The sequence below is a fragment of the Triticum aestivum genome, chromosome 5A (assembly GCF_018294505.1).
Source record: "Triticum aestivum cultivar Chinese Spring chromosome 5A, IWGSC CS RefSeq v2.1, whole genome shotgun sequence".
Classification (NCBI taxonomy): Eukaryota; Viridiplantae; Streptophyta; class Magnoliopsida; order Poales; family Poaceae; genus Triticum; species Triticum aestivum.
Window position 1 is genome coordinate 165274089 of NC_057806.1, and position 72089 is coordinate 165346177.

At 45.7% G+C, this 72089-nt stretch overlaps 2 protein-coding genes across 12 annotated transcripts; one reads left to right on the forward strand and one right to left on the reverse strand.

Moving 5' to 3' along the window:
* Window positions 1–15630: 15630 nt before the first annotated feature.
* LOC123102722 (E3 ubiquitin-protein ligase RGLG5) lies at window positions 15631–40549 on the forward strand. 3 transcript variants are annotated; one of them, XM_044524145.1, is made up of 13 exons: window positions 15631–15848; window positions 16013–16516; window positions 16976–17060; window positions 17137–17277; window positions 17366–17479; window positions 17564–17661; window positions 17792–17871; window positions 28780–28885; window positions 28958–29085; window positions 29186–29390; window positions 31920–31985; window positions 40202–40258; window positions 40340–40549. In XM_044524145.1, the coding sequence occupies exons 1-13, from the start codon at window positions 15834–15836 to the stop codon at window positions 40418–40420; spliced, it is 1680 nt and encodes a 559-aa protein (XP_044380080.1). In that variant the 5' UTR covers window positions 15631–15833; the 3' UTR covers window positions 40421–40549. The 3 variants fall into 3 exon arrangements, with proteins under 3 accessions (XP_044380080.1, XP_044380081.1, XP_044380082.1); XM_044524146.1 differs by lacking the exon at window positions 31920–31985; XM_044524147.1 differs by lacking the exons at window positions 31920–31985; window positions 40202–40258; window positions 40340–40549 and adding an exon at window positions 33179–33454.
* Window positions 40550–42443: 1894 nt separating this feature from the next.
* On the reverse strand, window positions 42444–45533 carry LOC123102723 (uncharacterized). 9 transcript variants are annotated; one of them, XR_006449231.1, is made up of 9 exons: window positions 44947–45512; window positions 44467–44637; window positions 44335–44394; window positions 43845–44226; window positions 43665–43753; window positions 43391–43489; window positions 43042–43295; window positions 42878–42946; window positions 42444–42781 (listed from the first exon to the last, which is right to left on the reverse strand). XR_006449231.1 is itself a non-coding variant. In XM_044524149.1 (9 exons), exons 5-9 carry the CDS (start codon window positions 43866–43868, stop codon window positions 42681–42683), a joined length of 807 nt encoding a protein of 268 aa, XP_044380084.1. In that variant the 5' UTR covers window positions 43869–44235; window positions 44335–44394; window positions 44467–44637; window positions 44947–45068; window positions 45322–45533; the 3' UTR covers window positions 42444–42680. The 9 variants fall into 9 exon arrangements, 4 of the variants coding, with proteins under 4 accessions (XP_044380084.1, XP_044380085.1, XP_044380083.1 ...); XR_006449229.1 differs by having other exon boundaries at window positions 43845–44235; window positions 44947–45511; XR_006449227.1 differs by having other exon boundaries at window positions 43605–43753; window positions 43845–44235; window positions 44947–45511.
* Between the last annotated feature and the right edge of the window lie 26556 nt (window positions 45534–72089).

Below are 72089 nucleotides of genomic sequence, written 5' to 3' on the forward strand. Positions count from 1 at the left end.
TCCCCCCCCCCAATCCTAGTTGGAATAGGATTCGCGGAGGGGGAAAAGAGAGAGGGTGGCCGGCCCCCTCTCCTTGTCCTATTCGGACCAACGGAGGGGAGGGGCACGCAGCCCACTTTGGGCTGCCCCTTCTCTTTTCCACTAAGGCCCACTATGGCCCATATAGCTCCCGGGGGGTTCCGGTAACCTCCCGGAACTCCGGTAAAATCCCGATTTCACCCGGAACACTTCCGATATCCAAACATAGGCTTCCAATATATCAATCTTTATGTCTCGACCATTTTGAGACTCCTCGTTATGTCCGTGATCACATCTGGGACTCTGAATAAACTTCGGTACATCAAAATGCATAAACTCATAATGAAATTGTCATCGTAACCTTAAGTGTGCGGACCCTACGGGTTCGAGAACAATGTAGACATGACCGAGACACATCTCTGGTCAATAACCAATAGCGGAACCTGGATGCTCATATTGGCTCCTATATATTCTACGAAGATCTTTATCGGTCAGACCGCACAACAACATACGTTGTTCCCTTTGTCATCGGTATGTTACTTGCCCGAGATTCGATCGTCGGTATTCCAATACCTAGTTCAATCTCGTCACCGGCAAGTCTCTTTTCTCGTTCTGTAATACATCATCCCGCAACTAACTCATTTAGTTGCAATGCTTGCAAGGCTTAAGTGATGTGCATTACCGAGAGGGCCCAGAGATACCTCTCCGACAATCGGAGTGACAAATCCTAATCTCGAAATACGCCAACCCAACATGTACCTTTGGAGACACCTGTAGAGCTCCTTTATAATCACCCAGTTATGTTGTGACGTTTGGTAGCACACAAAGTGTTCCTCCGGCAAACGGGAGTTGCATAATCTCATAGTCATAGGAACATGTATAAGTCATGAAGAAAGCAATAGCAACATACTAAACGATCGGGTGCTAAGCTAATGGAATGGGTCATGTCAATCAGATCATTCACTTAATGATGTGATCCCGTTAATCAACTAACAACTCATTGTTCATGGTTAGGAAACATAACCATCTTTGATTAACGAGCTAGTCAAGTAGAGGCATACTAGTGACACTTTGTTTGTCTATGTATTCACACATGTATTATGTTTCCGGTTAATACAATTCTAGCATGAATAATAAACATTTATCATGATATAAGGAAATAAATAATAACTTTATTATTGCCTCTAGGGCATATTTCCTTCAGTCTCCCACTTGCACTAGAGTCAATAATCTAGATTACACAGTAATGATTCTAACACCCATGGAGCCTTGGTGCTGATCATGTTTTGCTCGTGGAAGAGGCTTAGTCAACGGGTCTGCAACATTCAGATCCGTATGTATCTTGCAAATCTCTATGTCTCCCACCTGGACTAGATCCCGGATGGAATTGAAGCGTCTCTTGATGTGCTTGGTTCTCTTGTGAAATCTGGATTCCTTTGCCAAGGCAATTGCACCAGTATTGTCACAAAAGATTTTCATTGGACCCGATGCACTAGGTATGACACCTAGATCGGATATGAACTCCTTCATCCAGACTCCTTCATTTGCTGCTTCCGAAGCAGCTATGTACTCCGCTTCACATGTAGATCCCGCTACAACGCTTTGTTTAGAACTGCACCAACTGACAGCTCCACCGTTTAATGTAAACACGTATCCGGTTTGCGATTTAGAATCGTCCGGATCAGTGTCAAAGCTTGCATCAACGTAACCTTTTACGATGAGCTCTTTGTCACCTCCATATATGAGAAACATATCCTTAGTCCTTTTCAGGTATTTCAGGATGTTCTTGACCGCTGTCCAGTGATCCACTCCTGGATTACTTTGGTACCTCCCTGCTAGACTTATAGCAAGGCACACATCAGGTCTGGTACACAGCATCGCATACATGATAGAGCCTATGGCTGAAGCATAGGGAACATCTTTCATATTCTCTCTATCTTCTGCAGTGGTCGGGCATTGAGTCTTACTCAACTTCACACCTTGTAACACAGGCAAGAACCCTTTCTTTGCTTGATCCATTTTGAACTTCTTCAAAACTTTGTCAAGGTATGTGGTTTGTGAAAGTCCAATTAAGCGTCTTGATCTATCTCTATAGATCTTAATGCCTAATACGTAAGCAGCTTCACCGAGGTCTTTCATTGAAAAACTCTTATTCAAGTATCCCTTTATGCTATCCAGAAATTCTACATCATTTCCAATTAGTAATATGTCATCCACATATAATATCAGAAATGCTACAGAGCTCCCACTCACTTTCTTGTAAATACAGGCTTCTCCAAAAGTCTGTATAAAACCAAATGCTTTGATCACACTATCAAAACGTTTGTTCCAACTCCGAGAGGCTTGCACCAGTCCATAAATGGATCGCTGGAGCTTGCACACTTTGTTAGCTCCCTTTGGATTGAAAAACCTTTTGGTTGCATCATATACAACTCTTCTTCCAGAAATCCATTCAGGAATACAGTTTTGACATCCATCTGCCAAATTTCATAATCATAAAATATGGCTATTGCTAACATGATTCGGACAGACTTAAGCATCGCTACGGGTGAGAAAGTCTCATCGTAGTCAATCCCTTGAACTTGCCGATAACCTTTTGCGACAAGTCGAGCTTTGTAGACAGTAATATTACCATCAGCGTCAGTCTTCTTCTTGAAGATCTATTTATTCTCAATTGCTTGCCGATCATCGGGCAAGTCAACCAAAGTCCATACTTTGTTCTCATACATGGATCCCATCTTAGATTTCATGGCTTCAAGCCACTTTGCGGAATCTGGGCTCACCATCGCTTCTTCATAGTTCGTAGGTTCATCATGATCTAGTAGCATGACTTCCAGAACGGGATTACCGTACCACTCTGGCGCGGATCTTACTCTGGTTGATCTACGAGGTTCAGTAGTATCTTGTTCTGAAGTTTCATGATCATCATCATTAGCTTCCTCACTAACTGGTGTAGGTGTCACAGAAACAGTTTTCTGTGATGTACTACTTTCCAATAAGGGAGCAGGTACAGTTACCTCGTCAAGTTCTACTTTCCTCCCACTCACTTCTTTCGAGAGAAACTCCTTCTCTAGAAAGTTTCCGAACTTAGCAACAAAAGTCTTGCCTTCGGATCTGTGATAGAAGGTGTATCCAATAGTCTCCTTTGGATATCCTATGAAGACACATTTTTCCGATTTGGGTTCAGCTTATCAGGTTGAAGCTTTTTCACATAAGCATCGCAGCCCCAAACTTTCAGAAACGACAACTTTGGTTTCTTGCCAAACCACAGTTCATAAGGCGTCGTCTCAATGTATTTTGATGGTGCCCTATTTAACGTGAATGCGGCCGTCTCTAGAGCGTATCCCCAAAACGATAGCGGTAAATCAGTAAGAGACATCATAGATCGCACCATATCTAGTAAAGTACGATTACGACGTTCGGACACACCATTACGATGTGGTGTTCCGGGTGGCGTGAGTTGCGAAACTATTCCATAATTTTTCAAATGTACACCAAACTCGTAACTCAAATATTCTCCTCCACGATCAGATCGTAGAAACTTTATTTTCTTGTTATGATGATTTTCAACTTCACTCTGAAATTCTTTGAACTTTTCAAATGTTTCAGACTTATGTTTCATTAAGTAGATATACCCATATCTGCTTAAGTCATCTGTGAAGGTGAGAAAATAATGATATCCGCCACGAGCCTCAATATTCATCGGACCACATACATCTGTATGTATGATTTCCAACAAATCTGTTGCTCTCTCCATAGTACCGGAGAACGGTGTTTTGGTCATCTTGCCCATGAGGCACGGTTCGGAAGTACCAAGTGATTCATAATCAAGTGGTTCCAAAAGTCCATTAGTATGGAGTTTCTTCATGCGCTTTACATCGATATGACCTAAACGGCAATGCCACAAATATGTCGCACTATCATTATCAACTCTGCATCTTTTGGCTTCAACATTATGAATATGTGTGTTACTACTATCGAGATTCAACAAGAATAGACCACTCTTCAAGGGTGCATGACCATAAAAGATATTACTCATATAAATAAAACAACCATTATTCTCTAATTTAAATGAATAACCGTCTCGCATCAAACAAGATCCAGATATAATGTTCATGCTTAACGCTGGCACCAAATAACAATTATTTAGGTCTAATATTAATCCTGAAGGTAGATGTAGAGGTAGCGTGCCGACTGCGATCACATCGACTTTGGAACCGTTTCCCACGTGCATCGTCACCTCGTCCTTAGCCAATCTTCGCTTAATCCGTAGTCCCTGTTTCGAGTTGCAAATATTAGCAACAGAACCAGTATCAAATACCCAGGTGCTACTGCGAGCATTAGTAAGGTACACATCAATAACATGTATATCACATATACCTTTGTTCACCTTGCCATCCTTCTTATCCGCCAAATACTTGGGGCAGTTCCGCTTCCAGTGACCAGTCTGCTTGCAATAGAAGCACTCAGTTTCAGGCTTAGGTCCAGGTTTGGGTTTCTTCTCTTGAGTAGCAACTTGCTTGCCGTTCTTTTTGAAGTTCCCCTTCTTCTTCCCTTTGCCCTTTTTCTTGAAACTAGTGGTCTTGTTGACCATCAACACTTGATGCTCCTTTTTGATTTCTACCTCCGCAGCTTTCAGCATTGCGAAGAGCTCGGGAATAGTCTTATTCATCCCTTGCATATTATAGTTCATCACAAAGCTCTTGTAGCTTGGTGGCAGTGATTGGAGAATTATGTCAATGACGCAATCATCTGGAAGATTAACTCCCAATTGAATCAAGTGATTATTATACCCAGACATTTTGAGTATATGCTCACTGACAGAACTGTTCTCCTCCATCTTGCAGCTATAGAACTTATTGGAGACTTCACATCTCTCAATCCGGTCATTTGCTTGAAATATTAACTTCAACTCCTGGAACATCTCATATGCTCCATGACGTTCAAAACATCGTTGAAGTCCCGATTCTAAGCCGTAAAGCATGGCACACTGAACTATTGAGTAGTCATCAGCTTTGCTCTGCCAGACGTTCACAACATCCGGCGTTGCTCCTGCAGCAGGCCTGGCACCCAGCGGTGCTTCCAGGACATAATTCTTCTGTGCAGCAATGATGATAATCCTCAAGTTACGGACCCAGTCCGTGTAATTGCTACCATCATCTTTCAACTTTGCTTTCTCAATGAATGCATTAAAATTCAACGGAACAACAACACGAGCCATCTATCTACAATCAATCATAAACAAGCAAGATACTATCAGGTACTAAGTTTCATGATAAATTTAAGTTCAGTTAATTTACTTAAAGAACTCCCACTTAGATAGACATCCCTCTAATCCTCTAAGTGATTACATGATCCAAATCAACTAAACCATGTCCGGTCATCACGTGAGATGGAGTAGTTTCATTGGTGAACATCACTATGTTGATCATATCTACTATATGATTCACGCTCGACCTTTCGGTCTCCGTGCTCCGAGGCCATATCTGTATATGCTTGGCTCGTCAAGTATAACCTGAGTATTCCGCGTGTGCAACTGTTTTGCACCCGTTGTATTTGAACGTAGAGCCTATCACACCCGACCATCACGTGGTGTCTCAGCACGAAGAACTTTCGCAACGGTGCATACTTAGGGAGAACACTTCTTGATAATTAGTGAGAGATCATCTTATAATGCTACCATCAATCAAAGCAAGATAAGATGCATAAAAGATAAACATCACATGCAATCAATATAAGTGATATGATATGGCCATCATCATCTTGTGCTTGTGATCTCCATCTCCGAAGCACCGTCGTGATCACCATCGTCACCGGCGCGACACCTTGATCTCCATCGTAGCATCGTTGTCGTCTCGCCAAGCTTGTGCTTCCACGACTATCGCTACCGTTTAGTGATAAAGTAAAGCATTATAGCGCGATTGCATTGCATACAATAAAGCGACAACCATATGGCTCCTGCCAGTTGCCGATAACTTGGTTACAAAACATGATCATCTCATACAATAAAATTCAGCATCATGTCTTGACCATATCACATCACAACATGCCCTGCAAAAACAAGTTAGACGTCCTCTACTTTGTTGTTGCAAGTTTTACGTGGCTGCTACGGGCTTAAGCAAGAACCAATCTTACCTACGCATCAAAACCACAACGATAGTTTGTCAAGTTGGTGCTGTTTTAACCTTCGCAAGGACCGGGCGTAGCCACACTCAATTCAACTAAAGTTGGAGAAACTGTCACCCGCAAGCCACCTATGTGCAAAGCATGTCGGGAGAACCGGTCTCGCGTAAGCGTACGCGTAATGTCGGTCCGGGCCGCTTCATCCAACAATACCGCCGAACCAAAGTATGACATGCTGGTAAGCAGTATGACTTATATCGCCCACAACTCACTTGTGTTCTACTCGTGCATATAACATCAACATATAAAACCTAGGCTCGGATGTCACTGTTGGGGAACGTAGTAATTTCAAAAAATTTCCTACGCACACGCAAGATCATGGTGATGCATAGCAACGAGGGGAGAGTGTGATCTACGTACCTAGTAGATCGACAATGGAAGCATTTGGTTGATATAGTCGTACGTCTCCACAGCCCGACCGATCAAGCACCGAAACTATGGCACCTCCGAGTTCTAGCACACGTTCAGCTCGATGACGATCCCCGGACTCCGATCCAGCAAAGTGTCAGGGAAGAGTTCCGTCAGCACGACGGCGTGGTGACGATCTTGATGTACTACTGCCGCAGGGCTTCGCCTAAGCACCGCTACAATATTATCGAGGACTATGGTGGCTGGGGGCGCCGCACACGGCTAAGAATAAGATCACGTGGATCAACTTGTGTGTTTCTGGGGTGCCCCTGCCTCCGTATATAAAGGACTAAAGGGGGGGTGCGGCCGGCCTAGGAGAGGCGCGCCAGGAGAGTCCTACTCCCTCTGGGAGTAGGATTCCCCCCCCCCCAATCCTAGTTGGAATAGGATTCGCGGAGGGGAAAAGAGAGAGGGTGGCCGCCCCCCTCTCCTTGTCCTATTCGGACCAAGGGAGGGAAGGGGCGCGCGGCCCACTTTGGGCTGCCCCTTCTCTTTTCCACTAAGGCCCACTATGGCCCATATAGCTCCCGGGGGGTTCCGGTAACCTCCCGGTACTTCGGTAAAATCCCAATTTCACCCGGAACACTTCCGATATCCAAACATAGGCTTTCAATATATCAATCTTTATGTCTCGACCATTTCGAGACTCCTCGTTATGTCCGTGATCACATCCGGGACTCCGAACAAACTTCGGTACATCAAAATGCATAAACTCATAATGAAATTGTCATCGTAACCTTAAGCGTGCGGACCCTACGGGTTCGAGAACAATGTAGACATGACCGAGACACGTCTCCGGTCAATAACCAATAGCGGAACCTGGATGCTCATATTGGCTCCTACATATTCTACGAAGATCTTTATCTGTCAGACCGCACAACAACATACGTTGTTCCCTTTGTCATCGGTATGTTACTTGCCCGAGATTCGATCGTCGGTATTCCAATACCTAGTTCAATCTCGTCACCGGCAAGTCTCTTTTCTCATTCTGTAATACATCATCCCGCAACTAACTCATTTAGTTGCAATGCTTGCAAGGCTTAAGTGATGTGCATTACCGAGAGGGCCCAGAGATACCTCTCCGACAATCGGAGTGACAAATCCTAATCTCGAAATACGCCAACCCAACATGTACCTTTGGAGACACCTGTAGAGCTCCTTTATAATCACCCAGTTACGTTGTGACGTTTGGTAGCACACAAAGTGTTCCTTCGGCAAACGGGAGTTGCATAATCGCATAGTCATAGGAACATGTATAAGTCATGAAGAAAGCAATAGCAACATACTAAACGATCGGGTGCTAAGCTAATGGAATGGGTCATGTCAATCAGTTAATTCACTTAATGATGTGATCCCGTTAATCAACTAACAACTCATTGTTCATGGTTAGGAAACATAACCATCTTTGATTAACGAGCTAGTCAAGTAGAGGCATACTAGTGACACTTTGTTTGTCTATGTATTCACACATGTATTATGTTTCCGGTTAATACAATTCTAGCATGAATAATAAACATTTATCATGATATAAGGAAATAAATAATAACTTTATTATTGCCTCTAGGGCATATTTCCTTCAAATTATTGTGACGATACATATGCTATAAAAAGTAGTGATGATTATATTTTATAAAACTTGTCATGATTATGATTACCATTTTTCTGAAGATTACTCTTTTAATGTGGAAACAATTTATAGTATTTGAGTCTCTTATTATGATACTCCCACTATTTTGATTGAGAAGAATTTTGCTTATGTGGAGAGTAGTAAATTTTCTATGCTTGTAGATCATGAAAAGAATGCTCTATGCGATGGTTATATTGTTGAATTCATTCATGATGCTACTGAAAATTATTATGAGGAAGGAATATATGCTTGTAGGAATTGCAATAATATCAAGTTTCCTCTCTATGTGCTTAAAATTTTGAAGTTATGCTTGTTTTACCTTCCTATGCAAGTTGATTCTTGTTCCCATAAGTTGTTTGCCCACAAAATCCCTATGCATAGGAAGTGGGTTAGACTTAAATGTGCTAGTCATATTCTTCCTGATGCTCTCTTTATGTTTCAGTTCTTATCTTTTATGTGAGTATCATTGACATCATCATGCCTAGCTAGGGGTGTTAAACGTTAGCGCTTGTTGGGAGGCAACCAATTTTATTTTTGTTCCCTGCTTTTTGTTCCTGTTTAGTAATGAATAAATCATCTATGCTCTGTTATGATTGTGTTTTTATGTTTTAATTAGTATTTGTGCCAAGTAAAGACTTTAGGATCTTCTTGGGTGATTGTTATTTGATCTTGCTGTAAAAAAACAGAAAGTATGCGCTCACGAGAATAATTTTTATTTTTTACCGGAGAGCGGTAAAATACCAATTCCACTTGCAGTAGATTAATAAACAAATTGCCTAGGACTTCCTAATTTCTCAGGATTTTTGGAGTTACATAAGTATTCAGAACCTACAAACTACTACAGCCTGTTCTGTTTTTGACAGATTCTGTTTTCTATGTGTTGTTTGCTTATTTTGATGAATCTATGAGTAGTATCGGAGGGTATGAACCATATAGAAGTTGGAATACAGTAGATATTACACCAATATGAATTTAGAATGAGTTCACAACCGTACCTAAGTGGTGATTTATTTTCTTATATTAAAGGAGCTTACGAGTTTTCTATTAAGTTTTGTGTTGTGAAGTTTTCAAGTTTTGAGTAAAGATTCGATGGACTATGGAATAAGGAGTGGCAAGAGCCTAAGCTTGGGGATGCCCAAGGCACCCCAAGGTAATATTCAAGGACAACCAAGATCCTAAGCTTGGGGATGCCCCGGAAGGCATCCCCTCTTTCGTCTTCGTCTATCGGTAACTTTACTTGGAGCTATATTTTTATTCACCACATGATATGTGTTTTTGCTTGGAGCGTCATTTTATTTTATTTAGTTTTGCTTGCTGTTTGAATAATATCCCAAGATCCGAAATTATTAAATGTTAGAGAGTATTCATATAGTTGCATAATTATTCGACTACTCATTGATCTTCACTTATATCTTTTGGAGTAGTTTGTCATTTGCTCTAGTGCTTCACTTATATCATTTTAGAGCACGGCGGTGGTTTTATTTTGAAGAAATAGATGAACTCTCGTGCTTCACTTATATTATTTTGAGAGTCTTTAGAACAGCATGGTAATTTTCTTTGGTTATGAAACTAGTCCTAATATGATGGGCATCCAAGATGGGTATAATAAAAACTTTCATATAAAGTGCGTTGAATACTATGAGAAGTTTGATACTTGATGATTGTTTTGAGATATGAAGATGGTGATATTAGAGTCATCCTAGTTGAGTAGTTGTGAATTTGAGAGATACTTGTGTTAAAGTTTGTGATTCCCATAACATGCACGTATGGTGAACCGTTATGTGATGAAGTCGGAGCATGATTTATTTATTGATTGTCTTCCTTATGAGTGGCGGTCGGGAACGAGCGATGGTCTTTTCCTACCAATCTATCCCCCTAGGAGCATGCACGTAGTACTTTGTTTCGATAACTAATAGTTTTTTGCAATAAGTATGTGAGTTCTTTATGACTAATGTTGAGTCTACGCACTCTCACCCTTCCACCATTGCTAGCCTCTTTAGTATCACGCAACTTTTGCCAGTACATAAACCCACCATATACCTTCCTGAAAACAGCCACCATACCTACCTATTATGGCATTTCCATAGTCATTCCGAGATATATTGCCATGCAACTTTCCATCGTTCCGTTATTATGACATGCTTCATCATTGTCATATTGCTTGCATGATCATGTAGTTGACATTGTATTTGTGGCAAAGCCATCGTTCATAATTCTTCATACATGTCACTCATGCATCATTGCACATCCCAGTACACCACCGGAGGCATTCACATAGAGTCATATTTTGTTCTAAGTATTGAGTTGTAATTCTTGAGTTGTAAGTAAATAAAGTGTGATGATCATCATCATTAGAGCATTGTCTCAAGTGAGGAAAGGATGATGGAGACTATGATTCCCCCACAAGTCGGGATGAGACTCCGGACGAAAAAAAGAAAAAAAAAGAAAGGCCATAAAAAAGGAAGGCCCAAAATATATAATGAAAAAGAGAGAAGGGACAATGTTACTATCCTTTTTCCACACTTGTGCTTCAAAGTAGCACCATGTTCTTCATATAGAGAGTCTCCTATGATATCACTTTCATATACTAGTGAGAATTTTTCATTATAGAACTTGGCTTGTATATTCCAATGATGGGCTTCCTCAAAATGCCCTAGGTCTTCGTGAGCAAGCAAGTTGGATGCACAACCACTTAGTTTCTTTTGTTGAGCTTTCATATACTTATAGCTCTAGTGCATCCGTTGCATGGCAATCCCTACTCACTCATATTGATATCTATTGATGGGCATCTCCATAGCCCGTTGATACGCCTAGTTGATGTGAGACTATCTTCTCCCTTTTTTGTCTTCCCCACAACCACCATTCTATTCCACCATAGTGCTATATCCATGGCTCACGCGCTCATATATTGCGTGAAGATTGAAAAGGTTTGAGAACACAAAAAGTATGAAACAATTGCTTGGCTTGTCATCGAGGTTGTGCATGATTTAAATATTTTGTGTGGTGAAGATAAATCATAGCCAGACTATATGATTTTGTAGGGATAACTTTCTTTGACCATGTTATTTTGAGAAGACACGATTGCTTTGTTAGTATGCTTGAAGTATTATTATTTTTATGTCAATATTAAACTTTTGTCTTGAATCTTATGGGGAATATTCTTGCCACAATAAAGAAAATTACATGGATAAATATGTTAGGTAGCATTCCACATCAAAAATTCTGTTTTTATCATTTACCTACTCGAGGACGAGCAGGAATTAAGCTTGAGGATGCTGATACGTCTCTAACGTATCTATAATTTTTGATTGTTCCATGCTATTATATTATCAATTTTGGATGTTTAATATGCATTAATATGCTATTTTATATGTTTTTGGGACTAACCTATTAACCTAGAGCCCAGTGCCAGTTTCTGTTTTTTCCTTGTTTTAGAGTATCGCAGAAAAGGAAAATCAAACGGAGTCCAATTGACCTGAAACTTCACGGAACTTATTTTTGGACCAGAAAAAGCCCACGGAGTATCGGAGATGGACTAGAAGAGTCCCGGGCTGCCCACGAGGGTGGGGGCGCGCCCACCCCCCCTGGGCGTGCCCCTGCCTCGTCGACAGCTTGGATCTATCGATGTACTTCTTCCTCCTATATATATCCATGTACCCTAAAAACTTCGAAAAAAACAATAGATCGGGAGTTCCGCCGCCAGAAGCCTCCGTAGCCATCGAAAACCAATCTAGACCCGTTCTGGCACCCTGCCGGAGGGGGAATCCCTCTCCGGTGTCCATCTTCATCATCCGGTGCTCTCCATGACGAGGAGGGAGTAGTTCTCCCTCGGGGCTGAGGGTATGTACCAGTAGCTATGTGTTTGATCTCTCTCTCTCTCTCTCGTGTTCTTGAGGTGATACGATCTTGATGTATCACGAGTTTTGCTATTATAGTTGGATGTTATGATGTTTCTCCCCCTATACTCTCTTGCAATGAATTGAGTTTCCCCTTTGAAGTTGTCTTATCGGATTGAGTCTTTAAGGATTTGAGAACACTTGATGTATGTCTTGCACGTGCTTATCTGTGGACAATGGGATATCATGTGATCCACTTGATGTATGTTTTGGTGATCAATTTGCGAGTCCGTGACCACGTGAACTTATGCATAGGGGTTGGCACATGTTTTCTTCTTGACTCTCAGGTAGAAACTTTGGGGCACTCTTTGAAGTTCTTTGTGTTGGTTGAATAGATGAATCTAAGATTGTGTGATGCATATCGTATAATCATACCCACAGATACTTGAGGTGACATTGGAGTATCTAGGTGACATTAGGGTTTTGGTTGATTTGTGTCTTAAGGTGTTATTCTAGTACGAACTCTATGATAGATTGAACAGAAAGAATAGCTTCATGTTATTTTACTACAGACTCTTGAATAGATCGATCAGAAAGGATAACTTTGAGGTGGTTCCGTACCCTACAATAATCTCTTCGTTTGTTCTCCTCTATTAGTGACTTTGGAGTGACTCTTTGTTGCACGTTAAGGGATAGTTATATGATGCAATTATGTTATTATTGTTGAGAGAACTTGCACTAGTGAAAGTATGAACCCTAGGCCTTGTTTCAACACATTGCAATACCGTTTATGCTCACTTTTACCACTCTTTACCTTGCCGTTTTTATATTTTCAGATTACAAAAACCATTATCTACTATCCATATTGCCATTGTATCACCATCTCTTCGCCGAACTAGTGCACCTATACAATTTACCATTGTATTGGGTGTATTGGGGGCACAAGAGACTCTTTGTTATTTGGTTGCAGGGTTGTTTGAGAGAGACCATCTTCATCCTACGCCTCCCACGGATTGATAAACCTTAGGTCATCCACTTGAGGGAAATTTGCTACTGTCCTATAAACCTCTGCACTTGGAGGCCCAACAACGTCTACAAGAAGAAGGTTGTGTAGTAGATATCATCATGCTATACTATCGGGCCGCGATCACTCGGGAGGTGATTACGAATATATACTATATACTTTATACATGATACATGTGGTGACTAAAGTCGAGTCGGCTCGTAGAGTACCCGCGAGTGATTCACGGATCGGGGGCTGAAAGGACATTTGTCCCGACGGCCCTCTGAGTGGATCTTTGTGGCGGAGCGACAGGGCAGGTTGAGACCGCATAGGAGAGAGGTGGCCCTGGCCCTGGTCGGCGTTCGCGGTTACTTTTAAATAACATGCTTAACGAGATCTTGGTATTTGATCTGAGTCTGGCCACTGGCCTATACGCACTAACCAACTACGCGGGAACAGTTATGGGCACTCGACATCATGGTATCAGCCGAAGCCTTCTTGACGTCAGCTATTGGGCGACGCGCATCGGGTTGGACTGGAATGCCTGCTCTTGTATAAGGGAGGCTAGGTCTGCTCGCCGACCGCGTTTGCAACATGCAGGTGTGCAATGGGCGATGGGCCCAGACCCCCTGCGCCATAGGATTTAGACCGGCGTGCTGACCTCTTTGTTGTGTCTAGGTGGGGCTGCGACGTGTTGATCTTTCGAGGCCGGGCATGACCCAGGGAAGTGTGTCCGGATAAAGGGGATCGAGCGTGTTGGGAAATGTGGTGCACCCCTAGAGGGAAGTTTATCTATTCGAATAGCCGTGTCCCTCGGTAAAAGGATGACCCAGAGTTGTACCTTGACCTTATGACAACTAGAACCGTATACTTAATAAAACACACCCTTCCAAGTGCCAGATACAACCCGGTGATCGCTCTCTCACAGGGCGACGAGGGGAGGATCGCCGTGTAGGATTATGCTACGCGATGATACTTGGTGAACTTATCATCTCCTCTCTTCTACATGCTGCAAGATGGAGGTTGCCAGAAGCGTAGTCTTCGATAGGACTAGCTATCCCCCTCTTATTCCGGCATTCTGCAGTTCAGTCCACATATGCTACCCTTTATCATTTGATACCAATACATACATATTTAGTGTAGCTCCTTGCTTGCGAGTACTTTGGATCAGCACTCACGGTTGCTTTGCTCCCCCTTTTTTCCTTTCTATACCCGATTGTTGCGACAAGACGATGGAGTTCAGGAGCCAGACGCCACCGTCGACGACGACTCCTACTACTCTGGAGGTGCCTACTACTACGTGCAGTTCACTGACGACGACCAGGAGTAGTTTAGGAGGATCCCAAGCAGGAGGACTACGCCTTTTTCGATATGTATCCCAGTTTGTGCTAGCCTTCTTAAGGCAAACTTGTTCAACTTATGTCTGTACTCAGATATTGTTGCTTCCGCTGACTCGTCTATGATCGAGTTCTTGTATTCGAGCCCTCGAGGCCCCTGGCTTGTAATATGATGCTTGTATGACTTTTTTTATTTGTAGAGTTGTGTTGTGATATCTTCCCGTGAGTCCCCGATCTTAATCATACACGTTTGCGTGTATGATTAGTGTACGATTGAATCGGGGGCGTCACAGAAGTAGAGGTTACTTCCTCGCATCTAGTCTCGTGTCTAGCCTCTAATCTAGCAATAAGTGCACTTGTCTCATCTACATTCTCTATGCTAGCTAAAAGTGCACAAACATCTACTAAATTACGCTCTATCAATATATCGATGGACTCTTCTTCCCAATACCAAAACTTGCATCCATTCTACACAACAAAATTTGAAGTTAGCACAACTAGTCAAATCTAGAGCACAAACCGAAACTAAAAAAATTGCATACCCCATCGTTTAAGCACTTGATGAACACCCATCCAGGATGTTCCGGCGTTGTAGACACGCGGCGCAGGACCTTTTTTACACACTGGTCGCACTTAATGAACGGCAACGATGTGCCGACGAGCTTTTGGGCTAGCACCGAGCCCGGCCGACCGCCATTCGTGTATCTGCCGCCGGACCACCGACGGTGTAGATCCGAGCGGCTAGAGGAGGAGCCACTGCCTGCATGTGGCCTTGCGGCCCTGCCATGGCCTTCCGGCCCGGTGTCCCGCCAGTCCATGACGTGGCGCGGCCTCCCACAGCCGGGCGAGCTCAAGAGCGACCAGATCCGGTCCAAATCCGACCGGCGGGTGCGCAAAACAGGTGGCCGTGGTTGGGTAGCTAGGGGGGCGCCGAGGGGGAGGGGCGGGGCGAGCACACGTCCGAGCTGCACAGTTACAATGGCAGCGGCGGCGACGACGATGACAACGGAAGTGCGGCCGGAGGGAGGGAGGAGGGCGGATAGAAAAAGACGCCCCTATGCCACTGACGGTCGGGTCAGGGGAGGACACGCGCAGACGGCCCGCGCGCTGTCTGTTTCACCCAAAAAGACGTAAACTTGGGCCGGGGATAGGTCGAAAACAGACACAAAACGGACAAAAATCCGATTACGCCCGCGCGCTGGGCCGTCTGGTTCGCGGTAGAGTTGGCCTAAACATCATCACTCGACACATCGACCCTTGACTCGACTAGACGCAACAACAGCACCGACTTGACCAAAGTAACTTCCTCCTCGGCATGAGCGGCTCATCAGCCATTGCCCTTCCAATCCGCCCAACCTCGCATCTCCCTTCCCCCGAGGAGTGGCAGAGCTCGCCTCCCTCGCGTCGTCGTCCTCATCGGCATGAGCGGTTTCCTCGTACGCACTAGATGCACCAGCTTCATTCACTTCTCCAAATCTTCAACAGAAAGTTCCTGTTGATTTGTTTGTTGTTCGTCGGAGCCATTTAAGCTTCGATTTTTTGTTTTTGTTTCGATTCGTTGATCTTGACTGTTGCCGTTACGATTTGCTTGGAGTTTCAGGCTGTGGCCGGCAAGATTGTCACGCTCCTGCTGTGGGTGCTCTTTCTGATCCTGCAGACAGCCACCAAGGTTGTCGGGGGCCTCCTGCAGGTTGCACCGCCAGCCGAGCCACAAGAAGAGCCGCAACCAGAAGCAGCACCACGACCCAGATCGCCGCCGGCTGCGAGGAACAGCGCCGGCGGCGGCCCCGCGGACCCATACGATCCGCGGTCACAGCCGTGGGACCCACCACCGCCCCCCCACACCGCTCCGGTGACGGATGAGTATCACTCGTCCTCGATCTACCGGCGGCGGGTGAGCGCCCCGCAGGCTGCTGAGGATTTGGTGGTTTCCTCCAGCAGTTACTCTCGTTCGGCCGTGGCAGCAGTGCCAGCCTCTCCGGCTCATGCCGTCCCAGCGCCACCAGTGTCGCGGACAATTAAGACACCGGCAGTTGCCAGTAAGCGGCCCAAGCTGGAGAGGAAGTACTCCAAGATCGTGGACCAGTACCGCTCCTTGGATGAGGTATGTATCAATGTGTGTATTGGATTTGGTGATGTTCAAATGTTCAACACTGCTTCCAAAATCGGGCTCGAAGCCATATCGGGGATGGAATTAGACATTGTAGATGGCTTGGACATTAGCGGTATCTGGTTTAATGTAGTGCTGTGGAGCTTGCATGGTGCTTACATGTAAAAGGTGCGAAACTGATAGTGCAAAATTTCACCCGGAATGATAACAAGGTGGGGAACAATTTGCACGAGCCGCACAACAAACTGATGCATCTGCTCTTTTGAAATTGAAAATTGCGAACCGAGCCCGCCGAATAAACACTGTTTATAGACTAAGGCCAAACAAGAGTCTAGAGGGAGTACTTAACAAATTGTAAGGAAATGTACTCCCTCTTTAAAGAAGTATATTTCTTTACGGAGGGAGTACTTAACAAATTGTGACACTTGGCTCAATACTGAGTTCTGTATGCAGGTTATTGAAGCATTAGCGCAAGCTGGCCTCGAATCTTCCAATTTAATCATTGGAATTGATTTCACGAAAAGTAATGAATGGACAGGTAGTTGAATAGAATATATGCGTTGGACAAAACATTCATTCTTGATGCTTGACTATGTCTGCAATTCGGCATGCAGGAAAGAGGTCATTCAGTGGTGTGAGCCTGCATCATATTGGTGATGCCCCCAATCCTTACGAGCAGGCAATCTCCATCATTGGACAAACACTGTCAGCTTTTGATGAGGATAACTTAATTCCGTGCTATGGTTTTGGAGATGGTAAAGCTCAAACTTTTCTTTTGTTAATTTACCAATATAGAGTGAAATTGCACAAGACTAATAGTTCAGTTTTATTTGGAAAATGCAGCATCTACACATGACCAAGATGTATTTGCCTTCAATCCTGACGAAAGACCATGCTATGGGTTTCAGGAGGCTTTGGCTCGATATAGACAAATCGTTCCTCATCTTCGTCTTTCCGGTAGTAAAGCTCAATTTTGATTGTTGTTTTTTGAAGTGTACAATCATGGTCAATGTATGCATACAATTTGTTATATGTTTGAAGGTCCTACATCATTTTCTCCAATAATTGAAATGGCCACAACCATTGTTGAGCAAAGCGGTGGCCAATACCATGTTTTAGTAATAATCGCCGATGGACAAGTAGGCTTTTTTCTATCACCCTTCTTATTTTTATTTTAGTTCAATTATTATATCATTGACTTTCCTGTGCACGATGATGTTTTTCCTATGTTGGTATTATTTGGCCTGTGTCTGAAATATCACTATACAGGTCACACGAAGTGTTAACACTAAATTTGGTCAATTAAGTACCCAAGAGCAGATGACTGTAGATGCTATTGTGCAAGCCAGGTAATGTGGGGTTATTTTAGGCGGAGTATGTAAAATGGTGTACCATAAAAGTTTCTTAGTTGCAATAAATATCACGATCAATATGCTGTTGTGTTGTATGTTTAATCTTAACATGATTCCTGTTAACACCAGATGTGTATAGTTAAGGGTGTGTCTCATTATTCTACTACCCCAATTTTCTATTGCTTATCTGATGGCATAATGCGTATATGTACTTAGAAAGTTCTGTTTTGGTATGTCAAAATACACCTATTTGTTTGTATTTCTTGTTCCTGCAGTATTCATGTCCAGCTTGCAACAAATTATTTACATTTGATTAGTAACTCCAGAGTAAGCATAAGACGTTGAAAAGCTCTTGCTACTTGTCTTGATTTTCAAACAGCTGCGGTAATTGCTATCAGCATTTAATTGTTTTTATGTCATCAATAGCCTTCGGGAAACACAAAGTCCCAACAAAGTACATTACCCTCATCAGGCTGCCCGTAATGGTGAGTATCATATACTAGTATCATGCATATGATACCACATCCTCTCTTTCCTCATTTAATTGTGTGCCACATAATAAAAAAAGTCTAGTTGGCATGCATGATATATTGTTTATGATACTACCATTTCGACCAGCCTCAAGGACATATATGATAATGTTGTGAAAAGTGTTCGAACAAGTGATGGTGACACTGATGACTTTCCAGTTAAAATAGCACTCCACCAAGGTCAACTTTGAGGCCTTATCTTTTTGCTTTGGTGATGGATCACAAGGAGATATTCCATGGTGTATGCTCTTTGCGGATGATGTCGTGCTAGGCAACTGGTAGGAGCTAGGGTTCTACCGGGTCTAGGCCGGAGGTTGTAGGGTAAGGAGGGAGTTGGACGTGGACGAACATGCGGCCGCCGGCGGCTGGGCGCCGTCGTGCGTGAGGGAGGAGGCGGCGGCGTTGGCAGGAGGCGGCTAGGGTTAGGTCTCCCGGCTCCCTAAGGAAGCCGAGCAAATATGATTGCTTCTTGCTTAATCCCAAAACAGGTCCTTACACGAGTTTATATAATCCTCCTAATAAGATAATTGGGCTAAGCCCCTAATAGCGATAAGATAAACTTGGGCCACAACTAACTGAGCTAAGCCCCTAATATGCCGGTCATAACATTTCTCCCCGCCTGCACAAACAGCTCGTTCTCGAGCTGGAAGGCGGGGAAGCGCATGCGGAACTCCTCGAGGTGATCAACCAACGTCAAACACCTCTGCGTAAGCTGGGGTGGGCAGGTCATCGAGCCCGGCGGCGGCGGCGTCCTCCTCAATGTAGTCCACAGCCTCCAGGTAGAAGAGTCGCGGGCAGACGTGGCCGGGCATGCAGGGCTCGTCGCAGTTGAAGCACAACCCTTGGCGGCGACGCTCGAGTAGCTCGGCCGAGGTGAGCCGACGGAACGGGCGCGCCGCGGACGCGGCGAGGGGTGCCGCGGAAGCCTGAGCAGGCCGATCCTGCGCGGGAATGTCCGGCCAGGGTGGTGGCCCAGCGGCCCGGGATGGTGATGCCTGCTGGATGGCCATCGCGCGGCGCTTGAACGCGCGGGCGTAGTACATGGCCGTCTGGAGGTCCTGGGATCCCCCAGCTCCACGTTCACGCGTATATGATCCGACAGACCGCTGACGAAGAGCTCGGCTCGGCGAAGTCCTGCACCGTAGAGGTGAAGGGAAGGCGGCCCAACTCCGTCAGCCGGCTCCCGCGTATCGGCGGCCCGAAGCGAAGGAGGCATAGCTCACGAAAGCGCTCCCATGGGGGCATGCCGCCCTCGTCCTGCTCGAGGGCGTAATACCACGTCTGTGTGGCGCCTCGGAGGTGATAGGAGGCGAGCCAGGTGCGGTCCGACGCAAGCGTGCGTTGCCCTTGGAAGAACTGCTCACACTGATTAAGCCAGTTGAGGGGGTCCTTGGTGCCGTCGTAGGTGGCGAAGTCGAGCTTGGCGAAGCGTGGTGGTGTCTGAGTATGATCGCCGTGGCCATACGCTCGGCGGTGCGGAGCAGCGAGGGGGACGGCGCCGGGTCGGTGGACACAGGGGGTCCCTCGTGGAAGGGCGGCCCGTCGAGGCCAGCGTAGGGGCCCGCCGTACTGCAGGGTGGGCGCCGGCTATTCCGAGGCAATCGTGTAGACCGAATGCGGCAACGGCCCGGTCAACCAGGCCGGAAGCGGTGACGGCGAGGGTGGGAACCGGACCTCGTGGATCGGGACTCCCGCCGGCGCGGTCGGAGCCGGGCCGGAGCTGACCGGAGGTGGCGACGGCAGCTGCTGCAGCGGGGCGATGGGCAGTTGCAGGCCTGCAGCGGCTGTTGCAGCAAGGCGACGGTCGCGGTGGAGGCGCCAGGGGCGGCAGTTGCCAGGGGCGGCCGAGTGGTTATGAGGTGACCAACCGATGGCGACGCGCGGGGCGGCCGAGTGTTTATGAGGTGACCAACCGATGGCGACGCGCGGGGCGGCCGAGTGGTTATGAGGTGACCAACCGATGGCGACGCGCGGGGCGACCGGGTGGTTATGAGGTGACCAACGAATGACGACGCGCGGGGCGGCCGTGTGAAATAGACCGTCTCGCGGAATGACGATGCGCGAGGCGTACGGGTGATGTAGATGCCTCCCGCGGAGTGACGACGCTCGGGGCGTCCGCGTGAAGCAGACTCGTCCCACGGAGTGGCGAGGCGCGGATGACCGAGTGATGATGGCGTGTCGAGCAGTTGATTGCGGTGCTTCACTGTTTGGGAACCGAATCGTTCATCGGAACAAAGAAGATGTGGGTCGGCTGCCGCAACTGCCGCTGTTGTTGTCGATGATGTTCTGGATGTTAGCCGACCAAGTAGTGTCAGGCAAACCGTTCGAGTGAACCCAGGAGCTTCACCACTGAGTGAGCGCAGTCCGAGTGGACTCCTCATCCGAGTGCGCCTGATGGTCCGAGAGAAGCACAACTGTGCTGCGGTCCAGTCGGTGTGGTGCTGGCTGGGCAGGCTGAGGTGGACTGCTGGGCTCGAAGGCCTCAGTGAGATTCAACATAGATGTGCCCACGAGCGCTATTCCATCTGATGGAGGAGGGCGGCTCGATCGCTTGCAGGCAGACAGGATCCGAAGGGCGTGGGAGGAGTTGTCCACGTCTAGCGCCTAATTAATCTGCATGCAAATGGTTTAACGCTAATTAAGTGAGAGTTAAAGCCATTGATGTATGTAATGGATGTTTCCCACGGTCATTTATCTCCTGCATGCAGGACATAAAGGGGAAGGAATTAAGATTAGAAGGAAAGTGGAAGGCGGGCGTAGAGCTCCCTGATCAGCCATGGCGGCGGCAGCTTTTTGCGCGGATCCATCGCGAGGTGAGGCGACCGCGATGAATCCGGGTGCGAAACGGCGTTCTCCTGCGAGGCTACGTGTGGGGCGGCCGAGAGGTGAGGACGAGTTCACTCGAGCGACGACTTGCGGCGGTCGAGTGAAGTTGACGACGACGTGTTGTGTAGTCGATCGCGGCGCTTCACCATCGAGGAGCCGAATCGTTGATCGAAACAAAGGGGAGGTGGGCCTATCGCCGCAACTGCCGTCGTTGTTGTGATTGCTCCGCCAATGACACTCCTGTCAAATTAGCAATAAATCTCTAGTAATTAGGTGTATCGGTTTGGCTAACTGACGCATTGAAGGAGACGGCCACGCGTGACGCATTTGAAGGAGTTGTTCACGTCCAACGCATTGATGGACTTGCCTCACGTTTAGAATCTGCATGCAAGAGGTATTAGTATTAGTGGTGATTAAGCAAGAACTAAATACGATTCTGCATACGATGGGATTTGAGATGAGGAGAGTTGTAGAGGCAACCCGAAGGAAAGCTCTGTTGCGGCGGAAAGGCCGGTCTGGCCGGAACCAGACCGCGGCCGAGAGGTGGCGATGAGGAGGATGAGCTGCTGGCCGCAATCCAGTCGCGGGCACGCTGCTGGCTGTGTTCCACTACTCAAGGAGCCGGAGCTGTGCACAGGTCAGAATCGTGCTTCGACGCGGGAGGAGCTGGGTCGAGTGCCGTCAGCCGGGCCTAGTCGCCTGAGGAGTCAGGTCAATCAGACCATCGGTAGATGCGTTCAACTGGCCGGGGAACCCCGCTGAGCGTTAGCGGCTGTGCGTGTGTACGCGCTTGGCGATGGCGTCGCTGATGAGTACGCGAGATGATGACGGGCGGACGACGACACTTCATCGTCCGGGAGCCGAACCACCGATCGGAACAAAGGAAGGCGTCCTTTTGTATGAGCTCATGTGCGTACAGAAAAAGAACCAACCATAGTTAGATCATTGCAATGTTTGATTGTAAAGAGGACAAGTTGAGATGAGCAACTCCCTGATCCTTTTGTATGATAAGGAGTATTTTGTGTGATGGCCGGGACCCCAATAGTCAAAATTGGTAGCGATGATTGTTTGATCTAGGGAGATCATCCCAGAAAGCTCGGGTCGCCCGCAGAAATTAGTTTGTTGCCGGCGATTGAAGAAAAAACCATCTGCATCATGGCTCGATAGACGCCATGCCCCACGGTGGGCGCCAACTGTCGTGGTAACGATTCCGACGATAAGAGAGGGGTATGATAAAGGAGCATGATCTATCGAGATGCATATGGGTGACACGGCGGTTTTAGCGAGTTCGGGCCTCTCATGATGGAGATAACAACCCTACGTCTCGTGCTCCGGAGAGGCTTTGTTTAATCTTAGTATGTATCCGGAGATTACAATGAGAGAGGAAAGGATCCCCGTAGTCCTGAGACTAATGGTGAAAAAGAGAGAGAGATGGAAGAAAAAAGCCCCCTCGTCTAGTGGTGGGGGGTGGCTTATATAGAGTGCGCCACCCCCTCACCTCCTATGTTACAAAGTGGGTCATGAATGCCATAATACCAACCCACTACCAAGACCTCACTATGAGAATGATGCCGACTGCTTTGCTGTCTGCTGGTCTTCGTATATCCGAGTGAGTCGTATGGTCGAGTGGTGAACTGTCATCCGAGTGGATGGTATGCTGCTTGTCCGAGTGGATAGTATGCCTGTATAAAATTTATCTGGATCCACATGTTGTGTGGACCCCATGCTTTATGATATTTCAACCATTCGTGGGCCTACCTATTATGTGTATCCCGAACAGCCACCAGTGCCGCGCTAGCGGAATGAGGCATGGCAGCCAGATAAAGCACCAGGGGCTCGAGGGGACGCGGCGCCACCATCACTGGTGGGCTGGTCATGCCTTTTGAGGTCTTGAAATGCCGTGTTGGCCTCCGGAGTCCACTCAAACGGGCCCTTCTTCATCAGTTTGAAGACCGGGAGGGCGCGCTCCCCCAGCTTGGAGATGAAGCGCCCCAGTGAGGTCACACGGCCCGCGAACTTTTGCATTTCCTTGAGAGTCTGTGGTGGGCTCATGTCTTCTATTGCTTTGACCTTCTCTGGGTTCGTCTCGATCCCCCTGTGCGACATAAGGAAACCCAGCAGCTTGTCGGAGGGGACGCCGAACACGCATTTCTCTGGGTTGAGCCGCAAATCTACCTTGTGCAGGCTGGCAAAAGTCTCCTCCAGATCCTGAATGAGGGTCCTAGCCTCCCGAGATTTTAACCACAATGTCGTCGACGTAGGCTTCAGCATTCCTCCCGAGCTGTTGGCCTAGAGCAATGTGCATCAGCCGCTGGAAGGTCGCTCCAGCGTTACGCAGCCCGAACGGCATGCAGGTGTAGCAGTACACCCCGCACGGGGTTAAGAATGCCGTCTTCTCTACGTCCTCCACCGTCATCTTGATCTGGTGGTAACCTGAGAAGGCATCTAGGAAACATAACAGGTCACATTTAGCAGTGGAGTCGACGATCTGACCGATGCGCGGAAGCGGGAACGGCTCCTGAGGGCAGGCCTTGTTGTGGTTGGTGAAGTCGACGCACATGCGTTCCTTCCCGCCCTTCTTGGGCACGACGACGGGGTTTGCCAGCCATTCCGGGTATCGGACTTCGCGGATGACACCCGCCGCCTGTAGCTTGCGGGTTCCCTCGACGATGAAGGACTGCTTCTCTGTGGACTGTCGTCGCGCCTTCTGCTTCACCGGGCGCACATTGGGGCATACCCTCAAGTGGTGCTCGATTACTCCCTTGGGACCCGCACCAGCTGCTTGGGCTCCCAGGCGAATACCTCCTTGTTCGCGCGCAGGAATTTCACCAGTGCCTCTTCTTGTTCCGGGTCGAGGTTGGCGCCTATGGTGAAGGTGGCTCCCGAGGCCCCATCATCCTCGACCGTTACTTGCTTCGTCTTGGCCCAATCTTGCGAGAATAACTGCTTCTTCGCCGGCGCAGCCCCCTGGGCCCTAGCCGCGGCTTCGCCAGTGGGGCGAGCTGCCGCTGCGACCCTGAAGGCGAGCCTGAGGGCCGTCAAGGCCTCCTTGGCGTCTCCGGCCACGGTAGGGACACCGCTGCTCGCCGACATCTTCATGAGGTTGTAGGCGGGATGGGTTGCCGCCATGAACTGAGCCAGGGTAGGGTACCCGAGGATGGCGTTGTACGGGAGGCCGATGCGGGCGATGTCGAAGTCGATAAGCTCGGTGCGGTAGTTGTCGCGGGTGCCGAAGGTGACGGGGAGGCGGATCTGCCCTAGGGGGTTGGTGGAACCACCACCAACTCCGGAGAAGGGCTTGGCGTGATGGAGCCGGCCGAGCGGCACGTGGAGCAAGCTGAAGGCTTCCACGGAGAGCATGTTGAGGCCGGCTCCTCCGTTGATGAGGGTGGGTGTGCAGAGCATCGGGAGCGCACCCGTGCCTGCGGTGGTCGCTAGATAGTCCCCCGAGTCGAAGGTGAGGTCGGCCTTGGGTACCGCCCATCCCGGAGGAGTCCCCTGTTGTACACGTGCGGCGCCCATCTGGCGGACGAACTGCTTGACGTGGCGATCCGAGGGCGGCGCCTGTGAACCACCCAGGAGGGCCGCGACGGCGGGGGGCGCCGGTGCCGCGAAGCGCGCGATAAAAAGGTCGCGCAGCTCCTCCCAGGAGGCCACAGAGGACTCCGGCAGGTTGAGCAACCAGGCGCGCGGCACGCCAGCGAGGGCCATGGGGAGCCAGTTGGCCATGACCTGGTCGTCGCCTCCGGCCTCCCGAATGGCCTCCTCGTACGCCTGGAGGAAGGTCGCTAGATCCGCCGCGCCGAAGTAGCGAGGTGGCATCTTCGGCTTGAACTTGTGCGGCCACCGTACCTGCCGCAAGGCGGGGGTGAAGGCTCGGAGCCCCACAGCGCCCCCGCGCGGGCCTGTTGCTTCGGAAGGAGGAGCGACGCTCGCCATGGGAGCTGGATGGAGAAGCGAAGCGGGCAGACAGGCAAAGCTTCGACGCACCCCTACCTGGCGTGCCAAATGTCGGATTACGGGTTCCGGCAAACCCTTGTGAGGTTCGAACTCTGGGGTGTGCACGAAGAACACTCTCTTCCTAGCTCGCTCGCTCAACGATCCCATGGCCTAGCTCGGCGGACCCAAGGAACAAGAGACACGGGGGTTTATACTGGTTCGGGCCACCTTGCGGTGTAATACCCTACTCCAGTGTGTGGTGGATTGCCTCGAGGGGCTGAGGATGAACTAGTACAGTAGATGAACAGCCTCAGGAGGTGAGGTGTTCTTGGGCTCGATGAGCTGGTGTGTGTGAGGATGATCTGAATGGCTAGGTCCTATTTATAGTGGCCTTGGTCCTCTTCCCAAATGTTAGGCGGGAAGGGATCCCACAACGGCCAAGTTTGAAGGGGGACAACTAGTACAGGCTATCCTGACGAAAGGTGGTCTTTGCCTGCCAAAGGCTCTGGTGGTGATGCTGCTGTGGGCTCCGCGATGACCTCCGTCCTGCCGTCCTGGCGGTCTTGGTCTTGTTGTACCGATATGGAAATCTTTGCCTGATGCCTCGGGACCCGCGCTTGCGCTTGCCTCGTTAGCACCAAAGAGGAAACTGGTACACTACGCCCGCTGGCGCCCGCCTAGCCTTGGTCGTCATGGCTCATGTCACGTGAACCTCGCGAGATGCCCCTTGCATAGATATCTTTGCTCCTCGGGAACCGGCCTAGTGAGGCCACCCCCAGGGAGGTCTTGGTGCCGTCCGCCTCGCGAGGGTCTTGGGTGGTCGCTGCTGAAGCTGGGCGGTACCAGGCCGTTGGTGGAGCCACGCTTTGGGCCGCAGGCAGGCAAGTCTGGGCACCCCCGGTCCTAGAACGCCGACACCTGTGCTCTTCTTGAATGCGATGCCACCATGCACCGGCTCCTCCTTTCAGCTTGTATGCGACCAAATGAACTCTACGATCTTCCTGAACCTCCATGACCTCAAAGAAAGTCTCCACTTCATATAACCAATCTAGGCACCCTTCAATATCGACATCTCCATTAAAAGTTGGGATCTCAGCTTTCACCTTGTATGTATCTCTTGCATATGTAGGGTTGGGTACTCTCCGATATGCGTAGAGATCTGGTTCTTCAAGGGCATCATCATATTCTTCACCTTCAGAAGCTTCAACACAAATTGCCTTCTTGAAGCACGTTGAACAGCATGTTGTTGTGACGGTCTTGCTCCAAGATTACCTCTCCTTCTTCTTTGATGAATATCTTTTTCTTTAGATGAATCTCCTTCATTGGTAGTAGGGGGACACCCTTTCATATCATCTCAACCAGCTGGTCAAATCTTCGATTAAGATCTTCACGCAGCTCTTTGATTTGTTGTTTTGCAGCATCCATCCTCTTCTCCAATTGCTCGATTGCTTGCTGCAGCTTGCTCTCGAAGAAGACAACAAGAACTAGTATGGGTCATCGAGGCTCTGATACCACCTGAAGCAGCACAAAGGTTGTGGAGGAGCAACTCCACCTTGCTGCTACAATGTGTACAACACAAGTGTTGAAGGAACAACTTCAGCGTGCTGCGCTAGATATCGCTCTAGGGGCTAATGTAGGCCGATATGGCAGCAAGAGTTCAACCCAGAACTCCTAGAGCACAAGATCTACTCCAAGATCTTAGATAAGAACAACAAGTTCTATTATAGGTAGTGGGTACATAGTCTGAGCTACAAAGCAGAGGTGAGGACCTCTATTTATAGGGCTTTGGAAAACCTTCACATACTTCTACTTATAGTTGGAACACTCTAGAAAACATTATTTAGGATTCACCTCTCTACTCACAGCTACTTGTAACTAGAGAACTCTAGAAATAGCAGGAAGGGTAAAGGAAAAAAAAGAAATACTACACTAGAGTGGAAGTATCTAGAAGTAGCCAAACAGATCTGGCATCTGTTTTTTTTTCTCATCTATTGTTCCTCATCATAGTGGAATAAAGTATCTTGCATGAAAATAAGAGTTGAGCTTAGAAGATGCAAACACAAGGGGCTCGATGATGTTTTTCCTGTGGTTCGATAGTTGGCGCTATCCTACTCCACATTTTTTATTGTGTGGATATCCTACTCCACGTTGATGGAGGCTTTGAACCAAATGGTTCTAAGATTGCAAGGAGCTCAATGAACCTATTTCGCCATGGTTTGCGCCAAGAAGCCTCACTAAGGGGTAGATCTTCACGAAATAAACGATCTCCTTGCCCTCACAAACTCTTGAGTCCTTCACAAAGTAGTGGATGAAGGCTTTTAAGTGACTTCTACCCATCTACAAGGCGCATACCCTCCAAGAGTAACAAGCAAAGCAAACTCACTTGGCAGATTTCCTCGAAAGATCTTTAATCAAAGCTCTTCTCAAGAGCCTATATGATCTCTCTCTCTGATACAAGGTGTATGAGTGGTGTAAGAAGAGAGGAACACTAGGTGTAGGTGTTCAAGAAGAAGGAAAGAGTTCTTGACCTTCAAACCTTCCAAGAATCAAAGAAGTGTTCATGCAATCACCCATCACTTGTCTTCTTTTCTTTCCTAGAAGCTAGCTCTCTCTCTCTCAAGACTTGAACTTTTGGTAGTTGGAAATGAATGATATGAGTTGAATGGCTTGCCAGAATGAAGGGGTATCCAAATCTATATATAGAGCTCGACGGAAAGCTGACTGTTACTTGAAAAAGTTACTAGTCGAGAAGTGCTGGAAGAAATTCTTTGGAACTCCCGAATGTGTTTTTGGGAACCTTGGGAAAACACATCAGTCAGAAGTACCGGGATAAAAAAATAGTGGTTGCGGAAGACAAAAAGGTGGCTCCTTTCTTCGTGCATAGAACTATCTTGGAAGTACCGTGTAAACCAAATTCTCAGTAGTACTATAGCAGATAGAGCAGTTCTCACAAAGTCATAATGAGGATCATGCAGGAATGCCAGAGTCACAGCTCGGAAGTATTGGGTGGATTTGCTCGGGGGTATTGGACTTAAACTGTGACCAGATAGCAAGCTGAAAGCTGTTTGGAAGTGTCTTCTGAAAAGTTAGGGTTCGAAGTGCCGGAGGTAACATAGAGGAGTTTGGCTTGGCACCGCCGGGACAGAAATGAGCGGCGGTCCGTACTGTGGAAAACTTGGTTTGGCTCTCTAGAATTAGCACACTCAGATAAGCTCGCTAGAACCGGTTAGCAAAAACGGTGGTACCAGGGCTTTGGAAAATCTTAGAAGTAAAGTGGCTAAAGTGGATTATTTCCAGAACTTTGGCTTGGGATCTTTTGTGGGGTTCAAACCAAAGTACCTTTGCTTGTGCCCCTCTTGATAGTACAACTGTCCTACACTCAATGGACAGCCGTCGCCTCAGGCAACTTGCGCCGTAGGGTTCCCTCTGGGTTCTGGTAGTCATGAAGCGAGTGTTCAACAAACTGGTGCATTTGATACATGAAGCTAAGCTAAGAATTCGCACCTTGCTTTTGCATGACCATTGCCAAAAAATATAACATCATAAATTCATCATATGGATTGACATAACACTGACTTCTCCTTGGTCGTATGTTCCCATTTTGTTGCAGTGAATTTCCTTTGTCTATAATTCTGGTCGGAGTTGGAGATGGTCCTTGGGACATGATGAATGAATTTGATGACAACATTCCTGCTAGATCTTTTGACAATTTCCAGGTAAATACCAAAACTATATAAATACTGATACTTGCTTCCCAAGCAAAATAACGGTGATATTCGCTATCCTAGTTTGTCAACTTCACTGGAATCATGTCAAAAAAGATCAGTCAAAGCATCAAGGAGACAGAGTTTGCCCTTTCAGCACTCATGGAAATACCTTTGCAGTACAAAGCAACATTACAGCTTGGAATACTGGGGTAAGCAGAAGCAAGAGCAAGTGTAGTTACACATATTTCTTATTTACCATTCCTAGTTGGCTTGATTGTCTCATTTGTTATTTGTGTTTTTACTAACTAGGCGTCGACTTGCAAAGTCTCCAGAGCGAGTTCCACTTCCTCCTCCTTTTGCAAGTTATAATACCACCTCAAGAGCAGCACCATCTTGGGAAAATAACTTCCGAAGTGTGCCTTCTAATCTTAGGGAGGAGGCAACTTTAGATTCAACAATCACACCGTCAGTTACACCCCCACCAGCTGCAGATGCTAGAGCATCAGAACTCCAAGTAAGACAAATACTGCCCTGCTATATCGTAGGATCTTGATAAATTGATCCAGACTAGAAAAAGACGAGAATCTCATGGGCAGGCACACACAATATAGTAAAATAGTGTATGTAGTAATTTTTGGAACAATGTTACAGCATAGTGACTTGAATAGTAAAAAGTTGTTCCAAAATTGCTACTTTTTGTGCACAATTTTACTATACTACGTATAGTTTTTCTAGCGGTGTAGGATAACTATTCTACACTCGAGCTTAGCATAGCACTATTATGTGCGCGTGCATGCACGTGTGTGCGCGCGCGCATGCTGAGCAATTAGCCAACTACCAAAAATAAGGGGATCCGAAATTCGTAGGAGACATATAGTTTGGTTTTTCATGTGACTTGTTTGGCACCGTCAAATAAAATACTACCATATTTTTCATGGTGAACGGTAGTGGTATAATGATATCAGTATATGAATATGAAAAGGAAGTATATATGTTGAAAGTGGTTTCCTTCTTTAGGATGATTAAACAATTATTGATACTGCTAGTGTCACACCCTAGCTAGTCATGCATCAGATTGTGTGCATTATGTTTAAATTTTCATTTAAATTGAAATGGGGATTTGTGAAACCCTCAGAATCATTTTTGAAAAGATCCAAATAAAAATTTCTCCAAAAAGGTCCAAGAAAATGCTCATGTTGCTCTCTGAAAATATTGGACAGAGATAAAAATCAAACCAATATTTTTAAGAGCTCATAGGTATTTATTTTGGGCATTTGGAATTAATGCATAAATATTTGCATTGGAAATATATTAGTTATATATATTAATATATGTCCAAATATTATGCCAATTATAAAGGAGCTCTGGAATAATATATCTAGCTCCTGCAAAAATTGGCATAAGGTAAATAAATGATTTAATATATTTTTTTAAATCAAAACAAATGTCAGAAATTAGAAAACAGAAATAATTAAAAAAGGGAGAAGCTTACCTGGGCTCCTCCCTGTGCAGCCCAGCCAGCTGGCCGGCCCAGCCAGCAGGCGGCCCAGCCCGCCTCCCTCCTCTGTCGTCTTCGTCCTCGACAGAGGGAGGGGAGTGTGGCCGGCGCGCGCGCGCCACCGCGCCACGCCACCTGCTCGCCTGCCTGCCTGCCCTCCCCTCCTCGCTCGATGCCCCGGACGACGCCACGCCCTCTCCCTGCTCTCTCTCACTCTCCCTCAGTTCCTCCCTCCTCTCCCTCGCTCTCTCTCACACGGCCGAACACCACCATCGCCGCCGTTCGCCATAGCAGCCGTCACCGGCCACCCCTCGCTCCCCCGACTAGCCCAGAGGCTCCGCCGCGACCCCCTCTTCCTCCCCACCGCTCCACGGGTCTCCGGAAGCCCTGCATCGCCGCCTACGTCGCCGTTCCCCCCCCTCGGCCACCGGAGGTCATCGCCGTCGATTCGCTGCACTCCGGCCGTCCCCGAGCCCGCTAACCATCCCTGCAGCTCCGCGGTGAGCCACTGATTCGATTCCCCCTTGCCCCGTCGTCCCTAGCCTCCTGTAGCTGCCGCCCCCTTGAGCTCCGAAGCTCGACGCCGCCGGCGATGTCGCCGTCGTGGCCACGGTCACCGTAGCGTCCAACCGAGCACACCCACGTCCTCACCGCACCGCGTAGAAGCCGTAGGTGCCAACCCCGCATCCCCGCAGACGTTGTAGCCTCGACCCCGAGCTCAACCGAGCTCCGGCAGCCGCCACGGTCGTCGCCGTCGACGGTACAGGCCACCTCAGGCACGGCCACCACCACCGTTCGACGCGCGGGAGCAAGGGCTCTCCAACGAGCCCAAGCACGGCCTCGCCCGTGCCCCGTAGCGCGTTTCCGCATCGCGCCACCGTCTCGGGCCTCGCTGGCGTCATGTCGCCGGTGGGTTTGACCCACCTTGACCACGGCAGGACCCCCCCAGAGTCACTGACGCGTGGGCCCCGTCGGCCAGGTGGTCAGATTAGTGCTAATCACTGTTAGTCAACCCCCCTGACACTGACCAGTGGGCCCCAGCGCCACTAATTACTAATTAGGATTAAATTAACCCTGTTAAACCCCGCTGTCACTGACGTGTGGACCCCACACGTCAGGTTTGACCTCAGCCAGCCGCAGTTGACCACTGACGTCATGCTGGCGCAATAATTATATTTCTGGATTTAAATTTAATCAGGAAATTCCAGAATATTATTTAAACTTCAAAAATTCATAACTTTTATTCTGTAACTCCAAATCAGACAAATTATATATGAAAAATGATCAGAAAAATCCAATCTATCCATCTGTACTATTTTCATGCATGATCAAACAAGTTAAATTGATGTTTTAAGCAGAACAAGGAAAAGCACTTTAAAAGGCCATGTTTGAGTTTGAAATTTGAATCTTTGATTCAAATTTGTTCAAACCCTTCTGGTTTTTAGTTGCATTAGCCCAACACACTCATATTGCCATGTTTCATGCATGCATCATATTGTTGCACATTGTTTGGTGATGGTTGTGTATCGGTGTCCTTTACGACAGGTTCTGCCTCCGAGGAGTACCGTGATTACCCTAACGAAGAACCGTATCCGTGCATCGAACCATCAGGCAAGCAACCAACCATTTGATCATATCGATACAATCCCATGTTCTCGCTCCTGCTCTCTTTTACTGCATTAAGACAACGCGTTTCAAACTGCTGTGTGCTGCGGTAGTTGAGCCCATTTCCTCTGCATGACCTATCATTGCCACAGTAACTAGCTGAAACCCACTAGCATGTGTAGGAGTTGATTGAGCCATATGTATGTGTTGTTCCTACCTTGCTATGCCTGCTATGCTTAGAGTCGTGTCAGGTCTGGTTCATCTGGGTGATGGGCTAGAGTGAAATGATTATGTCGGTAATGAGAGTGGTGTGGTGAACACGATTTGGTAAAGGTATCGATGAGAGGCCATGTAGGAGTACATGGTGGGTTGTTTCATTGAAGCCGACCTTAAGCACTGAGATCTGTATGTGTGATTTAAGATACAGTTACTACCATGCATTGGGCCCTGAGATATGACCCCGCTCGACTTCTTATTCACCCTAGCTCTCTGTCCAGGAGTTGCAAGTAGTTTCTGGTGTTTGTAGCCTACTGGAGGCCGTGGACAGCGCTGACCGTAGGGGTGGGCTGTGATGCGGTAGGTACGTGGCCGGGTGTACCGAATACCCGTTAGGTATCTCGGGAACCCTGTTCACATCGTTCGGGGCCGTATGGGAAACCTCGGCCGGACTCCCTGCGGATGGAACCTGAATAGGCGATAAACCTGGACTAGAGGCTTAAGTGTTTAGGTAGGTCGTGGTCTACACCCACGTCGGCTTTCGCTTGAAGTCTGCCGAGCACATATCGTGTGCAGACGCTAAGTGGTGGAAACATGTATGAAGAAGTACACCCCTACAGGGTTATCATGATCTATTCGAATAGCCGCGTCCGCGGTAAAGGACTACTTGGTTGCCTATACAGTTCATAGACAAGTAAATGGAAACTACTAAAATTCTCAAGATAAGTGTGAGTGCCGAGGATGGCTCTTCCGTAGGAAGACGGAGGCGGATCCTCGGTAGTGTATTGAAGTGGTGAGTAGTGGACTCGTGTGCGCAAAACCATTTCAAGTTGGAGTATCGTAGGATAGTCTAGCCAGGAGTCAAAGCTGGCTTGCTGCAATAACTCCACCAACCCTTCTTGATAATATGCATGTATGTAGGATCTGATGTAAGTCTTGCTGAGTACCTTTGTACTCATGTTGCTATAATTTACATTTTACAGAAGACGCTGCAACCCCTTCTGATGGGTTCTATGTAGACGTTGACATCAACGAGTAGGCTAAAGGCCCAGGTGGTGACCCTGAGCTTGTGAAGGACCATGTAGTATAGCTAGGCTTTCCAAGCCTCTTTTATTTTACTAGTTGTCTGTACTCAGACAAGTTACTTCCGCTGCTGGTTTGTATGACTGTATGACTTGTATGTTGGGTCGTGAGACCCGTACCTTTGTGTATGTTATGTATGGCTCCCTGAGCCTTAAATAAAGTACTTGTGTCGTAGAGTCATGTTGTGATGCTTCGTTGTATTTGCACATATCGAGCATATTGTGTGTATGATTGAAATGCTTGGTATGTGTGGGATCTGACTACCTAGTTGTTTATCTTTAGTAGCCTCTCTTACCGGGAAATGTCTCCTAGTGTTACCGCTGAGCCATGGTAGCTTGCTACTGCTCTGGAACACTTAGGTTGGCCGGCATGTGTCCTTCTTCGTTCCTGTGTCTGTCCCTTCGGGGAAATGTCATGCTTTGAGTACCGGAGTCCTGTTAGCCCGCTACAGCCCGGTTTACCGGAGTCCTGCTAGCCCAGTGCTACAGCCCGGACCCACTTGCTGATGACCGACACGTTCGAAGCTGGGTCATGGATGCCTGTCCTTGTAAGTCTGTGCCACTTTGGGTTTACGACTAGTCATGTCAGCCCGGGCTCCTTATCATATGGATGCTAGCGACACCATCATATACGTGAGCCAAGAGGCGCAAACGGTCCCGGGCAAAGGTAAGGCGACACCCGTGGGGATACCGTGCGTGAGGCCGCAAAGTGATATGAGGTGTTACCGGCTAGATCGATGTGACATCGAGTCGGGGTCCTGACAGCTAGCCACTATCCAAACAAGTATATACTTGTTAGCAATTGAAAGGTACTACCTCTGTAACTAAATACTCCCTCCGTCCCATAATATAAGAGTGTCTTTGACACGGCGCTAGTGTCAAAGACACTCTTATATTATGGGACAGAGGGAGTATAAGACATATTTAGTTACAGAGGTTACTTGAACTGCAAAAAGTCTTATATTTAGTTACAGAGGTAGTATATACTACTCCCTCCGTAAACTAATATAAGAGCATTTAGAATACTAAAGTACTGATCTAAACGCTCTTATATTAGTTTACAGAGGGAGTACTTGTCACTGTACTGCTTAATTACAACCAAAAAGAGTATATATTGTTTGCCAATAAAATAGGTATATACTACCGCATGCTAAATTAAGGGGTATGTAGTGTTTAAATCGAAAACAAATATATACTGCTTGGCAATTAAAGGAAGATATACTCTTTTCTTTCAAAGCAGTATATAGCTTATTTTTCACGATGGAGTAAATAACTTTTTTTCTACCCAATGGAGTATGTCAAGCTAAAGTACGCATATATGTCCATAAAGAACAGGAGTATATACGTTTAGTTGATGGAGATGACTCGTGATCTAGGCTACTGGCTGAGGGGATCAATTAGCCAAGAAACTACTAAACCAACCCTTGAGATGTTATCAGCCTTTCAAAGACAAGCTGACATGGCCACCACTAAGGTCTATTGCTGCAAGAAATTGAAAAATCCAGCAAAAACAAGGTAACAAGCAATCTTAAAAAAAGATAAGTCCACTTCACAACCCTCAACTTACCAAATAGTTTAACTTGCGGCCCTTGACTCCAAAACCGGTTAGAACACACTCCTAATATACTGTTTACTTTACTCCCTTGAGACGATTGGGACATGGTTTTGTGTGGCGTGGCACATTCAAATTGACCCCTCAAAGCTGAGGTGGCATCCGAGTTAGCAAAAATTATAAAACAAAATTGCTTGTCCCATTTGTCATAGCACATCTTCTTCCTCATCTTTCTCTTTCCTTTCTCTGTTCCTATATCCCGAGCCCAAGCGAGCAGTTGCGGTGTGCTCCCGGCCGTACCCGCCCACCAGTGTGTTCCTGTGCTCATGAAGATCTAGCACGTCTGCTAGCATCTGCATAATAACGATCCTAGGTCATCACTTCCACACAACGTACACTTTGCAACGTGCACGCCATGTAGGTGGAATGCTCGGTATCATAACATAATTCCATACAAATCCGTAGCCATGCGTAGGCGAGGAAAAACGAAAAAAGTCCCATAACGATTAGGTCCGCGATCAGCCAGCTGCAACATTGACCATATCCGCACCAACCATCTAATGACAGCACACGGACGATGAGGTTCTTCAACATCAACTCCTTCGGGAAGGAAGCGACGCTCAAATGTCGCCATCACCAGATCCAACCACCTAGGCCAGAATCTAGGTTTTCAGCCTGAATAATCAGACCGAGCATATCCAAGTAATGCCTTCAACAAGGTAACGACGTAGAAAAAACATCGCTATTGCCAGGTATAACCAGCTCGGGTCAGACCTAGGCTTTCACCCCGGAGCTCGAGTAGCACCACCATCGAAGTCACTCATGTGTCGTCGCCACCGCTTTTTCGTGATTCCAACAACTACATGTGATGTGCGATCGCCACTGCTGCACAACCATCCCTCTGTGTCAAGCCGTCGTCCATAGTTTGCATCTCACCGCCGAAGTCCACCACCAGATATGGAGAGATGAACCCTCCTTTCGGTGACCACCGCTGTTGTGAAGCCGCAGGAGGTCGCTCCACCATAGTTTGTAGCCACCACCACTTGGCCGACCGGTTCTAGATCACCACCATCAAGATGTCCAGATTTGAATCAGGGCAACCATGCTGGTTTGACCAAGGACGACGCCAAGCTGTGGTTGAAGGGAAAATCCCAACTCATCACCACCATCTATATGTGTGCACAAGTCTCTCAATTCATCATCATACACCGCAATGGTTGAAGGGAAAACCCCATGCTCAACCATCTTCTCACCGTCGCCACGGGTGAAGGCTGAAGATGGCACATCATCACTCGCCTTCATGACTGAAGGGAACATCCCATGCTCGGTCATCTCACTATCGCCTCTAAAGATGGGAGCATCATTCTTGCTTGTCACCATGTCACTCGCCTCCAAATCTTGGTCCTTGAGAGGCTCCGTAGTCGTAGTCGTCACCGTGCCGTTTTCAAAGAGTCATGGTAGACTCGGCATCGTCAATGCCACGAGGAGGGATGGCGGTGAAGTCAAACTTTGGAGCGTAGTCTTGGAGCTCGTCGGGCTTGGACATCTTTGTAGTACTACCCTCATGCTCGTCGCCTTGGAGTTCGGTTGTCGCGAAGTGTGCATGGGGTCGAGAAGCCTTGGCCTTAAGTTCTTGTTCCGCATTGAGAGCACCAACGTAGAGGTCATCAAGAGACTCGTATTTATTGAAGAAGATAGTCTTAGCGATGTCGTTGTTCAATCCCGTGGTAAAGTGGCACTTCATCCAAATGGGGTTGTCTGCACCAGCTTGTCTTAATGCTTTCTTCATCTCCATGAAGTACCCGTCGAGGGACTTGGAACCTTGTTTGGCGTTCTCCAATTGGCGTCGAAGATTTTCCGTGTAGGTGGAAGGCACAAACTCTCGCCGCATAGCCGTCTTCGTTTTGGGCCAACTCATGTGGAAGTTCTTCGAAAGTGTGTGAAGCCAACATGCTGACGCGTGGTCGTGGAAGTTTCTTGTGGCGCACTTCACTTGATCTTCGGAGGGGGACTTGATGTAGTTTGAGGTTCATAGAAAGGAATCTCATGGTCGGTGTCGAGGTTGTAGTAGCTCGTGGAAGTGGGACCTGAGCTTAGGGAGCTTCTCTTGTTCATATTCTTGAGGTACTTGTCAGCGAAGATGCCGCACATCCAAAGGCGAAGATGCCAAGGGAGGTGGTGAAGTCCTCGAGCTCTCAAACTTCATGAACTTGTCAATGATGGTGTCGATGCCGATGTGACCTTGCCGGAGATGGTAGCTCGTGAGCATGTCACTTGAGTGTCTTCTTGAAGATGATCTTGAACCTCTTGCCGTTGTTGATGAGGACATTGAGCTCCTCCAGTTGAGCGTCTATCTTGGCGTCGACGTAGCTCTTGTTGACATCAAACTCGTCGTCGTGGATGTAGACTGAAGGAGATGTGTCGTCCCTATACATCATGGCATTAGTGCAAGTAGTAAGTGCTAAAAGGGAAAGAACAATATCAAGCTACGTTCTCGGCTCTATGGATGACAAGGATAGAAGATTGTTCAATGTGTACTAATAGAGCAAATATGGTGTTGATAAGTGTTCCCGGACGCACCCACAACTCACATCAAGGCTATATGTGGAGCTCGGTAAGGGATTAGTGGCACAAAATATCAAGCAAATTGAAGTTCAAGATATTGTAAATGTTGAAATCAATCCAAAGGACTCAAAATGGAAAGCAAGTGATCACTGAAGTAGAGGAGGGCAACAAAGAACATGTGCGGTGGGATAATGGGGCTTGTGCAACTATAGAGATGAGCAATACAAAATTGCCTAACAAAGACTAAGCTCATGTTGCACAAACACAAGGAGAGACACCAGCTTGATAGCACATTTGGGCACGATTGACCACTGCCCAATCCTATATATGCAACCAAAACGTTTTCCTATTCCATGTACCCTTTTCACAAGTTTATCTTTTCATGCCCCACTTTTGCTTATAAGTTTTGATCTTTTCCTTGCTTAGAAGCTTTTTTTTTCTCTGCCACTATTCTTATTGAGCCTCAACTAAATATGCATGGGAGTAAGCTTTCACACTATATGATATACCAAATGATGTAACAATATGATATCGTATCACTATGGTGCTCAAGTTTTCGTGTAGCATGACAATACTTGGATAGCTAGTCTCAATAGTTATGAAGGTGATCGCAAAGATGGTGGGGCTATCAAAGTGTAGTGGCAAGGAAAGGTTTGTGGCGAAATGGATACCTTCGCCAAACTTAACTTTTCACTTAGTTGGAGGTAACCGGCCTTGCTTTCGGTAGGTGGTCTCAAAGGATGGATGATCATCGCCGCTTGCGAAAGCTTATGGTTGATGTAGTCGATGGAACGGTACACGGTGTTGTTGTTGAAGCAACCATCCCTAAGTTGCCGGAACAACTTGGAGACTTCAACGACCACAAATGCAATGGGGACGAAAAAGGGTCAAAATTGCAGAAGTTATGGTGGTTTTGGTAGAGGGCCTAGGCGAAGATGCCAAAATTTGAAAAATTTGATGGACTCAAATGGTGTGGGAACTAATTTTGGTGGATGTCAATAACTACAAAACGAGCTAAAGAACATCAAAATCAGAGTCCAGATGAATTAGTTAGGGCCAAAACAAATGGCAACCAAAGTTGGTTTTCCAGGTATCGGATGTCCGGTCATCCGAGAAGCACCGGATGTCCGACTGATGGGACGCGATTTCTATACGGGCACCGGATTTCCGGTGGGGATACCGGTTGTCCGGTGGCGGATGTCCATCACGGGATTTGGGCTCCGGATCGCGATTTTGGGGATTTTGGGGGCAAAATTGGTGGGAAAAAAAAGACAAATTGGGCCTAGAGAACGCCAAGGGAGGTAGATCCATTTGCCAAACACTAGATCCACAGAAAGAAATCAACAAAAACTCGGTAGAACATCAAATCACAAGAAAAAATTGGGGCTATTTTTGTTGGATTTTTTTTGAAATTGGGCAAGAGCACAATAAACTAAGGGTAGAAAGTGAGGGGCAAGGCTCCAAATTTGTGGCAACCTTGCTTTGATACCAAGATGATGTAGGGTAGAGACCCTATGTGGCTCAATCTTCATAAATTGGAGCTGGATTTGAGAAAACCCATGAAGAACACAAGGGAAATCACACAAATCAACACACATAGATGCAAATGAAGATACACATAGATAGACCCATGTTTCAAATCATCCAAGGAGTGAGATGGAATAAGATAGTTTTTCCCCAAGTCCTAGGACAAGGAGGGCTTGATGCTCTTATGAAGCCTTTCTTCTCCAAATGTGGAGGCCTTGATAATCCACTAGGGATTCTTCTCCAAAGGAGGCCTTGTGTTTCAATGGAGTCTCTCTCTCAAGAGGAATTGCATAAGGGAAGATACATGAGCTAAGCTCTATGATTTGGTTTCTATTCTTAAGGGGAGGTCTATTTATAGTATAAGCCACGGAAGGGTTGGTGGGAGAGAGATATGAGGCCAAGTTGCCTGTCTTGCACACATGCAGGTACCAGATGTCCGGTGGCTCGCGAGGCACCGGATGTTAGGTACGCATCGGAAATTCGTTGATTTCCTCTTGGGTGGCACCGGATTTCCGGTGGTACCGGATGTCCGGTTGGTCGGGAAGCACCAGATGTCTGGTACGCCATTGGATGTCCGGCCGCTGGAGCACTGACTTAATCTTGGCTGCTCCTAGACGGTCCTTTTCATCAGGTTGTACCCCCGCAACTCCATCTTCCGTCTTCGCCTCCACATTTCCTTCGCGGATGGTGTAGTTGTTCCTTTGTGCTTGCACTCCTCCTCGTCATCCGTGAAGCTCCGATCAAATCTATACATGCATGATAGATTATTAAGTAGTATACCATCCAAGAAGGAATCAAGTGAACATGTATAAAGGAGATTATTCATCTTTATATGTATGCACATGTCACTTGGCAAAAGTGCTCTTAACATGGTGATGTTCTTAGGATGCTCCGCATCAAGTGTCCTACTAGGACCCGACTCCATACTCTGTCTACCCCTGGTATGACTCCAAGTTTAACTGTAACCTACCTTGTACACAATATTCAATACAACTCCAACAAGCACTTGGTACTCTGTTCAAGTCAAGCCTGCTTTCCTATGCAAGCAAGTTTTCCCTAGCCCATTGTGGTTAGGTAGTGTAGAAAAGCAAGCAATATTCTTAGTTTTGAATGGCGAGCATAGCACGGTAAATTTTGTTTTTTGCACAATATCCAAGCATGCCATTTTTCATTAGTGAAAATTCTACTCCAACATCTGTATATTCTGTTTTTGAGTAAATTGTTTTCGTTGAAATCGAACAAACATATGTATATTCACATCTACTTTTCGATATTTGCAGTTCTGCCCAGTTTGCCTTGCCAAACCCCGGGACATGGCATTTGGTTGTGGTCATCAGGTGAGACTTCATAACACTGGTAGGCCTAGACTGTTTAGCTAGACTGCACTTTCCCAGCCCTAAGTTTTTCTTTGCATGCAGACTTGTTCAGGGTGTGGACCGCAGGTCGCGGATTGCCCCATCTGTCGAAGGCCAATTGATACAAGAGTAAAACTATACTAACAGCCTCACATGCCTAACTAGATTTGACTGAACTACGCTGGAGTGTTGGAAGTAGAATTCATGGAAAAGAAAAAGAACTCCGTTTGTACTGTAGCTTGTACCATAAAGAAAATGAATAACAGTTGTGTACTGCTCTGTGTTATATCTCATCAGTTCAGTACCTAGAATGGGCACTACTGCAAAACTCGTAACCGGTGGCAGGCGAAAAATAGCTACTAGTGATGGGGAAGCGGCGATTTGGTGCCTGAGCGCAGCTGCACCTGAAATCACGCCCGTCCATCGCTGGCTCGGGATGCGAACAATTCCAACCGGCGCGTCCTTCGCGAGCTGCAGTAATTTGGGTGTATTCATAGTTTTAGGTGTACGCGTGAATACTGTATGAAATAGTGGCACATGCGTGGGGCCAAAGCGTAGGGAAGGGACGGAGGCTATAAGAGAAGTTAAAATGTGATAAAATGTTGAAACTTTGACCCCACCCTACGCATCTGATGTATTCCCCGACCGTATGTCACGAAAATCACTCCATCAGTGGCGCATTTAATTGCAACGACACGTCGCACTGTGGATGCGGATCAGCTGGTCGCTGGATGGCTCACCAATGTTACCAATGTTTCTGTGCCCGGCTGGGCCGTGCATGCCATCCGTCCGAGAAACGGCGATGACACCAGACTCCATAAATATCTCTCTACCCACGCCACCTTTCCACCAGGCCAACCGGTTAATCAGGGATATACTTTCTTTGTTTATAAGGCTGGTTGTAATGGGAAGTATCATATAGTAGTATCATACATATGATATTAGTATATGATACTACCTCACTAATGTATAGTATTATATATTAATATAATGTAGTACTTTATTTATTGTCACGCATGACACAAAGTAGTATAGCATTTATTATGATACGGTATTATAATATGATACTCCATCATTTTTTCTTCATTTAATGTTATGACACCTCATTAAAATTGTCTAATTGGCATGTATGATATTAGTTATGATACTACTATTACGACCAGCCTAAGGACATCTACAACGCGGCCGCTTAGCCGAGGCGCCAGGATTGATTTCCTGGCTATTTTGCCTGGTTCCCGCCCGTGACCAGGATTTGGCCTTGCATCGATGCTAGGTTTGCCGCCGGGCGCTCCAGCTCTTTCGCGTTTAATTTGTTAATCACCAGGCGTCTACAGATCTCTATTAGCGTTGGACACACACGCTCTTACATAGATGCTATGTTTAAAATCCCATTTTCCCATCTGCTCAAGCGCCTAAACAAGCATCGCCCATTGGAGATGCCCTAAATATAAGTTTTTTAGACATTTTAAATGGAGTACAACGTATAGATATATGTAAACATATTTTAGAGTGTAGATTCACTCATTTTGCTTCGTATGTAGTTATTTGTTGAAATCTTTAAAAAGACTTATATTTGGGAACGGAGGAAGTATACGCATGCGTCATGACTAATATATTCGTTCATTCCAGCTTATCATCAAATCATCATGTATCTCAGTTCTCAGACCCTATTTCGATTAATGTTTCCGTACCATTAAATGGGGAAACCCGGACGCAACCCTTCTTGTGCAACTTGTGTAAGCTTTCACTCAAGTTTGTAGGATCTATGATAAACATATTTTCCACATTTATGTTCCAACTTAGGTTTCGTTTATTTGTGAATATACGGGTTGCCGACACATGAAATGGTCACCAAATCATTCATATTAGCACTGCATCCGAATTGCTGATGCCTAGAAGACGAACTCCTTCCTTTTTTGTCAAAGGAACTTTTGATGTATAGACACGCAAAAACCTCACACATCAACTATCACCAAGTTCAATTTGAAGTTCACTTATCATCCACCAAGCCACCTCCCAATTCTACCTCCCAGGGCACAGGAACTTAATTGCATCTGCGAGCACATGTACTAGGAACTATACATGATTGCTATCACAAATTGGTACCGACACATGGTTTATCTGGACGGCACATGATCACAGTCATTTAGCACACGCATGCGAACAATACATCAAATTAAGTACTTCCTCCGTTTGAAAAAACTTTTCCCAAGCTTGTTCCTCAAATATAGATAGTGCAAACTTAATCCTTACAAGGTACAACATAACATTACTCTGGCTGGGGATTTTGTGATGCAAAATGGCACGCCAACTCACTCGTGTCAAACTAGGGTTTATCACAAGCACAACCAAAAGATCTTGCCTGACTGCACTCACTCTCAGAGTACCACCGCCTTCACTTCAGTCAATGATTATGTCGTATAAGAGCTCCGGAATATCCCCATTGTTTCCCTTCATGGTCACTATTTCGTAGGCAAACTTCTTGCGCAAGTGCTCGATCTGAGCCTGCAATCAGTGATACAATCGCAAAACGCTTAGCTGCTTTCGTCTGTGAATAATATCAGGATGTTGTAGTCAACAATTGTGTATCAGGTTCCAAACCTGGGTTAGTGTTGATTGTAGGTAGTCTGATGAACTCGACGAAGTAGTGCAAGATATACACTCCACTGTCTTCCATGCGATTAAACATGACATTAACTAGACTTGTAGGAAGTCAACCTTCAAAGCAAAACCAGTATGTGCATGACAAATGAGTGGGTACACACCTGCTGCATTGCCCATGTTGAGCCACCAACGGATACACAAACGACAATCCACGGGTCTCAACCAAGCCAGCACCGAACATGTCGTTGAATAAGGTGCAGAACCTATGTTGGAACTTCTTGGCTAAAGCCTCATGTTTGATTTTCATCTCACACGCCGGATCGGTCTCAGTCATTTCATGGACTATCATAATTTTCTTCTCCGTATCCAGAATGTACAATGACCAACAATCCATGAAATTCACCAGGAACATGAACTGAAAGTTTATTTTTTGAATAACATACATACAAAATCAGACGGACAGAAATATGGAAAAAGTAGCGATAGTGTTTTGGTAGCCAACACTTTTACCTTCTTCACCCAATCAATTCTACATCCCATCACATCAGGGTGCATCATAGTGCTAATGTAATCCCAGTTAGTTTCACCAGCATCCCTGCAAAGCTCTTCCTGCAATGGAAATGCAAGAAAAATTAGCTTCATATGATCCACCGGGTGCACAGAAACACAATTATAATTAAGCTGTGCACTTGCAACAAAACATGGATCAAAAATCCCCCTAAACCTATCAAGCCACCCGCAGTAGATTATCTTCTCCTTCTGACTAAGCATGTGATGGATGCACCTCCACAAATTCAATGTCAACTCCCCACCGAGAGTGAGCTCATCCTTCAGGTCCTGACCAGATGCCACCGCCAATATGGGATGGAAGTGCTTAAACCATTTCCCGTGAGGTAGTAGTTAAGTCTTTTTCCATAAATATCAGGAAAAAAAGAAAAAATCCATGGGTGGCAGTAGTGCTTACTTCTTGAGAACGTCCTCTCCACATTCCATCATGTTCACATTGAACTTGAAAATGTCATGATCAGACGACTGTATGTATAGCCCAATCGATGGAGGGTACTTGTCACCCCATCCACTCCTTGATGTATTATCTGCATCTGCACTTGCAGCTTCTGCACTGGAACCATGTGCTTTACCGTAGTTAATCACCGTGTTGCCATCTTCATCATCAACTACTATAGCTGTATCCAATATGCCAATTAACCGACACATAACCGTTTTGCTGTTCAGCTTCCATTGTGCAGCTTCCTGGCTTTCGTTCTCTAGCTCATCCCAAATGATGCCATCCTCACCATCTCCCGTGCGTGTGGGGTTGATGCTCCCGTGTCCTTGACCTCCATGTGCTGCACCAGCTAAAGTAACAGAATAAGCCAATCTTTCAACCAGCAATCTTGGTATCATAGTGATAAACACAAACATTACGTGGAAATTGACGTGTTGTAATCACTTACATCAGATGTATCCTTCCACTCCAAGTCTTGATAGGAGACCCCTCACTTGCTCGAATATACCTGGACGACATCACACAATCTTAGTTACTGCATCTAAAACAAAACAAGCATGAACACATATCAATTGAGAACCTTTGAAGAGTTTTGGATTGTCTATGGCTTGGTCGACTACAGCAAGTGCTACTGCAGCTAAGCTGTCTACACGTTCTTTCCTTTCCTCATCTTCTGGTTCACTGGAACTTCCGCCTACACCATTTTTTGATGCACCTCCTCTCGCTGATATAATTCCATGAGTACATGCGTCTGAAAAACAGAGAAAAGAAAACATGCTTTCATAATTATATAGCTACTGCTTTTGTGCCATCTCTGGGAAATACTTTATACAATGGAACGAAAACTGCTTCAGGTTCTTGCTCACATTCAAGGTCTGATTTTTCTCAGTTTTAGTACAGTGATTTCAGAGGCATCCTTGTAGAGTAATGTCAGCGGTTCTGCTAGCTAAACGACTAACAAAGTAAACTACCTTTCTGAAGAAAAATGCATTCTGCATATAAGTTGCATATGTAGTTGAAGAAAAAGAAGTTGCCAATTGGGGAGGAATTTGCTTCACACCTTTTAGTCCAGCCAGGGGCCTCTGGATTGACTCTATCGATCGACTGAGCCAAACTCATTGGAGATGCATCATCGCGACGGCGCACACCTTCCCGCGCTCTACCTGTGCGATCTTCTTTGACCTTTTCAGTGACACCAAACCCAGTATTTCAATCAGCAGGAACAACAAGACCGAGTACGTTGTCTGAAAGGAAAACGAGGGGAACCAGATCTAGCTGCTCAAGGTTGTCAGCGAACTCCTCTCTCAGCGGGAATATGAAAAAACCACGGCAATCACCGGCATAAAGGCCACCAGTTCATTAGGGTTCTCCTGCGTGTGATGCAACTTTGCCCAGGAAATCCCAAAAGCTTTTTCATAGATCTGCGCGGACTAACCTGCCGACGGCGTCTAGCAGGAACACCATACCAGATCCGTCCATCCCCTCATCGTCGACGCCAAAGAACGAGCGCCGCCGCAAGGAACAGCCGCAACACGAGACACATGGGTGGTAGTGGTGTCTTTCCCCAAAGAGGGTGGCGGCGAGGGTTTCCAGGATGAACCAGGATGTGCGCACGTGTGGTACCCCCAACTCTAACAAATGGCTCAGATGTCGACTTCCGTCCTGGACCCATTATCTGGTCCCTAGCTCGGTAAAAATGTTAACGTCCTGGTCCCCGACCTAGATGTTGCAACAAATTTCGAGAAAAGTCAAAATGTGATAAAATGTTGAAATTTTTTGCATAATAAGCTCTAATAATTTTTCTATAGTGTGATAAATTTTCATAATTTTTGAAGTTAAAGAAGTACTGATACTCTTACATTCTTTACAGACTATACTGTTTTAGCAGATTGCCATTATGTTTGCATTGTCTGCATATGTTTGCTTGTTTAATGATTCTATTTGAGGATAGGACTATTAAATATGTAGAGGCATTTAGTGTGCAATGTTAAATAATAATTTTAGTGATTTACTACAATAGAGAATGATAAGGTTTTGCATTGATTTATACTAACGTATCTCACGAGTTCTTGTTGAGTTTTGTGTGGATGAAGTTTTTAAGAATTAGGGAAACCGTGTTATGAGAAGGATGAAGAAGACACAAGAGCTCAAGCTTGAGGATGCCCAAGGCATCCCAAGATAATATTTCAATAAGTCTCAAGCATGTAAGCTTGGGATGCTCCGATAGGCATCCCACATTTCTTCTTCAACAATTATCGGTTAGTATCTGTTGAGCCTAAGTTTTTGCTTCTTCACATGATGTATGCTATTCTTGGAATGCCATTTTGTTTTGTTTTGCTTGCTGTTTTAATAAAATAATTAGATCTGAAACTTCTAAATAAGAGAGAGTCCTCAAATAGCTACCCATTTACATAACTACTCGCTTGATCTTCACTTATATCTTTTTGGAATAGCTTGTCATTTACTGTTGTGCTTCACATATATCCTATGAGTAAATTGTTGAATGAATTGAATATCATGAAGTTGAAATTATATGTTCATATCATGCCTACTGGTAGCTTCACACTGGGTTTAGAAAGAGAAATCTTTTGAAGCTTGACAATCGCAATATTGTTAATACAAGCAATTCATGACTGATTACTATAAAGAAGAGAACTTTCACATGCAAGTATATTATCTTGGACATCTTCTATGATTGTGAATACCCGTTAATTATTTTCAAAATTGAGCAAATTAGTTGAAGTTGGACAAGGAAGACAACATAATGAGTTATGTTTGGGTATATTTGTATAGAAGTTATATTGTTATGGATCCTCCAACATGTGGTGTTTGCCTAGGATCTTTTGCTAGCCAAAAATTCTTACTAAGTAGAGATACTACTTGTGCATCCAAAAACCCTTAAACCTAGTTTTTTGCCATGAGTGTCCACCATATCTACCTATGGATTGAATAAGATCGTTCAAGTAAGTTGTCATCGGTGCATAAAGCAATACAAATTGCTCCTAAATATCTTTGATATTTTAATGTAAGGGAAAATTGAGCGTTGTACGAACTTGTGATGGCAAAGTAATAAAAGCGACGGACTGCATAATAAAGGTTGCTATCATAAGGGGCAATATAATGTGACGTTCCTTTGCATTAAGAGTTTGGGCATCCAAATAAAAAGCGCATGGCAACCTCTGCTTCCCTCTGCGAATGGCCTATCTTTTACTTCTCAGTGTTTACTTCTATGCAAAGAGTCAATAGTATAAATTCTTGTTTCAACCTCAAGTATTCTCTAGTTGGCAAGCATCATGTGGTGGGGAAAGATCTAAGCACATATGACCAGTCAAATATATTTGATCATGATTTATTATTGTTAACAATTATCTTATGATAAATGAGCTGGGAGGCGAAATATTAAGCCCCTATGTTTTTCTGTGTTCGATGGATGCATTTGTTCTAAGAATATAAATTTTTTGGGACCAAAAGACATTCAGTGGACTAGAGAAGCACCTGGGGGTGCCCCGAGGGGGGCACAACCCACCCGGACGCGCCTGGGGCTCAGGCACGCCCAGGTGGGTTGTGCCCACCTCGGTGTCCTCCCGTACCCCCTCTTTGCCCTATAAATTGTCAAATATTCCAAAAAACCCCAGGGTAACCCTAGATCAGAAGTTCCGCCGCCGCAAGCCTATGTAGCCATGAGAAACCAATCTAGACCCCATTCCGGCACCCTGCCGGAGGGGGGAATCATCACTGGTGGCCATCTTCATCATCCCGGCGGCCACCATGATGAGGAGGGAGTAGTCCACCCTTGGGGATGAGGTTTGTACCAGTAGCTATGCGTTTAATCTCTCTCTCTCTCTCTCTCTCTCGTGTTCTTGAGATGTCACGATCTTGATCTTGATGTATCGCGGGCTTTGTTAATATAGTTGGATCATATGGTGTTTTCCCCTCTCTATCTTGTTGTGATGAATTGAGTTCTCCCTTTGCAATTTCGTTTTATCGAATTGAATACTTTTATGGATTTGAGAACACTTTATGTATGTCTTGCATATGAATACCCGTGGTGACAATGGGTTATTATTTTGAATCACTTGATATAAGTTTTGGCACTCAACTCGCGGATTCCCGAGGTGACATCGGGTAATCTACGCATAAGGGTTGATGCGCGTTCTTGTCCGGTAGAAATCTTGGGGCACTCTTTGAGGTTCTTTATGTTGGATTGAGTATTATGAATCAAAAATTATTTGGTGTTATTTTAGTACGAACACTTAGATAGATCGATCGGAAAGAATAGCTTCGAGGTGGTTCCGTACCCTACAAACAATTTATTCTTATGTTCTCCGCTAGATAGGAACTTTGGAGTGATTCTTCGTTGCACTTTGAGGGATGGTTATATGATCCAATTATATTAGCACTGTTGAGAGATTGCACTAGCGAAAGTACAGACCCTAGGCCTCATTTTCAAGCATTGCAATACCGTTTGTGCTCTGTTTTATCAATTGCTACCTTGCTGTTTTTCATTGTTACTATTACAAAAATCAATATCTAGTATCATTACTACACTTGTATCACCATCTCTTCGCTGAACTAGTGCACCTATACAATTTTCCATTGTATTTGGTGTGTTGGGGACACAAGAGACTTTTTATTATTTGGTTGTAGGGTTGTTTGAGAGAGACCATTTTCATCCTACGCCTCCCACGGATTGATAAACCTTAGGTCATCCACTTGAGGGAAAATTGCTACTGTCCTACAAAACTCTGCGCTTGGAGGCCCAATTCAAGTCTACAAGAACAAGTTGCGTAGTAGACATCAAGCTATTTTCTGGCGCCGTTGCCGGGGAGGTTAGGTAAGCGACACTCACATCCCGTCAACGATGCTCTTTTCTGGCGCCGTTGCCGGGGATTTGAGTGATTGAAGATATATATTTAGATCTTGCAATTGAATCTTTTAGTTTCTTGTTTTATCACTAGTTTTGTTTATAAAAGAAAACTATAAAAATGGAGCTTAGGTTACCTCAAGTTGTTCTTTATCTTTATAATGTTTATCTTGAGAATAAGGATTCCGATAATTGTGCTCAATTGCTAGAAAAAGAATTTAACAAAATTTATGGCATAAAACGTTGGATGATGGGCATGATTGCAATATTGCTAGTATAAATTATTTGAATACCGTGATGTTAATGATGATTGCATTACTCATGTTAATGATGTCTCCTATAAGAATGAAATTTTTTGCGGAGTGATTTGAGAGTGCAAATGCACACCAAAAAGGGAAGATAGATTTTGTAAGAAGCATAAATATTTAGAAACGAAAAAGTCGCAAGAGAGGCTAGATAATTGTGCTGAAAGATTTAATTTTTCTCGCCATCCTTGTGAACTTTGCAATGAACATGGTCATTTAAATCTCCAATGAAAATTGTTTCATGATCAAATCGTGTCCAAAAATTATGATAACTTGATTACCCTTGAGCATCATAAAGAGCTTAGTCTTCTTTTGGGGTATGAAGAAATGGAAGGTATAACTAAGGGTATTCCAAAATTTAATCTCAAGAGATTTCTTGATTTTGATCTAGAGGAAATTTATATGTTTTGTGCAGTAAATTGCATTGAGAATCCTTATATTGCCAACTATCTAAAGACAAGAAAACAAATAGAATATGAAGAGACTACTAATGAAAGGGAAAAATATTTCCCAATACCCTCCTAATATTTATTATGATGAATCAGGTAACGAGGAGGTGATTCCTATCCAATCAATCTCTTCAACAAGAAGCTCGAAAAAATTGATTAAACCCATACGTGAGGTGGTGAAGAAGAAGAAAAGAGGTAAAAAGGTATCTCTCCCAAATAATGTTGCTCCTATTATTGTTGTGCCTCATGAAAGTGAATCAAAAATAATTGTGGAAGATGATGCACTTTATGATGATTTTGTTATGCCTATTGCTTGTTGTGATGATTATGACTGGGAAGATAATTATACTTCTTATAATCTTGGAAATCTTTTTGGAATCAACTTTGGAAATTATGATGATAACAATTGCTATACAGTTGGTGCTATTCATACTATTAATGATGAGAGTGATTATGCTTATGATATGCCAAGCCACAAGCTTGGGGATGCTATGTTTGATGAGAATGGCATGTTTGAGAATTTATTTTCTGCAATTAATGTTTGTCCCAAGCTTGGGGATGCTATGTTTAATGAAGATGATCTTTTTAGTCCCCCTACTTTGAACGATCAAATTTGCTATGATGATTGCATGCCTCCTATCTATGATGAGAATAAAGTTGCTACTTATGATGATTATTGTGATGATACTTATGTTATAAAAAGTAGTGATGATTATATTTATAAAAATTTTCATAGTTATGATTACCCTTTTTCTGAACATTACTCTTTTAATGTGGAAACAATTTATAGTATTCGAGTTTCATATGATACTCCCACCATTGTGAATGAGAAGAAATTTTCTTATGTGGAGAGTAATAAAATTTCTATGCTTGCGGATCATGAAAAGAATGTTTTATGTGATGGTTATATTGATGAATATATTCATGATGCTACTGAAAATTATTATGAGCGAGGAACTTATGATTCATGATGCTCTTGTTATGTTTCAATCCTTATCTTTTATGCGAGCATCATTGAACTCATCATGCCTAGGTAAAAATGCATTAAAGAAAAGAGCTTGTTGGGAGACAACCCAACACTTTTACCTACTATTTTTGTGTGTTCACATAATTTGGTTACTGTAGTAACCATGTTTTATTGTTTTCGTTTCAATAAAGTGCCTAATAAGACCTTTGGGATGGTCTATGGTGATAGTTGATTTGATCTTACTGAAAAATAGAAATTTTTGCGCTCAGGAAACTAATTCTCATTTTTAACAGAAGCGTGATAAAATACTGACTCTTTTTGCAGAAGTTTAATAGAAAAATTTCCTAGGTTGTCCTAATTTTTCAGAATTTTTGGAGTAGCAGAAGTATTATTAGAGTACATATTACTACAGACTGTTCTGTTTTTGACAGATTCTCTTTTCAATGCATAGTTTGCTTGTTTTCTAGTTTCTATGGCTTATATTGCTCAATATAAATTGTGGAAATGATATTGTATAGTAGGAATAGTGTGTAAACAATTATGAATCTTGTATTTGACAGTACCAAAGTGAAATGGTTTGCTCTTTATCATATTAACCTATCTCACGAAGTTCCGTTAAGTTTTGTGTGATTCAAGTTTTCAAGTTTTGGGTGAGATGTCGATATGAGGAGAATAAGGAGTGACAATACCCTAAGCTTGGGGATGCCCAAGGCACCCCAAGTTAATATCCAAGGAGGATCCAAGCAACTAAGCTTTGGGATGCCCCGGAAGGCATCCCCTCTTTTGTCTCCAACATTATCGGTAACCTCACTTGGAGCTACATTTTTATTCGTTACATGATATGTGTTTTGCTTGGAGCGTCTTTTATTTTTTAGGATTTTATTTTTGTTATTTAGAATAAGGTTTTGCATCTTTTATTTCAATAAAAGTGGCAAGGATAGCCTTTACCATGCCTATCTTGCAAGTATATGAGTTGCTGTTTCAAAATAGAAAGTTTATCGATGTTGCAAAAATTCCCGAGAAAAGTCAAAATGCGATAAAATATTGAAACTTTTTGCACAATAAGCTCTGATAAATTTTATACATTGTGGTAAGTTTTCATAATTTTTGGAGTTAAAGAAGTATTGATACTCTTGCATTCTGTCAGGACCCCGACTCGATGTCACATCGATCTAGCTGGTAACACCTCATATCACTTTGCGGCCTCACGCACGGTATCCCCACGTGTGTCGTCTTACCTTTTCCCGGGACCGTTTGCGCCTTTTGGCTCACGTATATGATAGTGTCGCTAGCATCCATATGATAAAGAGCCCGGGCTGACATGACTAGTCGTAAACCCAAAGTGGCACAGACTTACAGGGACAGGCATCCATGACCCAGCTTCGAACGTGTCGGTCATCAGCAAGTGGGTCCGGGCTGTAGCACTGGGCTAGCAGGACTCCGGTAAACCGGGCTGTAGCGGGCTAACAGGACTCCGGTACTCAAAGCGTGACATTTCCCCGAAGGGACAGACACAGGAACGAAGAAGGACACATGCCGGCCAGCCTAAGTGTTCCAGAGCAGTAGCAAGCTACCATGGCTCAGCGGTAACACTAGGAGACATTTCCCGGTAAGAGAGGCTACTAAAGATAAACAACTAGATAGTCAGATCCCACACATACCAAGCATTTCAATCATACACACAATATGCTCGATATGTGCAAATACAACGAAGCATCACAACATGACTCTATGACACAAGTACTTTATTTAAGGCTCAGGGAGCCATACATATCATACACACAGGTACGGGTCTCACGACCCAACATACAAATCATACAGTCATACAAGCCAACAGCGGAAGTACTTTGTCTGGGTACAGACAACTAGTAAAATAAAAGAGGCTTGGAAAGCCTAGCTATACTACGTGGTCCATCACAAGCTCAGGGTCACCACCTGGGTCTTTAGCCTACTCGTTGATGTCAACGTCTACATAGAACCCATCAGAAGGGGTTGCAGCGTCTTCTGTAAAAATGTAGATTATAGCAACATGAGTACAAAGGTACTCAGCAAGACTTACATCAGATCCTACATACATGCATAGTATCAAGAAGGGTTGGTGGAGTTATTGCAGCAAGCCAGCTTTGACTCTTGGCTAGGCTATCCTACGATACTCCAACTTGAAATAGTTTTGCGCACACGAGTCCACTACTCACCACTTCAATACACTACCGAGGATCCACCTCCGTCTTCCTACGGAAGAGCCATCCTCGGCACTCACACTTATCTTGAGGCTTTTAGTAGTTTCCATTTACTTGTCTATGAACTGTATAGGCAACCAAGTAGTCCTTTACCGCGGACGCGGCTATTCGAATAGATCATGTTAACCCTGCAGGGGTGTACTTCTTCATACATGTTTCCACCACTTAGCGTCTGCACACGACATGTGCTCGGCAGACTTCAAGCGAAAGCCGACGTGGGTGTAGACCACGACCTACCTAAACACTTAAGCCTCTAGTCCAGGTTTATCGCCTATTCAGGTTCCATCCGCAGGGAGTCCGGCCGAGGTTTCCCATACGGCCCCGAACGATGTGAACAGGGTTCCCGAGATACCTAACGGGTATTCGGTACACCGTGCCACGTACCTACCGCATCACAGCCCACCCCTACGGTCAGCGCTGTCCACGGCCTCCAGTAGGCTACAAACACCAGAAACTACTTGCAACTCCTGGACAGAGAGCTAGGGTGAATAAGAAGTCGAGCGGGGTCATATTTCAGGGCCCAATGTATGGTAGTAGCTGATTCTTAAATCACACATACAGATCTCAGTGCTTAAGGTCGGCTTCAATGAAACAACCCACCATGTACTCCTACATGGCCTCTCATCGATACCTTTACCAAATCGTGTTCACCACACCACTCTCATTACCGACATAATCATTTCACTCTAGCCCATCACCCAGATGAACCAGACCTGACACGACTCTAAGCATAGCAGGCATAGCAAGGTAGGAACAACACATACATATGGCTCAATCAACTCCTACACATGCTAGTGGGTTTCATCTAGTTACTGTGGCAATGACAGGTCATGCAGAGGAAATGGGTTCAACTACCGTAGCACACAGCAGTTTGAATCGCGTTGTCTTAATGCAGTAAAAGAGAGCAGGAGCGAGAACATGGGATTGTATTGATATGATCAAATGGTTGGTTGCTTGCCTGATGGTTCGTTGCACGGATACGGTTCTTCGTTAGGGTAATCACGGTACTCCTCGGGGACAGATCCTGTCGCAAAGGACATCGATACACAAACATCACCAAACAATATGCAACAATATGATGCATGCATGAAACATGGCAATATGAGTGTGTTGGGCTAATGCAACTAAAACCAGAAGGGTTTGAACAAATTTGAATCAAAGATTCAGATTTCAAATTCAAATATGGCCTTTTAAAGTGCCTTTTCTTGTTCTGATTAAAACATCAACTTAACTTGTTTGATCATGCATGAAAATGGTACAGATGGATAGATTGGATTTTTCTGATCATTTTTCATATATAATTTGTCCAATTTGGAGTTACAGAATAAAAGTTATGAATTTTTGAAGTTTAAATAATATTCTGGAATTTCCTGATTTAATTTAAATCCAGAAATTCAATTACTGCGTCAGCCTGACGTCAGTGTGACGTCAGCAGGTCAACGGAACTGGTCCAGGTCAAACCTGACAGTGGGTCCCGCATGTCAGGGTGATTATTTTAATTAAAACTTAATTAAAACTAATCCTGTTTAATTAACAGGGCTGGGCCCCACCTGTCATTGACTCAGGGGAGTCAACCAGGGCCCACCCGTGGTCAAAGTCAGTGTCGGCTGCCGGCGTTTAGTCGCCGGCGAGCCCGACGCGGCGGCGGAAGTGATTTTGGTCGTTTCGGCCACCAAATGGATCGCGGAGGCCACCGGAGTGGAGCTGAGGACAACCCGCAGCTCTTGGCGGAGCCCGTTGGGGTCGGGGTGGCCGGAGTCGACGGCGGCGAGCTCGGCTGCGGCCGCCGGGGTTCGGTCGTGCACGGGAACGGTGCTGGAGCTCGAAGTCGAGCAAGGCGAGGCGCTAGGGATGCTCTACGGGGTTCTGTGAACCCGTTGGACTCGCCGGGGTGACCAAATGGTCACCGGAGCTGCGTCGACGGCGAGCTCGGCGACGGCGGAGGTTCGGCCGTGGTGGGGAGGAAGCTACGGTGAGGGAACGAGGGGAAGGAGAGGGGGAAACGGTGGCGTAGCTCACCGCGGTTGCAGTGGGCGTCGAAGCGGGCTCGGGGACGCGCTGGAGACGGCGAATTCGACGGCGGCGGTGGTCGGAGCCCGAAGAGGGGAACGGCGACGTGGCGGCGATGCAGGGCTTCCGGGGAGCTGTGGAGCGGTGGGGAGGAAGAGGGAGTTGTGGCGGAGCTTCTGAGCTAGTCGGGGGAGCGAGGGGTGGTCGGAGACGGTGGCTATGGCGAACGGCGGCGACGGTGGTGTTCGGTCGGGCGGGGGAGAGAGCGAGGGAGAGCCGGGGGAGAGTGAATGGGGTGTCGGCGAGGTCGGGGCGACGACCAGAAGACGATCCACGCGGCGCAACGGCGACCAGGGCGATGCAGAGAGGCTGGGTGGTGCGTGGCGAGCTCGGGCGCGCCATGCTCACCTCCCTGCCTGCTCTGGCAAGGGGAAGCAGCTGGCTGGCACGGGCCAGCACAGTGCTGGGCCGGCTGGGCTGGGCAGGTAGGTCCAGGTAAGTCTACTCCTTTTATTTATTTTTCTGTTTTCTGTTTTTATTTAATATATCTGCAACTTTGTTGAATTAAATAAAATACCTAGGCAACTCCAAAAATCACCAAACTACTCCTGGTCCATAGTTGGATTATTTCCAACATGAAACATTTTAGTTTGGAGATATTTGAGCATTTAAATATTTTATATAATTTTAAATGCCCAAATTCAAATACTTATGACTTAATTCAAAAACCCTAGGATGGCCTAGGAAAATGTGCACCACTTTTGGCAGAGGTTCTGAACCAAGGCAAAAATGATGGGCATTTTAGAAGGGCATTTCAGGTTCATTGAAAAATTATTTTAGTAACCCTAGTTGGTTTCAGAGGGGACTGGGGGTTCTGTCATCCCCATTTCAAGTTTCTGATGAAAGAGTAAACATGATGCAACACTCTAATGCATGACTAGCTAGGGTGTGACAACTCACCCCCACTCAAAAGAATCTCGTCCCGAGATTTGGGTTCCTCCGAGAAGAAGGCGGGATACTCGAGTCGAAGACGATCCTCCCTTTCCCAAGTTGCTTCATCCTCAGAATGGTGCGACCATTGAACCTTGAGAAACTTGATATTATGACGTCGCGTGGTACGTTCGGCTTGATCGAGGATACGAATGGGGTACTCTCGATATGTAAGATTATCTTGGAGATCAAGCGTTTCGTGGTCCACTTCACGGATAGGATCCGAGAAGCAACGCCTGAGTTGAGAAACGTGGAAGACATCGTGAACTCTGGAGAGATGCGGAGGTAGTTCCAACTGGTAGGCAACTTCTCCTCGTTTGGCAAGAATGCGAAAAGGTCCAATGTAACGAGGAGCCAATTTGCCTTTGATACCGAAACGATGGGTTCCCTTCAGAGGGGTGACCCGAAGATAAGCCTTCTCGTCAACCTCGAAAGTCATAGCCTTATGTTTTCGGTCATATTGACTCTTTTGACGAGATTGGGCTGTTTTCAACTTTTCACGAACGATACGAACTTGTTCTTCTGCTTCCTGAATCATATCCGGGCCAAAGAATTGTCTTTCCCCGGTCTCTGACCAGTTAAGGGGTGTTCGACATCGTCGTCCATAGAGAACTTCAAAAGGGGCTTTACCCAAGCTAGATTGATAGCTGTTGTTGTAAGCGAATTCGGCAAATGGAAGGCACTTCTCCCAGTCCATTCCGAAAGAGATAACGGAGGCTCGAAGCATGTCTTCTAGAATCTGATTGACGCGTTCCACTTGACCACTCGACTGAGGGTGGAAAGCGGTGCTAAAGGAGAGACGGGTTCCCATAGCATTTTGGAAACTTTCCCAAAATCGAGAGGTGAAAAGACTTCCTCGATCCGAGTTAATTTCCAAAGGAACACCATGGAGAGACACTATTCGGGAGATGTATAAGTCTGCCAGCTGACTAGCGGTTATACTCTCACGAACAGGTAAGAAATGAGCTACTTTGGAAAGACGATCGACCACGACGAAGATAGCATTATTCCCTCTCTTGGTCCTGGGAAAACCGGTAATGAAATCCATACTAATTTTATCCCATTTCCATTCAGGGATAGCTAAGGGTTGAAGGGTGCCAGCAGGCCGTTGATGCTCTGCTTTTACACGACGACAGACGTCGCAATTTGCAATAAACTGAGCAATTTCTCTCTTCATCCTAGTCCACCAGAACCTCTGGCGTAGGTCCTGATACATCTTAGTACTACCGGGATGAATGGTGAGAGGAGATTCATGAGCCTCCTTAAGGATCAACTGCCGTAGATGCTGGTTCTTGGGAACCACTAGACGGTTCTCAAAGTACACAACACCATGATCATTTGTGGAGAAACAACTAGCACCTCCGCTAGCAATGTTCTCTTTGATTTCAGATATTCCCTTATCTCGCTTTTGGGCAGCGATAATTTGATCCGTAAGAGTAGGTTTTGCTACCAAGGTGGAGAGAAAACCTTGGGGTACAATGTGAAGGTTAAGCTTCCGAAATTCATCATGGAGAAGCGGTTGACTTTGTTGTAACATCAGGTTGTTACAATAAGATTTACGACTTAACGCATCAGCCATGACGTTGGCTTTCCCTGGGGTATAGGTTATTCCTAAGTCGAAGTCTGTGATCAATTCAACCCAACGTCTTTGCCTGAGATTCAGATCCGGTTGGGTGAAGATGTACTTCAGGCTTTGGTGATCAGTGAATATTTCGCAACGATTACCGAGGAGGTAATGTCGCCAGGTCTTAAGTGCATAGACTACGGCTGCAAGCTCTAGATCATGAGTAGGATAATTTTCCTCATGTGGGTGCAATTGCCGTGAAGCGTAAGCAATTACGTGTCGATCTTGCATGAGAATGCAACCTAGTCCTTGTCGCGAGGCGTCGCAGTAGATAACGAAGTCCTTGGAGAAGTCTGGCGGTACCAGTACGGGAGCAGAAGTCAGGCGTCTTTTCAGTTCCTGAAAGCTGTGCTCACATTGTGGAGTCCATTCGAACTTCTTATCTTTCTTGAGGAGTTCGGTTAGAGGTTTAGCAACTTTGGAGAAGTTCTCGACAAAGCGACGGCAATAGCTCGCTAAGCCTAGAAAACTCCGAACTTGCTTGACCGATTCGGGTGGAGTCCAATCAAGGACGGCTTGAACTCGCTCAGGGTTAACAGCAATACCTTTACCAGATATTACATGACCCAGATAGGTCACTTCTGATAACCAGAATTCACATTTAGAAAATTTGGCATAAAGGCGATGCTCTCGAAGTTTCTTCAACACTAGCCTTAAATGTTCGGCATGTTCTTCCTCGTTCTTGGAGTAGATGAGTATATCATCGAGATAAACTACGACGAATTTGTCCAAATACTCCATGAAGATTGAGTTCATTAACCGAGAAAAGGTGGCTGGAGCGTTGGTTAAACCGAAGGACATGACGGTGTACTCGTATTGGCCATAACGAGTAACAAAGGCCGTTTTAGGAATGTCCCCGTTTCTGATTTTGATTTGATGGTATCCCAACCTCAAATCCATCTTGGAGAAGACTGAGGATCCAGCGAGCTGATCATACAGATCGTTGATCCTGGGAAGCGGGTATTTGTTCTTGATTGTGACCAAGTTGACAGGTCGGTAATCTACAACCATTCGGTCCGTACCATCCTTCTTCTTGACGAATAGGACGGGGCAAGCCCACGGAGATGAACTAGGGCGGATGAAACCCTTTTTCAAGGATTCATCGAGTTGTTTCTTAAGCTCGGCTAGTTCTAGGGGTGCCATCTTATAAGGTCTTCTAGCAATCGGAACGGTTCCGGGGATGAGGTCGATTACGAACTCAACATCCCTGTCAGGTGGAACACCTGGCAATTCCTCTGGAAAGACATCCGGGAAGTCACGGACTACCGGAACGTCCTCAAGGTCTGGCAAGGGGCTGGCGTTAAGAGAATATAATTGTCGCTTGGCTATTCGGGTCAAGACATTGACTATCTTCCCCGAAGGATGGGTGAGTTGAACAGTCCTAGAGAAGCAATCAATTTTGGCTTGATGAGCTGACATCCAGTCCATACCCAAAATGATATTAATATCTGAAGATTTAAGGGCTATCAAAGATGCGAGAAAAACAAGTCTGTCGACTTGGATTTCATTTCCATGGCTTACTCTAGAAGTTTGCCATTTGGATCCCGGAGTTTGAATTACCATAGAGGATGGCAAGTCACAGAATGCAACGTTATGCAAACGAGCATAATTTTCAGATATAAAAGAATGAGAGGCTCCTGTATCGAAAAGAACAGATGCCGGGTGGCAATTAACAAGAAGCGTACCGAGAACGACGTTGGGGTCCTCTTGAGCTTCTTCGGCAGAGATACAGTTGACATGGCCACGTGAAGCGGTGACCGGTTTAGCATGAAACACCTTCCCTGTCGGCTTGCCACGGCCAACAGCTTTAGCAGATTGATTGGGGTTGGTCTGGGGACACTCACGCATATAATGACCAGATTCCCCACACTTGAAACAAGTCACGGAACTGGTACGTGGAGGAACATTATTGGTTGGACCCCCATAAGGCTTGGCTGGGGCAGACTGTTGAACGGGGCGAGGCGCCTGGAAAGATGGCCTCGGTGTGAACCTGGGTGGCAGGGCGGTGTTGGGTACCCACACGCGGCGCTTCTGAGGACCAGCACCGGATGAGGAACCCATGTCACGACCATGCTTGCGTGTTGCGTCATAGTCAGTCTGACCAGTTTCAGCACTGATGGCTTTGTTGACAAGTTTCGAAAAGGATGTGCACTCATGCAGACGGAGGTCGCGGCGAAGCTCAGGACTAAGGCCCTTACGGAACCTTGCTTGCTTCTTGGCGTCAGTAGACACTTCCTCGGTTGCATATCGGGCGAGATTACCAAACTCCCTGCTATAGACATCCACAGAAAGTCGGCCTTGGGTGAAACTGCAAAATTCTTCACGCTTACGGTCCATGAGACCCTCCGGAATGTGATGTTCACGGAAAGCCTCGCTGAACTCAGCCCAAGTAGTGACATGGCCCGCTGGGCGCATAGCTCCATAATTTTCCCACCATAGACTGGCGGGGCCTTCAAGATGATATGCAGCAAAGGTGACCTTGTCAGCCTCCGCTACCAGCGCGGAACGCAGCTTGTGAGAGATACTGCGAAGCCAGTCATCAGCGTCGAGAGGCTCGACGGAGTGGTGGAACGTGGGTGGATGCAATTTGATAAAATCACTGAGTGACACCACGTTAGCCCTCTGATGGTGTGCTGTATTCTGTTCAATACGCTCCAACAAACGGTTTGTCTCCCGCTTGTTTCTCTCAGCTTCCATCATAACTTCGGCTAGTGAAGGAGGATGAGGCAGATTTTCATTCCTGGCTTCACTGCCTTCGGCCTGCTCTTGAGAAGCAGGGTTAGCGCGCGTGTTGACCATCCTAGGTAGACAAGACAATGATTTAGTCAGAATGATGAAATTCCGACATGGGATACATAATGTAAGGAATAACTCGGAATGCAAGATGATCATCCGTATGACATGGTAGATACAGAAACTGCTTCTTTATTCCATCGTCATACACACCATACAGGGTTTAGTACAAGACCAAACAAGTACTATTACGGTGAAAAGAGGATTACATCTCATCGGAGGCATTCCAAGCTCCTATACATTATTTTTCTACATCTCCGGAAAGAGTACAAACTAGGTCATATCCCACGAGTCACGCGGGACGATAGACGACACAGCTAGTGCGAACTAGTGATACTACCTACTACTCAGACCGATCCGTAGTAGTCCTCATAGAAGTCACCTCCATAGCCTGGAAGCTCAACATGTTCATCCGGAAACAGACGATCTCGCGGAGCTTGTGGACCATAGGGGCTAGGATGAGGTCTTGGACCAACAAACGGTGGCCTGCGGGGACCGCGAGGTGGGGTGATGCCTCCTACATCACGCCAAACCATCACGTCTGGCAGAGCAGATCTCACAGGATAGAGATCGCGCATATCTGAGAATCCAGCTTGCACCGCCGGTGCGAACCGAGTCAAAGTGGCCCAGTGGTCAGCACGGGTATTGAAGAGCTCTAACCTTAAGGCCCGATTTTCACGGTCCTTATCCTCGAGCATCTCAGCAGTGGTGCGAGTCCGTGAATCCTCCTGAGTGGAGTCAGCATAGATAGCCTGGAGATATCCTTGTGCTCCCGGAAGTGATCCTGGCATATACCGGAAATCAGAGTCCCGAAATAACCCAGATCTGACTCGCATAATGGTCATCATGGAGTAGGCGGCGTCCTGCACAGCCATCTCAATAGTAACCCCGAGTCCATAGGAACAGTGAAGAGGCTCGGTGGATCCAGGATAAGATGGAAATATCCTGACAGTGCAGAGATACTGGCTTTGATTGAAGTCTCGGAATTGCTCTTCGACCGTGTACTCAGGATACCAGCGGTATCCAGCCTCAGTCATTACCCTGACCAACTTAGCAGTATGGCCGGGTACATCTAGGCATCGAGTCAGGCGAACCACTTGATTAAGGTCGCGAGTGGCCATCTGAAAGCACAATCATAATGCAAAGGCATTAGAATTTCTAGCAAAATTTCGGCAGCATAACAGCTGTAAATGCTCAAAAAGGATTTTGAGACATTTGACAAAGGATTTCGTACACACTCAGCATCATCATATCAAAGTTCTGAAACCATTCTAGCAACATAATGTGGTAGTAGAACTGAACTAGGCTTGTATCCATCAAACTTATAAGGTACTACTGATTAGAAACACGTGATCCTGATAGAGAGAATAGATCCTAATTCCTTAACCCCCGGTGGAAGAATGGACTGACTCAGATCAGAATGTCATAAGATATAAGGAGTAAAAAGAGCCTTACGTTCCATCCCACAAACAATTCCCCTACATATAACTAAAGAATTTCTAGACTCAACATCGACCAGTTTGGCTTGGAGAACCTACAGGCAGTCCGGCTCTGATGCCAACGCTGTCAGGACCCCGACTCGATGTCACATCGATCTAGCTGGTAACACCTCATATCACTTTGCGGCCTCACGCACGGTATCCCCACGGGTGTCGTCTTACCTTTTCCCGGGACCGTTTGCGCCTTTTGGCTCACGTATATGATAGTGTCGCTAGCATCCATATGATAAAGAGCCCGGGCTGACATGACTAGTCGTAAACCCAAAGTGGCACAGACTTACAGGGACAGGCATCCATGACCCAGCTTCGAACGTGTCGGTCATCAGCAAGTGGGTCCGGGCTGTAGCACTGGGCTAGCAGGACTCCGGTAAACCGGGCTGTAGCGGGCTAACAGGACTCCGGTACTCAAAGCGTGACATTTCCCCGAAGGGACAGACACAGGAACGAAGAAGGACACATGCCGGCCAGCCTAAGTGTTCCAGAGCAGTAGCAAGCTACCATGGCTCAGCGGTAACACTAGGAGACATTTCCCGGTAAGAGAGGCTACTAAAGATAAACAACTAGATAGTCAGATCCCACACATACCAAGCATTTCAATCATACACACAATATGCTCGATATGTGCAAATACAACGAAGCATCACAACATGACTCTATGACACAAGTACTTTATTTAAGGCTCAGGGAGCCATACATATCATACACACAGGTACGGGTCTCACGACCCAACATACAAATCATACAGTCATACAAGCCAACAGCGGAAGTACTTTGTCTGGGTACAGACAACTAGTAAAATAAAAGAGGCTTGGAAAGCCTAGCTATACTACGTGGTCCATCACAAGCTCAGGGTCACCACCTGGGTCTTTAGCCTACTCGTTGATGTCAACGTCTACATAGAACCCATCAGAAGGGGTTGCAGCGTCTTCTGTAAAAATGTAGATTATAGCAACATGAGTACAAAGGTACTCAGCAAGACTTACATCAGATCCTACATACATGCATAGTATCAAGAAGGGTTGGTGGAGTTATTGCAGCAAGCCAGCTTTGACTCTTGGCTAGGCTATCCTACGATACTCCAACTTGAAATAGTTTTGCGCACACGAGTCCACTACTCACCACTTCAATACACTACCGAGGATCCACCTCCGTCTTCCTACGGAAGAGCCATCCTCGGCACTCACACTTATCTTGAGGCTTTTAGTAGTTTCCATTTACTTGTCTATGAACTGTATAGGCAACCAAGTAGTCCTTTACCGCGGACGCGGCTATTCGAATAGATCATGTTAACCCTGCAGGGGTGTACTTCTTCATACATGTTTCCACCACTTAGCGTCTGCACACGACATGTGCTCGGCAGACTTCAAGCGAAAGCCGACGTGGGTGTAGACCACGACCTACCTAAACACTTAAGCCTCTAGTCCAGGTTTATCGCCTATTCAGGTTCCATCCGCAGGGAGTCCGGCCGAGGTTTCCCATACGGCCCCGAACGATGTGAACAGGGTTCCCGAGATACCTAACGGGTATTCGGTACACCGTGCCACGTACCTACCGCATCACAGCCCACCCCTACGGTCAGCGCTGTCCACGGCCTCCAGTAGGCTACAAACACCAGAAACTACTTGCAACTCCTGGACAGAGAGCTAGGGTGAATAAGAAGTCGAGCGGGGTCATATTTCAGGGCCCAATGCATGGTAGTAGCTGTATCTTAAATCACACATACAGATCTCAGTGCTTAAGGTCGGCTTCAATGAAACAACCCACCATGTACTCCTACATGGCCTCTCATCGATACCTTTACCAAATCGTGTTCACCACACCACTCTCATTACCGACATAATCATTTCACTCTAGCCCATCACCCAGATGAACCAGACCTGACACGACTCTAAGCATAGCAGGCATAGCAAGGTAGGAACAACACATACATATGGCTCAATCAACTCCTACACATGCTAGTGGGTTTCATCTAGTTACTGTGGCAATGACAGGTCATGCAGAGGAAATGGGTTCAACTACCGTAGCACACAGCAGTTTGAATCGCGTTGTCTTAATGCAGTAAAAGAGAGCAGGAGCGAGAACATGGGATTGTATTGATATGATCAAATGGTTGGTTGCTTGCCTGATGGTTCGTTGCACGGATACGGTTCTTCGTTAGGGTAATCACGGTACTCCTCGGGGACAGATCCTGTCGCAAAGGACATCGATACACAAACATCACCAAACAATATGCAACAATATGATGCATGCATGAAACATGGCAATATGAGTGTGTTGGGCTAATGCAACTAAAACCAGAAGGGTTTGAACAAATTTGAATCAAAGATTCAGATTTCAAATTCAAATATGGCCTTTTAAAGTGCCTTTTCTTGTTCTGATTAAAACATCAACTTAACTTGTTTGATCATGCATGAAAATGGTACAGATGGATAGATTGGATTTTTCTGATCATTTTTCATATATAATTTGTCCAATTTGGAGTTACAGAATAAAAGTTATGAATTTTTGAAGTTTAAATAATATTCTGGAATTTCCTGATTTAATTTAAATCCAGAAATTCAATTACTGCGTCAGCCTGACGTCAGTGTGACGTCAGCAGGTCAACGGAACTGGTCCAGGTCAAACCTGACAGTGGGTCCCGCATGTCAGGGTGATTATTTTAATTAAAACTTAATTAAAACTAATCCTGTTTAATTAACAGGGCTGGGCCCCACCTGTCATTGACTCAGGGGAGTCAACCAGGGCCCACCCGTGGTCAAAGTCAGTGTCGGCTGCCGGCGTTTAGTCGCCGGCGAGCCCGACGCGGCGGCGGAAGTGATTTTGGTCGTTTCGGCCACCAAATGGATCGCGGAGGCCACCGGAGTGGAGCTGAGGACAACCCGCAGCTCTTGGCGGAGCCCGTTGGGGTCGGGGTGGCCGGAGTCGACGGCGGCGAGCTCGGCTGCGGCCGCCGGGGTTCGGTCGTGCACGGGAACGGTGCTGGAGCTCGAAGTCGAGCAAGGCGAGGCGCTAGGGATGCTCTACGGGGTTCTGTGAACCCGTTGGACTCGCCGGGGTGACCAAATGGTCACCGGAGCTGCGTCGACGGCGAGCTCGGCGACGGCGGAGGTTCGGCCGTGGTGGGGAGGAAGCTACGGTGAGGGAACGAGGGGAAGGAGAGGGGGAAACGGTGGCGTAGCTCACCGCGGTTGCAGTGGGCGTCGAAGCGGGCTCGGGGACGCGCTGGAGACGGCGAATTCGACGGCGGCGGTGGTCGGAGCCCGAAGAGGGGAACGGCGACGTGGCGGCGATGCAGGGCTTCCGGGGAGCTGTGGAGCGGTGGGGAGGAAGAGGGAGTTGTGGCGGAGCTTCTGAGCTGGTCGGGGGAGCGAGGGGTGGTCGGAGACGGTGGCTATGGCGAACGGCGGCGACGGTGGTGTTCGGTCGGGCGGGGGAGAGAGCGAGGGAGAGCCGGGGGAGAGTGAATGGGGTGTCGGCGAGGTCGGGGCGACGACCAGAAGACGATCCACGCGGCGCAACGGCGACCAGGGCGATGCAGAGAGGCTGGGTGGTGCGTGGCGAGCTCGGGCGCGCCATGCTCACCTCCCTGCCTGCTCTGGCAAGGGGAAGCAGCTGGCTGGCACGGGCCAGCACAGTGCTGGGCCGGCTGGGCTGGGCAGGTAGGTCCAGGTAAGTCTACTCCTTTTATTTATTTTTCTGTTTTCTGTTTTTATTTAATATATCTGCAACTTTGTTGAATTAAATAAAATACCTAGGCAACTCCAAAAATCACCAAACTACTCCTGGTCCATAGTTGGATTATTTCCAACATGAAACATTTTAGTTTGGAGATATTTGAGCATTTAAATATTTTATATAATTTTAAATGCCCAAATTCAAATACTTATGACTTAATTCAAAAACCCTAGGATGGCCTAGGAAAATGTGCACCACTTTTGACAGAGGTTCTGAACCAAGGCAAAAATGATGGGCATTTTAGAAGGGCATTTCAGGTTCATTGAAAATTATTTTAGTAAACCCTAGTTGGTTTCAGAGGGGACTGGGGGTTCTGTCATCCCCATTTCAAGTTTCTGATGAAAGAGTAAACATGATGCAACACTCTAATGCATGACTAGCTAGGGTGTGACACATTCTTCACAGACTATATTGTTTTGGCAGATTGTCGTTATGTTTGCATTGTCTACATATGTTTGCTTGTTTAATGATTCTATTTGAGGATAGGAATATTAAATATGCAGAGGCATTTATTATGCAATGTTAAACAATAATTTTAGTGATTCGCTATAGTAGAGAATGATAAGGTTTTGCATTGATTTATACTAACGTATCTCACGAGTTCTTGTTGAGTTTTGTGTGGATGAAGTTTTTAAGAATTAGGGAAACCGTGTTATGAGAAGGATGAATAGGACACAAGAGCTCAAGCTTGGGTATGCCCAAGGAACCCAAAGATAATATTTCAAGAAGTCTCAAGCATCTCAGCTTGGGGATGCCCCGGTAGGCATCCCACCTTTCTTCTTCAACAATTATCGGTTAGTATCGGTTGAGCCTAAGTTTTTGCTTCTTCACATGATGTGTGCTATTCTTGGAATGTCATTTTGTTTTGTTTTGCTTGCTGTTTTAATAAAATACTTAGATCCGAAACTTTTAAATAAGATAGAGTCCTCAAATAGCTACCCATTTACATAACTACTCGCTTGATCTTCACTTATATCTTTTTGGAGTAGCTTGTCATTTACTCTTGTGCTTCACTTATATCCTATGAGTAAATTGTTGAATGAATTGAATATCATGAAGTTGAAATTATATGTTCATATTATGCCTAGTGGTAGCTTCACACTGGGTTTAGAAAGAGAAATCTTTTAAACTTGACAATCACAATATTGGTAATACAAGCAATTCATGACTGATTACTACAAAGAAGAGAACTTTCACATGCAAGTATATTATCTTGGACATCTTCTATGATTGTGAATACCCATTAATTATTTTCAAACATGAGCAAATTAGTTGAAGTTGGACATGGAAGACAACGTAATGAGTTATGTTTGGGTATATTTGCATAGAAGTTATATTGTCATGGATCCTCCAACATGTGGTGTTTGCCTAGGATCTTTTGCTAGCCAAAAATTCGTACTAAGTAGAGATACTACTTGTGCATCCAAAAACCCTTAAACCTAGTTTCTTGCCATGAGTGTCCACCATACCTACCTATGGATTGAATAAGATCGTTCAAGTAAGTTGTCATCGATGCACAAAGCAATACAAATTGCTCCTAAATATCTTTGACATTTTAATGTAAGGGAAAATTGAGCGTTGTACGAACTTGTGATGGCAAAGTAATAAAAGCGACGGACTGCATAATAAAGGTTGCTATCATAAGGGGCAATATAACGTGACGTTCCTTTGCATTAAGAGCTTGGGCATCCGAATAAAATGCGCATGGCAACCTCTGCTTCCCTCTGCGATGGGTCTATCTTTTACTTTTCAGTATTTACTTTTATGCAAAGAGTGAATAGTATAAATTCTCATTTCAACCTCAATTATTCTCTAGTTGGCAAGCATCATGTGGTGGGGAAAGATCTAGGCACATATGACCAGTCAAATATATTTGATCATGATTTATTATTGTTGACAATTATCTCTATGATAAATGAGCTGGGAGGCGAAATAGTAAGCCCCTATCTTTCTCTGTGTTCGATGGATGCATTTATTCTAAGAATATGCTTTGAGTATTAGCAATGATGAAAGCTATATGATGATTGAGTATGTGGAGCTCTTATTTAGACTTTGTTGAATAAGTTGAATTGCAATTGCTTGGTGACTGAGAACATAGGTTGTTTAGTTTCAAGAGAATACATTGTTTGAGCCTTAACATGTGAATTGGTTGCTACTTTAATATGATAAGTTTTATAAGAAATAATTGTTGTTACGATGCTAGGAAAAGTGATTGAAATTGTCATTGATCAAACTTGTTTACTTTGCTAGCATTCACACTTCATAAATTATTTGTTTTATCATTTACCTACTCAAGGACGAGTAGGAATTAAGCTTGGGGATGCTGACATGTCTCCAACGTATCTATAATTTATGAAGTATTCATGCTAATATATTATCATTCTTGGATGTTTACAATCATTTTATAGCAAATTTATATCATTTTTTGGGACTAACCTATTGACATAGTGCCTAGTGCCAGTTGCTGTTTTTTGCTTGTTTTTACATCATAGAAAATCAATATCAAACAGAGTCCAAATGCAGCAAAACTTTTTGGAGATTTACTTTGGACTAGAAGACATCTAGTGGGCCAGAGAAGCACCTGGGGTGTGCCCCGAGGGAGGCACAACCCACCAGGGCGCGCCTGGGGGCCCACCTCGATGGCCTTCCGTACCCCCTCTTCGCCCTATAAATCGTCAAATATTCTAAAAACCCTTGGGGTAACCCTAGATCAGAAGTTCCGCCGATGCAAGCCTCTGTAGCCACGTGGAACCAATCTAGACCCCGTTCCGGCACCCTGGAGGAGGGGGGAATCATCATTGGTGGCCATCTTCATCATCCCGGCGGCCACCATGATGATGAGGGAGTAGTCCACCCTCAGGGCTGAGGGTTTGTACTAGTAGCTATGTGTTTAATCTCTCTCTCCCTCTCTCGTGTTCTTGAAATGTCACGATCTTGATGTATCGCGGGCTTTGTTAATATAGTTGGATCATATGGTGTTTTCCCCTCTCTATCTTGTTGTGATGAATTGAGATTTCCCTTAGCAATTTTGTTTATCGGACTGAATACTTTTATGTATTTGAGAACACTTTATGTATGTCTTGCATATGAATACCCATGGTGACAATGGGGTATTATGTTGATTCACTTGATATAAGTTTTGGCACTCAACCCGCAGATTCCCGAGGTGACATTGGGGTAATCTACGCATAGGGGTTGATGCACGTTCTTGTCTTTGTTTCTCCGGTAGAAATCTTGGGGCAATTTTTGAGTTTCTTTGTGTTGGATTGAGTATTATGAATCTGAAATTATTTGGTCTTATTTTAGTACGAACTCTTGGATAGATCAATTGGAAAGAATAGCTTCGTGGTGGTTTCGTACCCTACAAACGATTTCTTCTGATGTTCTCCGCTAGATAGGAACTTTGGAGTGATTCTTCATTGCACTTTGAGGGATGGTTATATGATCCAATTATATTAGCACTATTGAGAGATTGCGCTAGCGAAAGTACGGACCCTAGGCCTCATTTTCAAGCATTGCAATACCGTTTGTGCTCCATTTTATCAATTGCTACCTTGCTGTTTTTATTGTCACTATTACAAAAATCAATATCTACTATCGCTACTACACTTGTATCACCATCTCTTCGCCGAACTAGTGCACATATACAATTTTCCATTGTATTTGGTGTGTTGGGGACACAAGAGACTTTTTATTATTTGGTTGCAGGGTTGTTTGAGGGATACCATCTTCATCCTACGCCTCCATAGATTGATAAACCTTAGGTCATCCACTTGAGGGAAAATTGCTACTGTCCTACAAAACTCTGCGCTTGGAGGCCCTACACAAGTCTACAAGAACAAGTTGCGTAGTAGACATCAGCTTGCAGGAAGGATGTTGAGAAGGCATTTGGTGTGCTCCAATCTCGATTTGCTGTTGTCCGGTACCCCACTTAGACCTGGTCAAAAGATCAAATGTGGGAGATCATGACTTGCTGTGTCATCTTGCACAACATGATCATTGAGAGCGAGCAGGAAGAGCCAGTGTTTGACACTGAACCATATTACATGCAGGGTCCTCTTGCCCAAGTTGACCATCAGCTACCGACAACTTGTACTGCCTTCCTCAATATGCGGCAGGTGATCCAAGACCCACAGATGCATCAACAACTGCAGCAGGATCTGGTGGAGCACCTATGGAGGCTCAAGGGCAACGCCTAGCTCGACGTGTGATGAAATATGAGTTTTTATTTGTTAAACTATTTGTTGAACTATATAATTTGTATTTAACTATTTGATTTCTATTGATTTTATGTGATGAACTATGTGATAAAAAATAGTTTTCGTTGAATTTATGTCGAATCTGAAAGTGCAACTATCCCTAGGTGGTTTTGGTAATTCATAACAACATATAGCTCATTGAGCTAATACGTCCAAGATAATTATTTCAGGAAAGCTCAATGATTGGCATGGCATGGATGTGAAAGTGGAACCCTCAAATGCTAAGGACAATGGATTGGCTCAAGCTCAAAAGCTCAAGACTCTTCATTTTATATTTTAGTGATCCAAGATCACATTGAGTCCATAGGAAAAGCCAATACTATTAAGGAGGGATGAGGTGTTGCTTAATGAGCCTCTTGCTTCATGTGCTTAGTGATATGCTCCAAAAACCCTCAACTACTTTCCCACTTCCACATATGACCTAAACTCTAAGTCAAACTCGGTCCTACCGATTCTTCCTATCCGGCGCCACCGAGTTTCACTTGTCATTAGCCACTGCCAAACCCAGGCAATTCGGTTCTACCGATAAGGATCTCGGTCTCACCGAGATGGGATTGCAAACTCTTTGTTACCTATTGCAATATTCTCGGTCCCACCGAGATATGCAATCGGTCCCATCGAGATTGCAATGTAAATTCAGTGTTTCCCCTTTGTAACTTTTCGGTCTCACCGAGTTCCACTCGGTCTCACCGAAAGAGCAAATCGGTCCCACCGAGTTTGCCTGACCAACTCTCTGGTTAGCTAATTACCAAATTCGGTCCCACTAAGTTTGTGTAATCGGTCTCACCGAGATTACGTTATGCCCAAACCCTAACCGAATCGGTCCTACCGAGTTGCATGTCAGTCCCACCGAAATTCCTAACGATCACTAGGTTTACATTTTCGGTCCGACCGAGTTTATTGATTTGGTCCCATCGAGATTGGAAAACTGTGTAACGGTTGGATTTTGTGTGGAGGCTATATATACCCCTCCACCTCTTTCTCATTAAGTGAGAGAGCCATCAGAACACACACACCATTCCAACTCATATGTTCTGAGAGATAACCACCTACTCATGTGTTGAGATCAAGACATCCCATTCCTACCATATGAATCTTGATCTCTAGCCTTCCCAAGTTGCTTTCCACTCAAATCTTCTTTCCACCAAATCCAAATCCTATGAGAGAGAGTTGAGTGTTGGGGAGACTATCATTTGAAGCACAAGAGCAAGGAGTTCATTACCTACACACCATTTGTTACTTCTTGGAGAGTGGTGTCTCCTAGATTGGCTAGGTGTCACTTGGGAGCCTCCGACAAGATTGTGGAGTTGAACCAAGGAGCTTGTAAGGGCAAGGAGATCGCCTACTTCGTGAAGATCTACCGGTAGTGAGCAAGTCCTTCGTGGGCGATGGCCATGGTGGGATAGACAAGGTTGCTTCTTCGTGGACCCTTTGTGGGTGGTTGCTTCTTCGTGGACCCTTCGTGGGTGGAGCCCTTCGTGGACTCGCGCAACCGTTGCCCTTGGGTGGAGTCCTGTGTGGACTCACGCAACCGTTACCCTTCGTGGGTTGAAGTCTCCATCAACGTGGATGTAGGATAGCACCACCTATCCGAACCACGGGAAAAACATCCGTGTCTTCAATAGCGTTTGAATTCTCCAAACCCTTCCCTTTACATTCTCGCAAGTTGCATGCATTACTTTCCGCTGCCCATAAACTCTTTGCATGCTTGCCTGAATTGTGTGATGATTGCTTGACTTGTCCTAAAATAGCTAAAATCTGCCAAGGACTAAAATTGGGAAAAGGTTAAGTTTTTATTTGGTCAAGTAGTCTAATCACCCCCCCTCTAGATATACTTCGATCCTACAGAATCACGCCGAATCACGCTGAATACGGGCCGAAATTGATTAATTTGCGCTGATAATGGGCGATTTTGCACCGAAAATGGCCTGGTAAGTGGGCCAATTTGCCCCGAAAGTGGACAAAAATTGGCGCCTGGGGGCGGTGGCTGGGAACTCGATCGCCCCCAAGCCTAAATTTCTGCCGGCGCGCCTCTAGGGCGGCGCTATTTCTAACCCCTGGGGGAGGGGGCGAACAAGTGGAGATGCTCTAAGTTTGAGATGCTTGCCTGAATTGTGTGATGATTGCTTGACTTGTCCTAAAATAGCTAAAATCTGCCAAGGACTAAAATTGGGAAAAGGTTAAGTTTTTATTTGGTCAAGTAGTCTAATCACCCCCCTCTAGACATACTTCGATCCTACAAGTGGTATCAGAGCTTTGGTCTCCATTTGCTTGATCTCCATAGCTTTTGGTGGTCATAGCTTTGGTTTCACAACCTAGGAGAGTATGGCGTCTAGCGAGGGAAATTATCACCGTAGAGGTCCTTACTTTGATGGTACTAATTTTGCTAGTTGGAAGCATAAAATGAAAATGCATATTCTTGGACATAACCCCGCTGTTTGGGCTATTGTGTGTGTTGGTTTGCAAGG

What these genes read in the sequence shown, in the direction of transcription:
- LOC123102723 (XM_044524149.1), bottom strand. Translation starts at nt 43,868, where the DNA reads ATGTGGAGAGGACGTTCTCAAGAA. An exon ending in CAACATGGGCAATGCAGCAG is followed by an intron (nt 42,943 to 43,041) that starts GTGTGTACCCAC and finishes CATGGAAGACAG; the next exon opens with TGGAGTGTATATCTTGCACT. An exon ending in TACAATCAACACTAACCCAG is followed by an intron (nt 42,782 to 42,877) that starts GTTTGGAACCTG and finishes CACTGATTGCAG; the next exon opens with GCTCAGATCGAGCACTTGCG.
- LOC123102722 (XM_044524145.1), top strand. An exon ending in GTGCTATGGTTTTGGAGATG is followed by an intron (nt 17,278 to 17,365) that starts GTAAAGCTCAAA and finishes TGGAAAATGCAG; the next exon opens with CATCTACACATGACCAAGAT. An exon ending in CTAGAGCATCAGAACTCCAA is followed by an intron (nt 29,391 to 31,919) that starts GTAAGACAAATA and finishes CCTTTACGACAG; the next exon opens with GTTCTGCCTCCGAGGAGTAC.